Genomic DNA, 72,089 nt, shown 5'->3' on the forward strand with positions numbered 1-72,089 from the left:
TCGTCTGAAAAAAAACATGGCCGAGAGAGCTCGACCAAAACATCCGGTCGGAGAACGGAGGGAAGGAGTTCCCTTGAACCGGTTAGACCAAGAATCAATTGCGAATCAAATGACAAGACTCTAGACAACGTGTGGTAGCTGTAGGCGCTGAAACCTCGGTCTCATGTAATTCGGTTCACTTTGAACAATTCCTGGAAGTAAGCGCAAGGATATTTATTTCCATTTTCAGTGATCAGGTTTTCCTGCACTATTCGATGAAACTCACGCTCTGTTAAAGTCACTAGTTTGCTATCCACACATACTAATAATATGCATATACTATATTCCTGGCATGAGTAGCAGGGCGCTGAAATGTTGCGTGATTTTTAACAGAATGTTCGAAAAAGTAGAGGGTCGACTTAACAGGTTAACAGAGCGAGTAATTGACTTTGTTCTGTGCTTGGTTCTTACTGTATGTCATTTTTAGATGTAGATAATATGGCTGCCAATGTTTCATAACAGCTTTTGTGCCTTAAAGTTTGAAGGCTGTACCAAAACTAGCAAGGTAGCCTTATCAATGTTGATATGGGTGCCTTGGTGGATTTGTAAGGGCAGACCCAACACTCTGGGGCACTCCTGAGATTTGAAGCCTAGTAGCAGCCATAGAATGAAAGGTATGCTTGAGATGTTGGCCTTCTTTTTTGTAAATCTGTTTCTTTTGATTCACCCCCTTTCCTTTGAAATGTGTATTTGCTCTTTTCAGGCCATATTACTTTGAAGCTTGGATTTGTCCCTTATGTGTTTCTTTCCTGCAAATGTATCGGGTCATGTTGAGAAGAGAGAAAACATTTTAAAATTGATTGATTTCTTCCTGAACCTGTCCAGTAGGAACGTTTGCTGTTTCAAAAGTGGAGAGATGAAGAGATAAAAACAGAGACAGAGACAGGGAGAGAAAAAGGGAGAGAGAGACATTAAAAGAGTGAGAAATAAGCAAATAGTATAATGTACAAATATTTGAAGACACAAAGTGCAAAATCGAAATTTGGTAGCGCATTAGCAGTTTTCCTATTGTTGGTATAGGCAGATTGCTCAAGGTTGACTTCGAAATTGGACATCTGTCCTTGTCCTGAGTAGGTTGGGAAATACATTCAAAACTGAACAATAGCCGCAGAAGTGAGCACTATTACCATCAAGCAGGGTTGGTGTTGCTTTGAGAATGAGAATAACATATCTATAAGTCACATTTATATGTGAATATGGCCGGGTTGCCCATAAAGTTACATATTGTAACTTTAACACTTTACTTCAAAATGTGACGTTTGTAGAAACGGAACAATGCTGAGTAGGAGTCAACCTAGGGTGTCAAAAACACTTCAAAATGTTAAGTTTGGTGCAACTTCATAATTTGTAGTTTGAAGAAACATGGATAAATGTCAGAAACTGAAGTCAAATTGGTCAAATTGTGAGATCTTGTTGTGATAGTCACTGACAGTCACTCAACTAGCAAAAGTTAGTCGAGCCAGCTATATAAACCTTGTAGTATTCATGGCCAAATTACTGACTGGGCACAAGGGACCCTGACCTCCCTAGGACCCCCATTGATTTTGTTAGTCACTCTCACTCAGATATCATATGAACATAGCATAATGTGTAGAATTGTGGAAAAATTGCTAAATGTTCTTTCCATCCCATGGCAAATGTGTATCTTGCTTAAGGCCCCCAAAACCCTATAAACTGCCCCATAGAGCAGACCTAGAATAACTAAAGTTGTAACTTTGCTTTGTGGAAAGTAAAGTTTTGCGAAGGAACAAATAGTTACTTTTGAAGTGGGTACAACTATTTCAATACAGATCCCCAAAAAGTACTTTTTTTAATACTATTTGAATACAGTTTTGGAACTGCGTGTTGAAGATAGAATAAATAGAGCACATACACTCTCATATAATATTTAATATTTGATCTACACAACACATATCTGAACATTCTTTAAATGTCCATTCAGCTGAATGTTCATTGCCCCAGGTGTACACAATCAAGTCAAACCAGTTAAACAATTATATTTTGTACAGGTAGGTAGAAATAAGATGAAACACTGTATGACTCTTTCAACATGCCACTGAAAAGGTTGCAATTAAATGTATGGTACCTGAAAATAAGGCAAAGTAATTCAAAATAAATGACACAGTGTTAAATCAACAATGAAAGTTGTCCCACAGAGACACCGGAACAGTGCTAAATTAACTCACTGCTTACTGTAAAGCCTTACTCAAATATTTACTAGTGCCTTGCCTTTTGAGTAAACTTTCAAGGTACCACCCATGACTGTATGTGCTATTGACAGAGCCATAGTTGTTGCACTCAACAATTTCCATTTTTATGTACTTCACCAAGTCAGGTCCAAAGTGAATATGTTAAAACGTGTTTAAAGAGCAAGAACAGTCAAAATGATGTTTTTCATGAAATTGGAAGATGTGATGAAACCAGATCAAAATATGAAAATGTTGCCTCGATGTTGCTAAAGTTATTGATCCTCTCCCCGGTGTCAAACACTTGGGAGGCAGGATTATTAACGTCTTAAGGTATAGGGGGCAGCATTTTCACTTTTGGATAAATAGTGTGCCCAATTTCAACTTCCTACTACTCTTGCCAAGAATATAAGATATGCATAGTATTAATATATTTGGAAAGAAAACACTCTGAAGTTTCTAAAACTGTTTGAATCATGGCTGTGAGTATAACAGGACTTATGTAGCAGGCAAAATACCAATGACTAACCGTTCAGATTGTGAGGTATGTTTGTTCACTGAGTACTCATTGGCAAACGATATTTCTTAGGAACTTGTTTTCAGTTCCTAGCGCTTCCACTGGATGTCACCAGTCTTTGGAATTTGGTTGAGGCTATTCATTTGTGCAATGAAAAAGTAGGGCCAACTAGGACCTGCGTAACACTGTTGAGAGTTGCGCAAGACTTGAAAAGTAGCTTTTTTTGTCTTCCTGTATTGAACACAGATAGACCCGTCTTCAATTTGATCGATTATTAACGTTTAAAAATACCTAAAGTTGTATTTCAAAATTAGTTTGAAATATTTTGGCAAAGTTTATAGGCAACGTTTGAAATATTTTGTAATGACGTTGCGCATTTTGGAAGCTGTTTTTTTCTGGATCAAACGCGCCAAATAAATTGACATTTTGGATATATATTGTGACGGCCCTGAATTTTTCTGAACTGTCTCAGTGCAGCTCCTTCCAATAGGGCGCTTTCCCTTTAATTCCTAATTAAATAGCCAGCATCAGCTGCGCAAAAGTGGGGTTGTGATGGAGACGTGAATGAGGATGTGTTCAACCCTCAGTTCCGAAGCTTCTCTATGCCGTTTGTTTTGTTGCCGTTAAACGTGTGTTTTGTAGCCTAATAGAGTTGACCCAGGATCAGATGCACTCTTTGCGTCCTTGGACTACATCTCTCTGTTCTTCGTGGCCTTTCTCCGCTGGAGATCTGTTGGCGGATTGGTTTGTCTGACTGACCGACTGACTACAACCTTTTTTTATACGGTATCATGTATAAGGTGATGATTTATGTAGTTAGTTGTAGTTGAGGACTTAGTAAAAGTTGATACGCTTTAAAGGTCTGTGGTAAAATAATTGTTATATTGATTGTATGATTAATACTGGGTTTACGCTACACGGAATGAACGGACAAACATTGCGTGACTAAGGTCACGGGAGTTCCCTGAACTCCTTTACCGGGATAGACTCTTTTTAGGCCCAAGGTACAGGACATTTCTAGAAGAACCAGAACTCATTGTGATATTATTATATGTGTGTGTAAGCATTGATGTTGCTAATACAACCCACGCAAAATAATATAGTTGTTTTTGAAGTTCTTTCCAATGTTTTAAGGGTTTATGAAAAGTGTATTTCCATCCTGACTTTGTATTGGTGTAGACTTGACGGACCAGATGGGACTCATTCCCTCCCAAACCAAAAGGAGAAACCAATGTTTTCTCTGGTAGGCACAACCTTCCTGGCACCCCTATAAATAATAACCTCAAGTCAAAACCGTTACAATATGGATGGAATTAATCAAACAAAAGGACCAACTGTGATGTTTATGGGACATATTGGAGTGTCAACAAAAGAAGCTCATCAAAGGTAAGGCATGTTTTAGATTTTGTTTCTGCGTTTTGTGTAACGCCTGCAGGGTTGAAATATGCTACCCTCTGTTTACTGTTGTGCTATCATCAGATAATAGCTTCTTATGCTTTTGTCGAAAAGCCTTTTTAAAATCTGACCCCTTGGCTGGATTCACAACGACTGTAGCTTTAATTGAGTATCTTACATGTGTGATTTAATGAAAGTTTGATATTTATATCAAAAAAAAAATATTTGCCGCCCTGCATTTTCCCTGGACGCAAGCGTCCCCTATATCATAAGAAGTTAAGTAATTTGGTGCTTATGAAGTCTGTGTTTAGGAAGAGCTCCCCACTGCATTTCTTTGGAGGTACTTTAGACCTGTAGTTTCTGTATGGTTCACTGCTCTGTAGACCACCAAGTATGGACAATTTATTTTACAGGTGAAGTTTTTTGGCTGCTAAAGGGGGCAAGTCCGTCAAAGACTCAGTGAGGAGAATGTTTGTCTGCCTTTTCTCCAAAGACCTGTCCAGGCTTTGTAACTGTTATGCAGGTGAATGAGGACCCAAAAGCGATTTAGCGAAAACAGACTCTTTATTCCAGTAAAACTCAAGACGAAAACAAAACATGAAAAAACTTAAATCCACTCGTAGTGACGAGGACAGACTGGAGACTCGACCATTGACTGCAGGTTGCCTCGGGAAGGCACCGACCGTAGCAGACCAAGACACCTGCTACACGCAGCATCTGAAGGAGACAAGACACGACAGGGCGAGACAACGACACAGCACAGCGAACATCATACAAGGATCCGACAGGACAGAAACGGAAAACAAGGGGAGAAATAGGGACTCTAATCAGAGGACAAGATAGGGGACAGGTGTGAAAAGACTAAATGAGTGAGTAGGAGAATGAGGAACAGCTGGGAGCAGGAACGGAACGATAGAGAGAGGAGAGAGAGGGAGGGGGAGAGAGAGGGATAGAAAAAGGGAACGAACCTAATAAGACCAGCAGGGGGAAACGAACAGAAGGGAAAGCATAATGACAAGACAATATAAGACAAAACATGACAGTAACTGGGCCGGCTTGGGACATAAGGGACATCAGGCAGCTAGCTTTAAAAAGCATTGTTCACAGTACATTTTTATTAGTCTATGAATTTTTGGTAATGTAGATATATTTGATTAAAACTGGAGACAGTTTTGAATCTGAACCATGTGTTTAAATAGTTCTAGACCTTGTTCGTTCATGAATTATTTTTTTTATATGAATTGTTCTGTGGTTTCAGCAGCGATAAGAAAGAACCCCTCTACAAAAGAGGCAACAGAGGGGAACCTCCAAGAGGTGGTAACACAATGTCTGAAGGGAGTTGCTGACAGAGAAGGGGGTAGGAAAGACAGACAGGCCAATTGAAGAGGCTCAATAAACTATTTTATCTTTGTCTGTGTATATTGTATTGTACTGTACATACTCATAATTTTGTAGTCCAGGAAATAATTTTCTATAATAACAATTAGAAACCCCCGCTCTATATATGTACATATTAATTTTATTATCATTACTAATTGTATAATACATCATTACCATATATTCAATGTAGATATGTTTATATTGTAATGTGTTTAACAATCAATCTGCAACCATTGTTGAGAGTGGTGTACGATATTTTGGATTCATTATTGTGTGGAAAGATACTAATAATACGAACGGTGGACCGACCGTGGAACGCCAACAAATACTTATTATGAACCAGCAGCCCAGAAGCGGACCTCTGTCGTAAAAGTGCTGGCTGTCGCTGGTGGTCTACTGGAAGAACAATGAGCAAAATGCTGGCGAACCGCAGGCAGTGCCCGCCAGTGGGCCACTAACTTTGCCACTGGTGGAAAGCTATTGGCCCGCCGACATATGTTGCTGGGTAAACTCTTGGCTTCATTTGACACCAAATGTGATGTGCTCCTATGAACTTAAGTAACCTAGTGAAAATATTTCACTCACTCCTGCTGTATCACCTCATTACAGAAAGCATGTGGATACAAGATTCCTGTAGGTGAAGGAGATGACTGTGGAAACTGAACAGAACATGGAGGAACTTGAGAAACATAAAAGTGTCTGTGGAAATGAACAATGTTGTCTGTTGTCTGTAGCTTGTGATGCGTGGATACACTTGGTTGCTTTTATGGATTTTGTCTTGTTGCTTTTTGTGCTATCTTTCTCTGTGTGCATGCTACGTGTTGCTTTTCCTATGGTGCTCTGTGTGTGCTTACTGCTCATTGATTGTCTGTATTGTTATTGTAATTGTTTTTAATAAGCTGCTCAGGGACTGCTGTTGAAAATTAGCCGGCTGGCTAAAACCGTCACTTTTACTGAAACGTTGATTAATGTGCACTGTCCGTGTAAAAAAAAAATACACTCAAACATAATGATTTCCTTTAGTGTGGTGGCTCTTTCTTTTGACCTCTTAGTAACTTTTATCTACTTCCTGTTCCAACTGACTCCTCAGACACAGCTCTGTTAGGTAGAGATGGTAAACAAACAGGCTAGCAACAAAAGTATAGGACACATGTAGGGCTGTGGCAGTCATGGCATTGTCATGCAAATGACTTCCGGTCTCAAGGTAATTGACCTTGAATTAACATAAACATGTTTAGCATTTCCAGGCCCCCACACATACAGGCCACTGATGTGCGCCTTTGGAACATCTACATATAAAATGTCAAATAAATCCATTTTATATACACCATCACAATAAATCTGTTATTTATTTTAGGCAGGTTTGAAGAAACATTGATTAAAATGTATTTCAGAAGAACCGAATATGAGTTGGGCTAATGTACTGTATGTTATCTGGCTATGCACCATACCATAGGCTGTAGGCAAGTTCATTTAGTAGACAAGATATGCTCATATATCCTGTGCCATTTATTTTATTTAATATGATTTCATTTTAAGAATAAAATAAATTAACTGAATAAAATAGAAAATATACTTTCACATTCCAGAGCAAGTGTGCATATGAAGTGGCTATTTTGAGAGTAAAAGTGATCATTTGAAACAGGTCCTATGTGCTAGATTTAGAGATATTGGCAAATTTTGATGAGAATGATACACACCTTAGAATGTCAAAGAAATCAAAACATATACTGAACAAAAATATAAACGCAACATGTAAAGTTTTGGTCCCGTGTTTCATGAGCTGAAATAAAAGATCCCAGAAATGTTCCATACCAACAAAAATAATATTTATCTCCAATTTTGTGCAGAAATTTGTTGATATCCCTGTTTGTGAGCATTTCTTCTTTGCCAAGATAATCCATCTACCTAACAGGTCTTGCATATCAAGAAGCTGATTAAACAGCATGATCATTACACAGGTGCACCTTGTACTGGTGACAATAAAATGGCACTTTAAAATGTGCAGTTTGGTCACACAAAACAATGCCACAGAATTTGGCTGTACATCCAATCGGCCTCACAACTGCAGACCACATGTAACAACGTCAGCCCATGACCTCCACATACAGCCTCTTCACCTGTGTGATTGTCTGAGACAGCCACCTGGACAGCTGATGAAACTGAGGTGTATTTCTCTGTAATAAAGCCCCTTTCTGGTTTGCTGGGCCTGGCTCCTAAGTGGGTGGGCCTATTCCCTCCCAGGCCCACCCATGGCTGCATCCCTGCCCAGTCATGTGAAATCCATAGATTAGGGCCTATTTAATTGATTTTAATTGATTGATTTCCTTATATGAACTGTAACTCAGTTAAATTGTTGAAATTGTTGCATGTTGTGTTTATATTTTTGTTCAGTATACATGGGCTGCATGATGCAACTATAGGCTATTGACTGTTTTAAAAATGTCAAAAAATGCTTGCCATCTGTTCCTTGCCTCACACCCTGTACTCTCATCAAGTGATCATATTTTTGTCCATCAAACTATTCTCAATTTAATATTGTCTTTAGTAATATGTGAAATTTGTTAAGATTTAGAATGGCCCATTATCAAATGTGTAGGAACAGGGGCAGGGGAAAAATACAAATCAGCTTAATATTGCGGAAAGAATGTTGCTTCCAATGTCTGCATAATTTCCAATCCCCCATATTTATTGGGTAAATATATATATATACATACATGCATGCATATATATGCACACATATATACATACACATACCTATATAGACATACTGTATATATTATTGGGCGAGATAATCGATGGGGTTGGACATGCTGAGAGATTAGTTCGGATTGGTCTGCCATGAAACATGCTTCAGTCTATAACATGAGCTGCTCAGTATGTGTGAATAATCCTTTCTACCACAGCTTTTTTTTAAAGATATCATCTAGAAATTAAAGTGTTACATTGCTGCCCTGAAGTTAAAAGCGCTATGGACAAAGATCAGTTGGAAAAAGTTGTGGTGGACAACTTTCTGGAGGATGATCATGCCATACTGACTCTCTCTGACTCTGAAAATTAATCGGATGATGAGGAAATCCGTGATGTAGGCAAAAACCATTTTCATTGAACCAGACATTGTAGAGTCTTACCCATCACTGACATCGGAGGAAATAGCGAACAACCGTGTTATTGTCATGTAAGAAGTTGACCGATTTTTAAAATCAGTGGAATGCCCAGTAGAGGCAGAGCGATGATTGCCAAATTCAGAGAAAGTTGAAAAGAGACAGGAGACTAATAATACTATGCACATAAAACACCTGTCTCCAGATTACATCTTCAAACTTTTTTATTAAAAAAAATATATAAATAAATGTCACTTTTATTTTAACCAGGTAAGCCAGTTGAGAACAAGTTCTCATTTACAACTGCGACCTGGCCAAGATAGAGCAAAGCAGTGCGACACAAACAACACAGAGTTACACATGGGATAAACAAACGTACAGTCAAAAACACAATAGGAAAATCTATATACAGTGTGTGCAAATGTAGTAAGTTTAGGGAGGTAAGGCAAAAAAATAGGCCATAGTGGAGAAATAATTACAATTTAGAAATTAAACACTGGAGTGATAGATGTGCAGAAGATGAATATGCAAGTAGAGATACTAGGGTGCAAAGGATCAAAAAATAAATAACATAATGCGGTTGGGCTATTTACAGATGGCCTATGTATTGGTGCAATGATCGGTAAGCTTCTCTGACAGCTGATGCGTAAAGATAGTGAGGGAGATATGTCTCCAGCTTCAGTGATTTTTGACCAGTGAAATACACCTAGTGGAGCGTGTGCTATGGGTGGGTGTTGCTATGGTGACCAGGGAGCTGAGAAAAGACAGGGCTTTACCTAGCAAAGACTTATAGATGACCTGGAGCCAGTGGGTTTGGTGACGAATATGAAGCGAGGGCCAGCCAACGAGAGCATACAGTTCGCAGTGGTGGGTAGTATATGAGGCTTTGGTGAAAAAATGGATTTCACCGTGATAGACTACATCCAATTTTCTGAGGAGGGTGTTGGAGGCTATTTTGTAAATTACATTGCCGAAGTCAAGGATCGGTAGGATATTCAGTTTGACGAGAGTATGTTTGGCAGCATGATTGAAGGATGCTTTGTTGTGAAATAGGAAGCCAATTATAGATTTAATTTTGGATTGGAGATGATTAATGAGAGCCTGGAAGGAGAGTTTACAGTCTAACCAGACACCTAGATATTTGTAGTTGTCCACATATACTTGTTAAGTCAGGACTGAGTAGTGATGCTACACGGGCGGTTGTGTTATGCAGGTGAGTGAGGACCCAAAAGCGACTTAACAGAAACAGAGTTTATTAATGTCCAAACAGGGAAAACATAAATCCTCTAGTTGTAGAGGAGAAATGCAGGACTAGCGGCAACAGACTACAGGTCCCTTCGGGTAAGCGCGGGCCATAGAGGACAGAGACACCTGCTCACACGCAGCATCTGATGAAGAGGCAGAACACGACAGGACGGAACAAGGGCAAAGCAAACAAGAATCCGACAAGGACAGAAGCAGAAACAGAGAGAGAAATAGAGACTTAGACTCAGAGGCAAAAGAGGGGACAGGTGTGAGAGAGTAAACAAGGTCGTTAGGAGAATGAGGAACAGCTGGGAGCAGGAACGGAACGATAGAGAGAGAGAGAGATAGAGAGAGAGAAAGAAACCTAATACGACCAGCAGGGGGAAACGAAGAGAAGAGAAAGCACAGGGACAAGACATGACAATACATGACAGGTTGGGTGCGGGCAGCGATTGGTTGAAGAGCATGCATTTAGTATTGCTTGAATTTACGAGAAGTTGGAGGCCACGAAAGGAGTGTTGTATAGCATTGAAGCTCGTCTGGTGGTTTGTTAACCTTTTTTGGGATAGGGGACAGCATTTTCACATTTGGATGAATAGCGCTCCAAGAGTGAACTGCCTCCTACTCTGTCCCAGATGCTAATATGTGCATAGTATTATTAGTATTGGATAGAAAACACTCTGAAGTTTCTAAAACTGTTGAGTATATCAGATGTCTGTGAGTATAACAGAACTCATATGGCAGGTGAAAACCTGAGAAAAATCCAACCAGGAAGTGGGAAATCTGAGGTTTGTAGTTTTTCAAAGCTTGGCCTACCCAATGCACAGTGTCTATGGAGTCAAGTTGCACTTCCTATGGCTTCCACTAGATGTCAACTGTCTTTAGAAACTTGTTTCATGCTTCTGCTATAAAGGAGGGGGAATGAGAGCTGAATGAGTCATGGGTCTGGCAGAGTGTCTCAGGCTCGTGATGTGCGGTCACAACATCATTGATGTACACAGAGAAAAGAGTTGTCCCGAGAATTGAACCCTGTGGCACCTCCATAGAGACTGACGGAGGTTTAGACAACAGGCCCTCTTCGATTTGACACACTGAACTCTATCTGATAAGTAGCTGGTGAACCAGGTTTGGCAGACCTTTGAGAAACCAAGGCAGTTGAGTGTGCCGATAAGAATGCGGTGATTGACAGTATCGAAACCCTTGGCCAGGTCGATGAATACGGCAGCACAGTATTGTATTTTATCGATGGCGGCTATGATATTGTTTAGCACCTTGAACGTGGCAGAGTTGCACTCATGACCAGCTTGTAAACCAGATTGCATAGTGGAGAAGTTGCGGTGGGATTCGAAATGGTCTGTGATCTGTTTGTTAACTTGGCTTTAATGACTTTAGAAAGGCAGTGTAGGATAGATATAGGTCTGTAACAGTTTGGGTCTAGAGTGTCACCCCCTTTGAAGAGGGGGTTGGCCACGGCAGCTTTACCATCTTTAGGGATCTCAGACGATACAAAAGAGAGATTGAACCGACAAGTAATAGGGGTTGCAGCAATTACAGGCAATCATTTTAGAAAGAGAGGGTCCAGTTTGTCTAGTCCAGTTGATTTGTAGGGGTCCAGATTTTGCAGTTCTTTCAGAACATCAGCCATCTAGTTTTGGGTGAAGGAGAAATGGGGGTGGCATGGGCAAGTTGCTGTGGGGGGTACAGAGCTGTAGACTGGGGTAGCGGAAGCCAGGTGGAAAGCATGGCCAGCCGTAGGAAAATGCTTATTGAAATTCTCGATCATCGTAGATTTCAGTGGTGACAGTGTTTCTTAGTCTCAGTGCACTGGGCAGCTGGGAGGAGGTGCTCTTAATCTCCATGGACTTTACTGTCTCCCTGAAAATTTGGGAGTTTGTGCTTCAGGATGCAAGTTTCTGTTTGAAAAAGCTAGCCTTTGCTTTCCTAACTGCCTGTGTATATTGGTTCCTAACTTCCCTGAAAAGTTGTATATCTCAGGGGCTATTCAATGCTAATGCAGTACGGCACAGGATGTTTTGTGCTTGTCAAGGGCCGTCAGGTCTGGAGGAACCAAGGGCTATATGTGTTCTCAATTTTTTTAATTGAATAGGGCATGCTTATTTAAGATGATGAGGAAAGCACTTTTATAGAATAACCAGGTATCCTCTACTGGCGGAATGAGGTCAATATCTTTCCAGATACCCGGGCCAGGTGGATTAGAAAGGCCTGCTAGCTGAAGTGTTTTAGGGAGTGGTTGAGAGTGATGAAGAATGGTCATTTGACCGAGGACCCATTATGGACGCAGGCAATGAGGCAGTGATCGCTGAGATCCTGGTTGAAGACAGCAGAGGTGTATTTAGAGTACATGTTGGTCAGGATGATATCTATGAGGGTGCCCATGTTTACAGATGTAGGGTTGTACATGGTAGGTTCCATAATAGTTTGTGTGAGATTGAGGGCATCTAGCATAGATTGTAGGATGGCCGGGGTGTTAAGCATACCCCAACTAAGGGCAACCATGGGATCCATGACAGAGGGAGAAGCGTTCATCTATGTACTGTATATGGGTAAGAGTCTAGCTACATTTTCAGATATTATATGTTTTTAATTTAGTCAGAATGCTGTTTTCATTGCAAGTTAAAACGTACTGTTTGCTAGCTAACGTTACGTGTATGATCTGTGTAGTAATATGATTTGTGTCACAGAAATCCATTTGCATTGCTAAGTTATAGCCTAGTGTTAGCTAGCAAGCTAACATTGAACCTACAGTAGTTGGTTAGTTTTAGCTACCTGCAGATTCATGCATGGTGCATTGTAGTATGAGTTGGGATTATGGTTCATTGTTTAGCTAGCTCGCTACATGTCTAAACAAAATGCTCTATTGTGCAAGTAACCATTTAATTGTACTATTTACACATTCTATATCCTGTGCATGTGACAAATAAACTTTGATTGTATCTAATAGTGTGTTTACCAAAGACAGTAATGTGACGAACAATGTGACCTGCACTTAAATCAGATTAGGAGAAAGCCTTGGGGCGAGATAGTGTATTTTTACTATTACTTTTTGCTACTACATTCACCACTTTTAGTCTTGAAATCTTTGGTTGTTTACTACACTGCCATATTCACTATGTTTAGCGCATGGCCTCACTTGTGAATCCTTAAAGATATTGGTGGGGTTAAGGTTTAAGAGGGTGTGAACGATACTGTGTGTGTAGACAAAGAAGAGCTCTCCAGTAGGTGAACGAAACATTCACGGGCCATTTTCTCAAGTGGGTTTACAAGGTTATCAACTTTCAATGCAGAATTACTTTCCCATTGTTCCTCAACTGCTGAATGATATAGCATTTTCTAGCTCTGAGTCTACTTTTATCCAATGTAAAATACATCATTTTGAATTTTGCTGCAAAGGACCGAATCCAGGTGGTGGGTCACATATCTTCCTTCAACCAGTCCTTTAAAATAAAGTATAAACCCACTTTAACCACTCCAGTACCACTGCACATAGAATGAGGTACTGGCAATGACCTGTATATACTTACATCTCCGTGTTTCTTTAACTCTCATCATAGTTCTTGTGTGTTTTTTTATTATTTTTCATACAGTAGTTTTCTTTTTTATTCTGTTTTCTATTACTATAAATTATTAGTAGTATTGTCAATGCAGTGTTGGAAAGAGCTCTCAAGGTAAGAATTTCACTGTACTGATTTACACCTGTTTTATATCCAGTGCACGTTCCATATGAACATTGACACTTGAAACTTAACACATCATACCTGATTAATGTTACAACCCTTCTCGCTAGTTTAGTGGATTCCTTGCATTGACTTAGATTGATTTGAATATTCAAATGTATAAATTACCCTTAACACATTTACAAATGATACAATTAAAAGATTGGAAGGCAATATGTTGGTGCACCTAGTTAATGCTACTGAATTGGATAAAATGAATGTCCAAAAGTGCTGCCAAAAGATGCTCGCAATTTAATTGGTTAGACTGTTAATCACACAAAATGGCAGCACTGTAACTGTTCCAACTGAAAGATTCCATGCCTTGCCCCTATTCTGTCTCACTGGCATGTTTAGTTAGTGTAATACGCTGGATGTGTTGCCAAAATTGTCTTTCAACAAAATGTAACATGTACATGCAGCATGGTTGTCCTCCAAAATATATTAAAGTCTCAATTTCACTACTTTGCCCAATAATTAATAGAGAAGCACTAAATGGAGAAGCACAAAAATCCTCAATCTAATTATTTATTTTTGACAATGGGCATATAATGAGAAGAAATTCCTCTAAGGGTCTTTTTGCTCAAGCTCATTTTCTCTAAAGCACAGGAGGTTGGTGGCACCTGAATATGGGAGGACTGGCTCATGGTATTGGCTGAAGAGGAATAATGGAATGTATCAAACACGTGGTTTGATTCCCATGTGTTTGATGCCATTCCATTTGCTCTGTTCTGGCCATTATTATGAGCCGTCCTCCCCTCAGCAACCTCCACTGCTCTAATCTCAAAATCAAATCAAATGTATTTATATAGCCCTTCGTACATCAGCTAATATCTCAAAGTCCTGTACAGAAATGCAGCAAGCAATGCAGGTGTAGAAGCACAGTGGCTAGGAAAAACTCCCTAGAAAGGCTAAAACCTAGGAAGAAACCTAGAGAGGAACCAGGCTATGTGGGGTGGCCAGTCCTCTTCTGGCTGTGCCGGGTGGAGATTATAACAGAACATGGCCAAGATGTTCAAATGTTCATAAATGACCAGCATGGTCAAATAATAATAATCACAGGCAAAACAGTTGAAACTGGAGCAGCAAAACGGCCAGGTGGACTGGGGACAGCAAGGAGTCATCATGTCAGGTAGTCCTGAGGCATGGTCCTAGGGTTCAAGTCCTCAGAGAGAGAGAAAGAAAGAGAGAAAATGAGAATTAGAGAGAGCATACTTAAATTCACACAGGACACCGGATATATATATTCTAAAGAGTCAATGACAATGTATTTCTATCTCCGTACAATGCACAAAACCACTCAGCTGTCCAATTATGGTAAGAAGCACATCACGCTGCAGAAAACAAGTCAGCTAGGCTATCTCCAGTCACTCAAGTTTAGAGAGTGTTGGCCAGTTACAGAAAGGTATCGGGTTCAAATAGTAATTTTCTCCAGGGGTGCCATACCACTATTGCTGACCCTGTAAAACAGCACATTTCACTGTATCAGGGGTGAAAATAAAACATTATTTTGTTGATTCCCTTCATTTTCAACTGAAGCTCAGGCTCTCTAAATGTACTGTGCTCAATACAGACAGGCACTCAAGGTTGGAAACACAGTTTGCAAGACATGCTTTTGTACAAGAAAAGTTGTGCTCTGATGTTTCAAATCGATTTTGCCTGCATGGATTTTTGTACAGTACCAGTCAAAAGTTTGGACACACCTAATCATTCAATGGTTTTTCTTTATTTTTAATATTTTTACAAAGTTATATATTCATTATTATTCTACTTTGAAAACCACACATGGAATAATGTAGTAACCAATCTAAAAATATTTTAGATTTTAGATTCTTCAAAGTAGCCACATTTTGCCCTGATGCCAGCTTTGCACACCCTTGGCATTCTCCCAACCAGCTTCACCTGGAATGCATTTCCAACAGTCTTGAAGGAGTTCCCACATATGCTGGGCACTTGTTGGCTTCTTTTCTTTCACTCTGCACTCCAACTCATCCCAAACCATCTCAATTGGGTTGAGATCAGGTGATTGTGGAGGCCAGATGATCTGATGCAGCACTCCGTCACTCTCCTTATTTGTCAAATAGCCCTTACACAGCCTGGAGGTGTGTTGGGTCATTGTGCTGTTGAAAAACAAATGATAGTCTCACTAAGCGAAAACCTGATGACATGGCGTATTTCTGCAGAACTGAATTCTAAAAATAAATCACCAGCAAAGCATCCCCACACCATCACACCTCCTCAGCCATGCTTCACGGTGGCAACCACACATGCAGAGATCAACCGCTTACCTTCTCTGTGTCTCACTAAGACACGGCGGTGAGAACCAAAATCTAATATTTGGACTACAGACCAAAAGACAGATTTCCACTGGTCTTACTGTCCATTGCTTGAGTTTTTTGGTCCAAGCAAGTCTCTTCTTCTTACTGGTGTCCTTTAGGAGTGTTTTATTTCCAGAAATTGAAAATGAAGGCCTGATTCACAGTCTCTTCTGAACAGTTGATGTTGAGATGTGTCTGTTACTTGAACTCTTCTAATCCATTTTTGAACGATTTGTTGTTGGCTTAGGAAATTGGAGATTAGAGGGAGTTCCATGCAATCACGGCTCTGTATAATACTGTGAGTTACTGTGAATTCGTTTTGGAATTGGGGACTGTGAAGAGACTCATGCTAGCATATCTTGGGGAGTATGCATGGGTGTCTGAGCCAAATAATATTTGATTATGCAGACAATCTGGAACTTTCATGACACTAATATTTATTTCAAAAACTAGAAGTGAAGCAGTTCATCTCGTCAACACTCAACCAGAAAAGACTGGCATGCACGTTGTTGACGTTATATCTGTATGTGCAGTTAAGGGCAAGGCGTGCTACTCTGTTTTGAGCCGTGGACAGCTTTGCTAGATCTTTCTTTGCTGCACTTGACCATATTGCCGGACAATAATCAAGAAGAGCAGAGAATGAACAACTAGTGCAGCTGATTTTTAAGCATAATATATATTTTTATATATCTTTTTTTTTTACCTCCTCCCCATCTTCATAACACCTTTGTCAATATGACTTGACCATGAACATAGGCAATCTATTGTTATACCTAGGAGTTTAGCTTCATCAACTTGCTCAATGGTCACACCCTGTATACATAACTTGACGTTTAGGTCTTAGAGAATGTTCTAAACCAAATACAATGCTTTTACTTTTCGATATACCGTATTTAAGACCAGTTTCTTATGAAACACCCATTCTGATACTGACTGCAACTACTTATTTAGAATTTCAGTGAGCTCACTGACTTTTGGTGCTGACATGTAGAGTGTGGAATCATCTGCATACATAGTCATTCTAGTAATTCATTCGCAATTCAACGACTCAGATACGAGAGGTATGTGGCAGGGTCTACAGTCAATCACGGACTACAAAGAAAAAACCAGCCCCATCGCGGACCACGATGTCTTGCTACCAGACAAACTAAACAACTTCTTTGCTCAGCATTCCTCTTGCCAATGTCCAGTCTCTTGACAACAAGGTTGATGAAATACAAGCAAGAGTAGCATTCCAGAGGGACATCAGAGACTGCATGGTTCTCTGCTTCACGGAAACATGGCTTACTGGGAAGACGCTATCCGATGCGGTGCAGCCAACGGGTTTCTCCACGCATCGCGCGGACAGAAACAAACATCTTTCTGGTAAGAAGAGTGGCGGGTGTGTATGCCTCATGACTAACGAGACATGGTGTGATGAAAGAAACATACAGGAACTCAAATCCTTCTGTTCACCTGATTTAGAATTCCTCACAATCAAATGTAGACCGCATTATCTTCCAAGACAATTCTCTTCGATTATAATCACAGCCGTATATACCCCCCCCCCAAGCAGACACATCGATGGCTCTGAACAAACTTTATTTAACTCTTTGCAAACTGGAAACCATTTATCCGGAGGCTGCATTCATTGTAGCTGGGGATTTTAACAAAGCTAATCTGAAAACAAGACTCCCTAAATTTTATCAGCATATCGATTGCGCAACCAGGGGTGGTAAAACCTTGGATCATTGTTACTCTAACTTCCGCAACGCATATAAGGCCCTGCCCCGCCCCCCTTTCGGAAAAGCTGACCACGACTCCATTTTGTTGATCCCTGCCTACAGGCAGAAACTTAAACAAGAGGCTACCACGCTGAGGTCTGTCCAACGCTGGTCCGACCAAGCTGATTCCACACTCCAAGACTGCTTCCATCACGTGGACTGGGACATGTTTCGTATTGCGTCAGATAAAAATATTGACGAATACGCTGATTCGGTGTGCGAGTTCATTAGAACATGCGTTGAAGATGTCGTTCCCATAGCAACGATAAAAACATTCCCTAACCAGAAACCGTGGATTGATGGCAGCATTCGCGTGAAACTGAAAGCTCGAACCACTGCTTTTAATCAGGGCAAGGTGTCTGGCAACATGACCGAATACAAACAGTGCAGCTATTCCCTCCGCAAGGCTATTAAACAAGCTAAGCGTCAGTACAGAGACAAAGTAGAATCTCAATTCAACGGCTCAGACACAAGAGGCATGTGGCAGTGTCTACAGTCAATCACGGACTACAAGAAGAAACCCAGCCCAGTCACGGACCAGGATGTCTTGCTCCCAGGCAGACTAAATAACTTTTTTGCCCGCTTTGAGGACAATACAGTGCCACTGACACGGCCTGCAACGAAAACATGCGGTCTCTCCTTCACTGCAGCCGAGGTGAGTAAGACATTTAAACGTGTTAACCCTCGCAAGGCTGCAGGCCCACGCACGCCTCCAACTCAATAATTAAGTTTGCGGACGACACAACAGTGGTAGGCTTGATTACCAACAACGACGAGACGGCCTACAGGGAGGAGGTGAGGGCCCTCGGAGTGTGGTGTCAGGAAAATAACCTCACACTCAACGTCAACAAAACTAAGGAGATGATTGTGGACTTCAGGAAACAGCAGAGGGAACACCCCCCTATCCACATCGATGGAACAGTAGTGGATTGGGTAGCAAGTTTTAAGTTCCTCGGCATACACATCACAGACAAACTGAATTGGTCCACTCACACTGACAGCGTCGTGAAGAAGGCGCAGCAGCGCCTCTTCAACCTCAGGAGGCTGAAGAAATTTGGCTTGTCACCAAAACCACTCACAAACTTCTACAGATGCACAATCGAGAGCATCCTGGCGGGCTGTATCACCGCCTGGTACGGCTCCGCCCTCAACCGTAAGGCTCTCCAGAGGGTAGTGAGGTCTGCACAACGCATCACCGGGGGCAAACTACCTGCCCTACAGGACACCTACACCACCCGATGTTACAGGAAGGCCATAAAGATCATCAAGGACATCAACTACCTGAGCCACTGCCTGTTCACCCCACTATCATCCAGAAGGCGAGGTCAGTACAGGTGCATCAAAGCTGGGACCGAGAGACTGAAAAACAGCTTCTATCTCAAGGCCATCAGACTGATAAACAGCCACCACTAACATTGAGTGGCTGCTGCCAACACACTGTCATTGACACTGACCCAACTCCAGCCACTTTAATAATGGGAATTGATGGGAAATGATGTAAATATATCACTAGCCACTTTAAACAATGCTACCTTATATAATGTTACTTACCCTACATTATTCATCTCATATGCATACGTATATACTGTACTCTACATCATCGACTGCATCCTTATGTAATACATGTATCACTAGCCACTTTAACTATGCCACTTTGTTTACTTTGTCTACATACTCATCTCATATGTATATACTGTACTCAATACCATCTACTGTATGCTGCTCTGTACCATCACTCATTCATATATCCTTATGTACATATTCTTTATCCCCTTACACTGTGTATAAGACAGTAGTTTTGGAATTGTTAGTTAGATTACTTGTTGGTTATCACTGCATTGTCGGACCTAGAAGCACAAGCATTTCGCTACACTCGCATTAACATCTGCTAACCATGTGTATGTGACAAATAAAATTGATTTGATTTGAATTGCTCGCTTTGAGGACAATACAGTGCCACTGACACGGTTCACTACCAAAACCTGCGGGCTCTCCTTCACTGCAGCCAACTTGAGTGAAACATTTAAATGTGTTAACCCTCGCAAGGCTGCAGGCCCAGATGGAATCCACAGCCGCGTCCTCAGGGCATGGGCAGACCAGCTTGCTTGTGTGTTTTCGGAAATATTCAATCAATCCTTATCCCAGTCTGCTGTTCCCACATGCCTCAAGAGGGCCACCATTGTTCCTGTTCCAAAGAAAGCTAAGGTAACTGAGCTAAATGACTAGCACTCACTTCCATCATCATGAAGTGCTTTGAGAGACTCGTCAAGGACCATATCACCTCCACCCTACCTGACACCCTAGACCCACTCCAATTTGCTTACTGCCCCAATAGGTCCACAAACGACACAATCACACTGCACACTGCCCTAACCCATCTGGACAAGAGGAATATCCATGTAAGAATGCTGTTCATCGATTACAGCTCAGTATTTAACACCATAGTACCTTCCAAACTTGTCATAAAGCTCTAGACCCTGGGTCTCAACCCCGCCCTGTGCAACTGGGTCCTGGACTTCCTGATGGGCCGCCTCCAGGTGGTGAGGGTAGGAAACAAGATCTCCACTCCACTGATCCTCAACACTGAGGCCCCACAAGGGTGCATTCTCAGCCTTCTTCTGTACTCCCTGTTCACCCATGACTGCGTGGTCATGCACGCCTCCAACTCAATCATCAAGTTTGCAGATGACACTACAGTGGTAGGCTTGATTACCAACAACGACAAGACGGCCTACAGGGAGGAGGTGAGGGCCTTCGGAGTGTGGTGTCAGGAAAATAACCTCACACTCAATGTCAACAAAACAAACAAGATAATCGTGGACTCCATGAAACAGCAGAAGGAACAGCCCCCTATCCACATCGACGGGACAGTAGTGGAGAAGGTGGAAAGATTTAAGTTCCTCTGCGTACACATCACAGACAAACTGAAATGGTCCACCCACACAGACAGCGTGGTGAAGAAGGTGCAGCAGCGCCTCTTCAACCTCAGGAGGCTGAAGAAATTGGGCTTGTCACCAAAACATTCGCCAAATTTTACAGATGCACAATCGATAGCATCCTGTCAGGCTTTACCCAGCAAAAACATAGATGACCTGGGGCCAGTGGGTTTGGCGACTAATATGAAGCGAGGGCCAGGCAACGAGAGCGTACAGGTCGCAGTGGTGGGTAGTATATGGGGCTTTGGTGACAATACGGATGACACTGTGATAGACTACATCCAATTTGCTGAGTAGTGTTGGAGGGTATTTTGTAAATGACATCCCCGAAGTAAAGGATCGGTAAGTCAGTTTTACGAGGGTATGTTTGGGTGCATAAGTGGAGGATGCTTTGTTGCGAAATAGATGTAGATTTAATTTTGGACTGGAGATGGTTAATGTGAGTCTGGAAGGAGAGTTGGAGAAAGGATGCACCGGAGCTCAATATCGATTTTCAGGTTCTGAATACTTATGTAAACAATTTCTGTTTTTTTACTTTATGATAAATTTGGAAACATTTCTAAAAACCTGTTTTTGCTTTCTCATTATGGGGTATTGTGTGTAGATTGATGAGGGAAAAAATGGTTTAATCTATTTTAGAATAAGGCTGTAACGTAACAAAATATGGAAAAAGTAAAGGGATTTTAATAATTTTCTGAATGCCATTACCTGGGTAGCTTATCGGATATAGACATAATATACTGTAAATATTTTTTTTAAAGTAACGTTTAAATAAAAACATTGTTTAGCTAATAGAGCCAGTCAGTCAGGCACTTGTCAGTGTTATTTGGTGTTCATTGATTTCAGAAGGTATGGACTTTTTTCCCATTTTGTTGTATTACAGCCTGAATTTAAAATGGCTCACTTTGAGATTGTTGTGTGACTGGCCTACACACAATACCTCATAATGTTTAATAATAATATTTTTTACAAATTGATGTTTTGGGTAAATAAGTATTCAACCCCTTTGTTTTGTAAGCCTAAATAAGTTCAGGAGTAAAAATGTGCTTATCAAATCACATAATAAGTTGCATGCAATCTGTCTGCAATAATAGTGTTTAACATTATTTTTTTAATGACTACCTCATCTCTGTACCCCACACATATAATTATCTGTAAGGTTCCCCAGTCAAGCAGTGAATTTCAAACACAGATTCAACCACACCGACAAGGGAGGTTTTTCAATGCCTCGCAAAGATGGCACCTATTTGTAGATGGGTAAAAAAAGCAGACATTGAATATCCCTTTGAGCATGGTGAAGTTATTAATTGCACTTTGGATGGTGTATCAATACACCCAGTCACTACAAAGATACAGGAGTCTTCCCCAACTCAGCTGCATGGAGATGAAGGAAACCGCTCAGGGATTTCATCATGACAATGACGACTTCAAAAAGGTTACAGAGTTTAATGGCTGTGATATGAGAAAACTGAGGATGGATCAACAACATTGTAGTTACTCCTCAATACAAGCATAATTGACAGAGTGAAAAGAAGAACACCTGTACAGAATAAAAATATTCCAAAACATGCATCCTGTTTGCAACAAGTCACTAATGTAATATTGCAAAAATGTGGTAAAGCAATTAACTTTTTGTCCTAAATACAAAGTGTTATGTTTGGGGCAAATCCAATACAATACACTACTGAGCACCACTCTTCATATTTTCAAGCATAGTGGTGGCTGCATTATGTTATGGGTAGGCTTGTAATCGCTAATATCTGGGGAGTTATTTATTCAAGATAAAAAATAAATGGAATTGAGCTAAGCACAAAATCCTAAAGAAAAACCTGGTTCAGTTTGCTTTTCACCAGATACTGAGAGATTTATTCCCCTTTCAGCAGGACAATAACCTAACACACAAGACCAAATCTACAGTAGAGTTGCTTACCAAGAAGACAGTGAATGTTCCTGGATGGTGGAGTTTTAGTTTTGACTTAAATCTAATTGAAAATCTATGGCAAAACCTGGAAATGGTTGTCCAGCAATGATCAATTTAACAGAGCTTAAGAATTTTGAAAATAATAACGGAGACATTTTAAACAATCCTGGTGCAGTAATAAGCTCTTGGAGACTTACTCAGAAATAATCAGAGATGTAGTCGCTACCAATGGTGCATCTACAAAGCATTGACTCAGGGATGTGAATACTTATATGAATTAGATATTTTGGTGTTTAATTTTGAATAAATTGGCAAACATTTCTAAAAACATGTTTTCACTTTGTAATTATGGGGTATTGTGTGTAAATGGGTGAGAGGACCAAAATCCCCCCAAAATGTACAGGCTGCAACACAACAAAATGTGGAATAAGTCAAGCGGTATGAATACTTTCTGAAGGTACAGTGTGTGTGTGTGTGTGTGTGTGTGTGTGTGTGTGTGTGTGTGTGTGTGTGTGTGTGTGTGTGTGTGTGTGTGTGTGTGTGTGTGTGTGTGTGTGTGTGTGTGTGTGTGTGTGTGTGTGTGTGTGTGTGTGTGTGTGTGTGTGTTGTTCGGGTGATGCTCCTGAACCTGAAGCTTTGCACCATCACTCCTCCTAGGCTTTGAAAGGGAAGGTGGACAATGAGCTTCTAGTAGCTTTTGTAACTGGGATAAGTTATTTCTGCCTCTGGCACACAGCTTTGGGAAAAGTCGTTGAGGAAAATGTGGATGTCTGTCAAGTTCTTAGCTATCTTGTCCTTGAATCTTAGGAACTTGACCACTTTCGCTCCTGGGTCTGTCACCGGCTAATTACAGGTTTTCCACACCTGTGGGCACGCTCCACCTCAATCTTTCTTTGATCCTATGGTCCGGTAAGTCCACAGCAAATTTGTGGGTATTCAAATCTTGGTGGTGAGGTAAAATGTGTTGTTGTGAGTGTTATATCAGTGTTGATTATAGTGGGGCAAACACCAGTACGATTGAAATTGACACCATCTGTGGTGAATAAATTAAGTGTTATTTGATTCACAGTGGAATCAACACCACATGGTGTTGTTACTTGACTGTGTTGAGTTAGGGTCGGAAGTGTCGTTCAAAACGCTGACGCAGTTGTCATGTCAACATATCCATCAGTGCTGTAGTGAACCGCATCACAAGAGACATACCAAATGGGAAATGTATAAACAAAATCACATCATTGATGCAATTTCATAAAATAAAAAAGCTCAGTTTACCCATAAAATAGCTCAATTTACAGTAAGCATGATCATGAACTGGATAGTTTGTAGGGGTTTGTGATTGTGTTATTGGGTTACAGGTGGTTAGATGTAGTTACAGTTAGCGTGAGGACCACAGAGTATCTTTCACACCATGTAATCAATTTAGTCTACCCCTTTCCTCTTTATTCGGGCGGCGCTCGGCGTCGCTCGGTTTACTAGCCGCTACCGATCCCTTTTTCCTTTTCTGGTTGTTTTGTCTGTGTTCCTTTTCACACCTGGTTTCAATTGCTTTTATTTCTGTGTGTATATAGGGCACCTGTTGCCTGCCTTAATTCATGCAGAATTAAGTTTGTGTGTATTTGCGTTCGATTATATATGCTGTTTATGGTTTTCGCTATTACGTACGTGTATGTAGTGTCGGAACTATGGTTGTTCCTCCTTGTATTGACACGAGTTTCTCTTCCTTCGAGAGCGTAGTTTTGGATTTTCATCTGTGCCAATTTTGTATTGGTGGACTATGTGTGTGTATATATATATATATATATATATATATATATATAAACATGCTTCTCAGAAATCCCTGCTCTCCTGCGCCTGACTCCTACACCTCTCACCGAGACGCACCTTATCACAGCCGGCCGAACAGGCCCCTATTAACATCGACGGGTCTGTAGTGGAGCAGGTTGAGAGTTTCAAGTTCCTTGGTATCCTCATCACCAACGAACTATCATGGTACAAACACATCAAGACAGTCGTGAAGAGGGCACAACAAAACCTTTTCCCCCTCAGGAGACTGAAAAGATTTGGCATGAGTCCCCAGATCCTCAAAAGGTTCTACAGCTGCAACATCGAGAGCATCCTGACCGGTTGCATCACCACTTGGTATGGCAACTGCTCGGCATCTGATCATAAGGCGCTACAGAGGGTAGTGCGAACGGCCCAGTACATCACTGGGCCAAGCTTCCTGCCATCCAGCACCTATTCAATAGTCAGAGGAAAGCCCATAAAATGATCAGAGACTCCAGTCACCCAAGTTATAGACAGTTTTCTCTACTACCGCACTTTGCTTCCACAGCCCACCATACCAAACACCATTGCCAGTGTACAGAAGCTGGATAAAGGACCATAAAATAAATATGGATCTTTTTGATCAATTCTAAAAATATGTCTGCCTTTATGGATTCACATAATATATTTATATAAGCTATACAGGGCTCTGTAACATCAAGCAGGTGTTAGCCATTCAGATATCCAAAGAATGTTTATTTGTCAAAATCAAAATACAGGGGAGTGTACAATATTTCATGCTAACTCAAGAAAGACCTAGGTATTCAACAAGAATGTTATATGTTTTAGTCAACCAAAAGTCTATTTTACATAGGAATCGGAATAACTGTTTGGGACTTTTAAGTACTATTATAAGGCCATATACACTTAATATGTAGCTTGCTGATAAACCACCCTTGGCATTTGATATTAAATAATGGAACTACCTATGACACAAATAAGATACATTGTCATTGGTCCCCAATATATTACATGGTAAAAGTAACATACAGAAAAATACAGTATGAACAGTGTATGTATGAACAGTTCACTGTGTCTCAGGTGTAGTAAAGTGGAGAGAACATTAGCTACAGATTGTGATCTAGCTACAGATAATGTGATTTAACCAAAGATTTTTGGTATCCATTACTGGGAGTTACAAGATAGGTACTGTTTGGTGCAGCACAGAGAATTTTCAACGCACCTTAGATTGGCGATGCTGTGTTCATCCTCGATTCATGGAAACAGGGATCTGTCTGTGTCAGGTTGCAGAGGGCAAAAATGCTCCTTTATTAAATAAAACACGTATTTGCTCAAACAGTGTACGCCGCCATCCTATCTATTTCTAGTCTTCTCTCATTGGTCAAGACAGGTGAGTTTTCACCCAAAAGTGCCCCATGTCTTGATAACAGACACCTGCCTGGACCAAACAGAGAAAACATTAAATAGAAATAGACGTACACATTGTTGGATTACATAATGGGGGAAAAAAAGTAACTGAGTGTTTTCTAAATTCAAATTCAGCAGCCTGTAAGAAATGGGTAAGCTTGTATATTTAGATGAATTCGCTGAAAGACATCCAATGGCTCTATCGAACAGGGACTAGATAGCAACACTACTAGTGCTAAAAATTGACTGTAGGGTGTCAGCAAATATTATGAAAAGTTTACACTATTCAGGTATGTCAAAGATACTTATATGTTTCCCCTTTCATCTGTATCTGGTGTTAGCTAGTTACTGGCTTGCTAGGTCTTCAGCCAGCATGGAACAAATGGAGGAAGGGTCATTCAAAACTATGACGCGGTTGTCCTGCTGTGAACCACATATCAAAAGACATGCCAAACAGGAGATGTATAGTGCCTGATTTTAGCTATGAGTAGACTAACCTGTGTCTGTGAAGACAACAATACTGGATGTGGTGACACAGAAAGTTCCCTCCTACTGCTACGGTGTTGCTGTTGGTTGGACCTTTTGGGGCTATTACGATGCACCATGACAGCTGGCACTGGCTAACATTAGCACAAAGATTAGCTACAGTATCTGTAAAAAGTATTTTTACTATTTTCTACATTGTCCAATAATAGTGAAGACATCACAGGAAAAGAAGACAGAGTTACCTCTGCTGCAGAAGATAAATTAATTGGAGAAACTGCACCTCAGATTGCAGCCCAAATAAAGGCTTCACATACTTCAAGTAACAGACACATCTCAACATCACTTGTTCAGAGGAGACTACATGAATCAGGCCTTCATGGTCAAATTGCTGAAAAGAAACCACTACTAAAGGACCCCAATAAGAAGAAGAGACTTGCTTGAGCCAAGAAACACAAGCTTTGGACAATAGACCGGTGGATATCTGTCCTTGGGTCTGATGAATCCAAATTTTTGAATTTTGGTTCCAACCGCCGTGTGTTTGTGAGACGCAGAGTAAGTGAACGGATCTTCGCATGGGTGGGTCCCACTGTGAAGCACGGAGAATGTAGTGTGATGGTGCTATGCCTGTGATACTGTCTGTGATTTATTTAGAATTCAAGGCACATTTAACCAGCATGGCTACTACAACATTCTGCAGAGATACGCCATCCCATCTGGGTTGTGCTTAGAGGGACTATCATTTGTTATTCAACAGGACAATGACCAAACACAACTCCAGGCTATGTAAGGGCTATTTGACCAAGAAGCAGAGTGACGGAGTGCTGCATCAGAGAACCTGGCCTCCACAATCACCCGACCTCAACCCAATTGAGATGGTTTGGGATGAGTTGGATGGCAGAGTGAAGGAAAAAGCAGCCAACAACAGCTCGACAGATGTGGGTGGTTTGAAGGCTCAGTATTTGGCTCAGCTTTAGGAGGAGTCGGATGCAAGGAGACAGCTTCTTACCTCTGCTGGGTTGGAGGTGAGGGGCTTTGGGCTAGGAACCATGGTGGTTGGTGCAGAGTTCATGGGGATGATGGTACATGGGGCGATGGTGATGTCCTTCGGTCCAGTTATATTCCAGTGGCTGTTGGTGGTGTCTTGTCCCAGTGTAAGTATCTAGTATGATGTCGTAGTGGATGGCCTTATGTATGATGTGTGCGCTGACGATCGGGAGTGTGTGTCTCATTTATGGAAGAGTTTGGTGTTTCTGGTGTCCAAAATTACCTGCTTTGTGTCATTGATGACTGCCCAGGCTTTCCTCTCTTGGGGTGTCCGAGGTCCCTCAGGTGATCAGAAGAGAATGCCCTGGAGCAGTGTTTCCCAACCCTGGTCCCTGAGTACCCCCAACAGAACACATTTTTAATGTAAGTAACCCTGAATAAGCACACCTGATTCAATGTGTCTACTAATCATCAAGTTCTCAATGAGTTGAATGAGGTGTGTTTGTCCAGGGCTGCAACTGAAATGTGCACTGTGGGGGAACTGGAGTACCAGGGTAGGGAAACACTTTCGGGGAGCATCACTGCAGCCGGCCCGGAGATTCTGGTGAGGAAAGCAGAGGTCATTAGCCAGATGTTTTGTGCCATATTGCTTAGCCAAATGATGTGCTCTTCTGTTTATTTCTCACTACATCCGTGATCTTCATTGTGAAAGGTTTAAACACTGTTTCCCATGCTTGTTCAATGAACCATAAACAATTAAAACCTGTTAGAGATAGGGGGCAGTATTTCCCCTTTGGATGAATTGCGTGCCCATAGTGAATCTGACACGGTGGGTAGATGAACAAGGTGTTTATCTTTCATTTGGGGTATTGGACTTGTTAATGTGTGGAGGTTAAATATTTCTAAATAATATTTTTGCATTCCCTGCGCCACCTTTTCAGCTGAACGGGGGGGTGGAGTTCCTGTAGGGGAACCCATAGCCTCAAGAAGTGAGGAATGTTCATGTAATGAACATGCATCCGTGGAACGGTTTAGAGACGGTAGACAATTAAGGTCACAGTTTTACATTTACATTACTTTTAAGTCATTGAGCAGACGCTCTTATCCAGAGCGACTTACAAATTGGTGCATTCACCTTATGACATCCAGTGGAACAGTCACTTTACAATAGTGCATCTAAATCTTAAAGGGGGGGGGCTCAGAGGGATTACTTATCCTATCCTAGGTATTCCTTAAAGAGGTGGGGTTTCAGGTGTCTCCGGAAGGTGGTGATTGACTCCGCTGTCCTGGCATCGTGAGGGAGTTTGTTCCACCATTGGGGGGCCAGCGGTCAGGGATGAGTTGATGAGCGAGGTGAGGTAAGGGAGAAGGTCTCCGGAAATGGTCTGGAGAAGAGAGGAGGGGATAGGGTCAAGCGGGCAGGTTGTTGGGCGGCCGGCCGTCACAAGACGCGAGATTTCATCTGGAGAGAGAGGGGAGAAAGAGGTCAGAGCACAGGGTAGGGCAGTGTGAGCAGAACCAGCGGTGTAGTTTGACTTAGCAAACGAGGATCGGATGTCGTCGACCTTCTTTTCAAAATGGTTGACGAAGTCATCTGCAGAGAGGGAGGAGGGGGCGGGAGGGGGAGGAGGATTCAGGAGGGAGGAGAAGGTGGCAAAGAGCTTCCTAGGGTTAGAGGCAGATGCTTGGAATTTAGCTTGGTAGAAAGTGGCTTTAGCAGCAGAGACAGAGGAGGACAATGTAGAGAGGAGGGAGTGAAAGGATGCCAGGTCCGCAGGGAGGCGAGTTTTCCTCCATTTCCGCTCGGCTGCCCGGAGCCCTGTTCTGTGAGCTCGCAATGAGTCATCGAGCCACGGAGCGGGAGGGGAGGACCGAGCCGGCCTGGAGGATAGGGGACATAGAGAGTCAAAGGATGCAGAGAGGGAGGAGAGGAGGGTTGAGGAGGCAGAATCAGGAGATAGGTTGGAGAAGGTTTGAGCGGAGGGAAGAGATGATAGGATGGAAGAGGAGAGAGTAGCGGGGGAGAGAGAGCGAAGGTTGGGACGGCGCGATACCATCCGAGTAGGGGCAGTGTGGGAAGTGTTGGATGAGAGCGAGAGGGAAAAGGATACAAGGTAGTGGTCGGAGACTTGGAGGGGAGTTGCAATGAGGTTAGTGGAAGAACAGCATCTAGTAAAGATGAGGTCGAGCGTATTGCCTGCCTTGTGAGTAGGGGGGGGGAAGGTGAGAGGGTGAGGTCAAAAGAGGAGAGGAGTGGAAAGAAGGAGGCAGAGAGGAATGAGTCAAAGGTAGACGTGGGGAGGTTAAAGTCGCCCAGAACTGTGAGAGGTGAGCCGTCCTCAGGAAAGGAGCTTATCAAGGCAACAAGCTCATTGATGAACTCTCCGAGGGAACCTGGAGGGCGATAAATGATAAGGATGTTAAGCTTGAAAGGGCTGGTAACTGTGACAGCATGGAATTCAAAGGATGCGATAGACAGATGGATAAAGGGAAGTAAGAGAGAATAACCACTTGGGAGAGATGAGGATCCCGGTGCCACCACCCCGCTGACCAGAAGCTCTCGGGGTGTGCGAGAACACGTGGGCGGACGAAGAGAGAGCAGTAGGAGTAGCAGTGTTGTCTGTGGTGATCCATGTTTCCGTCAGTGCCAAGAAGTCGAGGGACTGGAGGGAGGCATAGGCTGAGATGAACTCTGCGTTGTTGGCCGCAGATCGGCAGTTCCAGAGGCTACCGGAGACCTGGAACTCCACGTGGGTCGTGCGCGCTGGGACCACCAGATTAGGGTGGCCGCGGCCACGCGGTGTGGATCGTTTGTATGGTCTGTGCAGAGAGGAGAGAACAGGGATAGACAGACACATAGTTGACTGTGTACAGATGAGGCTACGCTAATGCAAAGGAGATTGGAATGACAAGTGGACTACACGTCTCGAATGTTCAGAAAGTTAAGCTTACGTAGCAAGAATCGCTATGTAGCTAGCTACGATCAAACAAATCAAACCGTTGTACTGTAATGAAATGAAATGAAAATGAAAACTTAGGACACTAAGATGTCTTTCTACTGACTGAAAAATACCAAAAGATAACCAGGGTCCCTGCTCATCTGCATGAATGTGCCTTAAGCATGCTGCAAGGAGGCATGAGGACTGCAGATGTGGCCAGGGAAATAAATTGCAATGTCCATACTGTGAGATGCCTAAGTCAGCGCTACAGGGAGACAGGATGGACAGCTGATTGTCCTCACAGTGGAAAACCACATGTAACAACACCTGCACAGGATCGGTACATCCCGACATCATACCTGTGGGACAAGTACAGGTTGGCAACAACAACGGCCCGAGTTACACCAGGAACACACAATCCCTCCATCAGTGCACAGACTTTCCGCAATAGGTTGAGAGAGGCTCGACTGAGGGCTTGTAGGCCAGTTGTAAGGCAGGTCCTAACCAGAAATCACCGGCAACAACGGCGCCTATGGGCACAAACCCACCTGTCGCTGGACCAGTCAGGACTGGCAAAAAGTGTTTCCTCACTGACGAGTCACGGTCTTGTCTTGCCAGGGGTGATGGTCGGATTCGCGTTTATCGTTGAAAGAATGAGCGTTACACCGATTCCTGTACTCTGGAGCGGGATCAATTTGGAGGTGGAGGGTCCATCATGATCTGGGGCGGTGTGTCACAGCATCATCTGACTGAGCTGGTTGTCATTGCAGGCTATCTCAACGCTGTGTATTACAGGGAAGACATCCTTCTCCCTCATGTGGTACCCTTCCTGCAGGCTCATCCTGACATGACCCTCCACCATGACAATGCCACCAGTCATACTTCTCATTCTGTGTGTGATTTCCGTCAAGACAGGAATGTCAGTATTCTGCCATAGCCAGCTAAGAGCCCGGATCTCCATCCCATTGAGCACGCCTGGGACCTGTAGGATCGGAGGGTGAGGGCTAGAAGTATTCCCTCCAGGAATGTCCGGGAACTTGCAGGTGCCTTGGTGGAAGAGCGGGGTAACATCTCACAGCAAGAACTGGCAAATCTGGTGCAGTCCACGAGGAGGAGATGTACTTCAGTACTTAATGCAGCTAGTGGCCACTGACTCTTACTTTTGATACCCCCTTTGTTCAGGGACACATTATTCCATTTCTGTTTGTCACGTCTGTGGAACTTTTATGTCAGTTTGTCTCAGTTGTTGAATCTTGTTATGTTCATACAAATATTTACACATGTTAATTAAGTTTGCTGAAAATAAACACAGTTGATAGTGAGAGGACGTTTCTTTATTTACTGAGTTTATATCATCATTTTCCAGAAAGAAAAATGATTGGAAAAAAGTATTTATCATTTTTTGCAATGTTTTCATAAACCATGTCCAATTTTTGATTGGCAATAAAAAAGCCTCATGTTGATGTTGGTCATATTACTGCTCACTAATGTGAGCTAGTCATGCTGTGCACACTGCAGTTCCAGAATTATCCAAATTATCCAAATCAAACCACAAATGTCTAGTTACTTGCAATATAGCGGAGTTGGGATTTTAGACAGCCATCATTTGGATTATGTTGGAACTGCATGAACTCACATTAGCAGTAGGCTTGTATTATAACTGTAGAGTGTGAGGGGGGGAACAACTTTTGCAGATAATATGTAAAAACACAGGCACCAATCATGCCTGAAAATCATGATTTTATAATATTTGTGGTAATAAATCACAGATTCCAAGGTCAATTAGCTATAGAACAATATTTCAACCTAATTAGTTACACTAAAACAAGTACACCCACTCCAAACTCTAAACTAATCATGTAAACAATTATTAACTAGGAAGTCGGGGCACCATGCAAAATGTTGAGATTAAAGTTAGAATTTTCCAAATTTAACTCTCCATTAGTCTTCTATTAATGTAAATGGGCATATTGAAAGACAGACAGTAATGATGTAATTTTGTAAATGTTTTGTGGTGATATTGTTTCACAAACGTGTTGCAATGTATATACTTTAGTATGTTTAGTTAAATGGAAAATGTAGGTTTGTATAGGTAATTGCTTAATTAATGAGTTTTAATTGTTCTGAGGGGAGGGGCTAGCCCTACAAAAGGAGCCTCTCTTTCAGTTCGTAGGGAGGAATTTTGGATTGAGCTGTGGATGGGGTAACATTGTTTTTTAGCTAGCCCATATGGTATATGTTTGATGGCAGTAGTGTTGTTTTTGTTCCTGAATTACTTTGTAAATAAACACCCTTGCACAGAAGAACTTCTGCAGCTCCGCCATCTTTTTATTTTGATTGAGGTTAGGTTTTCCAGTATCTTTCTGGCCTACTCTACGTGACAACTCATTAGTCTCATTCCAAACGTCGTAAAGTTCTTGGTTTTCTGCACGAACCCTAGTTTCCATAATGAATCGGCAATATACAAATTGGCTTATTTATTTGCTAACTAACTAAATAATCACAGACATACATCACAAACAGAGGTTTCATGTTGGTTATGAACAATGATAGAAAAGTCCCTAGTGGGTTATGCCGTCATATCGAACTGAAATGGATCAAATTGAAATGTGTGGGGACTGAGAAAGAGCGGTAAAGACAAAATGGATTCAGTACACATAGTCTAGAATTATATTAATTGAAATGATAATCCTTTGCACATGAACACACGCTCATTCTGAAAGAAATTGCAATATACTTCAGAGTACCATTCGGGAAATGTTCTCATGGAATAAATGGGTCGGGAAGTTGTTGGTATTCTCATTGTAGACTTAAGTAATTTCTAGTTACAGACAGTTACATTTCTAGTTACAGTAATTACACGTCTAAGATTTGCAGTTATTCTGTAGTGATCGATAGTGTCAGAGTTTAACCATTTCCAGCCCTGTAGCCAAGCTACTGCTGTGTGATCTAGTGGTCTATAGAATTGTATCCATCCCAACGAGGGGACACTGTCCCGGCGTTCTCTGACTTCTTAACCTTTCTAGCGCAGGGGAATCCCTCGACAACATTCCGCTGAAAAGGCAGTGTGCGAAATGCAAAAATATTTTTTAGAAATATGTAACTTTCACACATTAACAAGTCCAAAACAGCAAATGAAAGATAAACATCTTGTTAATCTGCCCATCGTGTCAGATTTAAAAATATGCTTTACAGCTAAAGCAAAACATATGATTATGTTAGATCACCGCCATGTAAAAAACCAGCCATTTTTTCAGCCAAAGATAGGAGTCACAAAAAGCAGAAATATAGATCAAATGAATCACTAACCTTTGATGACCTTCATCAGATGACACTCATAGGACATCATGTTACACAATACATGTGTGTTTTGTTCGATAATGTGCATATTTATATCCAATATACACTGTTATTCACAGAATTAAAGATAGACTTCTCCTTAATGCATCCACTGTGTCAGATTTTTAAAAAACTTTACGGGAAAAGCATAATCTGAGAACAGCGCTCAGAGCCCAATCCAGCCAGATTGGGCTCTAACAGAAGTTAGAAATAACACCATAAATATTTGATGATCTTCATCAGAAGGCACTCCCAGGAATCTCAGTTCGACAATAAATGACTGATTTGTTCCATAAAATCCATCATTTATGTCCAAATAGCCACTTGTTGTGAGCGTGTTCAACCCAGTAATCCATCTCATGAGGCGTGAGCACTTCATCCAGACAAAAACTTGAAAAGTTCCGTTACAGGTCGTAGAAACAAGTCATACGATGTGTGGAATCAATCTTTAGGATGTTTTTAACATAGAACATCAATAATTTTCCAACCAAAGAATTCCATTGTCTGAAGAAAAGCATTGGAAGGAGAGTTAACTTTGTCTTGAGTGCGCTTCATGAGCCTGAGACACTCTGCCAGACCACTGACTCATACAGGTCTCATGAGTCCCTCCTTTATAGCAGAAGCCTGAAACAAGTTTCTAAAGACGGTTGACATCTAGTGAAAGCCTTAGGAAGTGCAACTTGACTCCACAGACACTGTGTTTTTGGTAGGCCAAGCTTTGAAAAACTTCAAACCTCAGAGGTCAAATCAAATCAAATCCTCCTGTCTCATCCTCCAATATTTATGCTGCAGTAGTTTGTGTCGGGGGGCTAGGGTCAGTTTGTTATATCTGGAGTACTTCTCCTGTCCTATTCAGTGTCCTGTGTGAATTTAAGTGTGCTCTCTCTAATTCTCTCATTCTCTCTTTCTTTCTCTCTCTCGGAGGACCTGACCCCTAGGACCATGCCTCAGGACTACCTGACATGATGACTCCTTGCTGTCCTCAGTCCATCTGGCCGTGCTGCTGCTCCAGTTTCAACTGTTCTGCCTTATTATTATTCGACCATGCTGGTCATTTATGAACATTTGAACATCTTGGCCATGTTCTGTTATAATCTCCACCCGGCACAGCCTGGTTACTCTCTAGGTTTCTTCCTAGATTTGTGCCTTTCTAGGGAGTTTTTCCTAGCCACCGTGCTTCTACACCTGCATTGCTTGCTGTTTGGGGTTTTGGGCTGGGTTTCTGTACAGCACTTTGAGATATCAGCTGATGTACGAAAGGCTATATAAATACATTTGATTTGATTTGACTCAGTCCCACTTCCTGTTTGGATTTTTCTCAGGTTTTTGCCTTCCATAGGAGTTCTGTTATACTCACAGGCTATCCAATACTAATAATAATATGCATATATTAGCATCTGGGACAGAGTAGGAGGCAGTTCACTCTAGGCACGCTATTCATCCAAAAGTGAAAACGCTGCCCCCCTTCCCAAAAAGGTTAAAAGATGGTACACAATTCATACAAAAGAAAGGTTTGTTTTTTCTTTGTATTTTCTTTGTATTATCTTTTACCAGATCTATTATATTATATTCTACGACTCTACTTTTACCATTCCATAAACGTCCACGTGTTTCCTTTCCAATGATACCAATAATTTTCATATCCTTGCTTCAGGGCCTGCGTATGTCATTTCAGATGAAAATTGAAAAAAGGGGCTAATCCTTAAGGGTTTTTAAGAGCTTGTAAGTAAGCATTTCACTGTAAGTTCGACACCTGTTGTATTCGGTGCATGTGACAAATAACATTTGATTTCGATCTATACTGTACATACATACGCTGTGCTACAGCAGAAATGACAACATGATACACAGAAAATAAGCCACATACTTTGATTGGAACGCACACATGTCCAAAGTCCAATTTGTAAGGAAAACAACAATGAAGGCAAGGTGGGCGCCAGTCAGGAAATGTGCTAGGGGAAAAAGTTTGTGCAAGGTCAGTTCTGACTTGAGCTTCGCAATGTCTTCATACTTGATAGTTCTGGGCTTTGAATCATCCATTCCAAGACATTTAGATGTTTCCCCTTTAACCAATCAAGTGTTGCTTTAGCAGTATGCTTAGGGTCATTGTCCTGCTGGAAGGTGAGCCTCCGTCCCAGTCTCAAATCTTTGGAAGACTGAAACTCTCAAGAATTTCTTTGAATTTAGCGCCATCCATCAATCTTTTCACCACCATGCTTCACTGTGGGGATTGTGTTCTAGGGCTGATGAGAGGTGTTGGGTTTGCGACAGACAGTGTTTTCCTTGATGGTCAAAAAGCTCAATTTTAGTTTCATCTGGACAGAGTACCTTCTATATGTTTGGGGAGTCTCCCACATGCATTTTGGCGGACACCAAACGTGTTTGATTATTTTTGTCAGGCCACTCTTCCGTTATCTTTTGTCTCTTGGTTGCCTTTCTGATTAATGCCCTCCTTGCCTGGTCCGTGAGTATTGGTGGGAGGCCCTCTCTTGGCAGGTTTGTTGTGGTGCCATATTCTTACCATTTATGAATAATGTATTTAATAGTGCTTTTTGGGATGTTCAAAGTTTAGGATCTTTTTTATAACCCAACCCTGATCTGTACTTCTCCACAACTTTGTCCCTGACCTGTTTGGAGAGCTCCTTGGTCTTCATGGTGCTGCTTGCTTGGTAGTGCGCCTTGCTTAGTGGTGTTGCAGACTCTGGGGCCTTTCAGAACTGTTGTATATAAACTGAGATCATGTGACATATCATGTGAAACTTAGATCGCACACAGGTGGACTTTATTTAACTAATTATGTGACTTCTGAAGGTAATGGTTGCACCAGAACTTATTTAGGGGCTTCATAGCAAAGGTGGTGAATACATATGCACTCACCACTTTTTTTTTTCTTTTTAATTATTTGAAACAAATCATTTTAATTTCATTTCCCCAATTTGGACTATTTTGTGTATGTCCATTACATGAAATACAAATGAAAATCAATTTAAATTACAGGTTGTAATACAACAAAATAGGAAAAATACCAAGGGGGATGAATACTTTTGCAAGGAACTGTAAATTGTCAGAAACAGGGAAATGGGCTACTTCTTATGTGAATTAATGAGGAACACACCTCAGGCCAACTGTTGTTCGAAAATAAAACTTGTTTGAAAATAATTTGAATTGATAAGTTGAAACATAGCCTATAGATAATTAGCAGGCCGCATGCTTTCATTTGAGGGCAGCGCTGGTAACTGTCCTGTTGGGTAATAATGTCACGATTGTCGTAGTGAGGAAACCAAAGCTCAGCGTGAATACATACTTTTAATGTTAGACGAATGAACATGAAGAACACTAAACAAACAAATAAATAAGACGACCGTGGCCGCTATCAATACTGTGTACAAACCTGCAACATCACATAGACAATAACCCACGAAATACCCAAAGAAGATGGCTGCCTAAATATGGTTCCTAATCAGAGACAATGATAAAAGGCTGGTTCTAATTGAGAACCAATCTAGGCAACCATAGACATGCATAAACACCTAGATGGGAAACAACCCCAAAAACCTACAAAACCCTTAAACAGTACAAAAATACATACATCACCCATGTCACGCCCTGTCCTAAACAATATATATAAAGAAAACAAAGAACACTCAGGTCAGGGTGTGACAAATAATCACATTTTCAAACACTGAGAGCATTTTGACATCACACACATGAAAAAACTCATGCAGGTGCGACGGGTTGCAACTCATGCGTGAACAGGTTAATGTTATCTGTCAGTGCAGCTTTTGATACAACACGTTGATATGTAAGTTTCCAGTCGCTCGAGGCTGGGTTGAGGTGGCTTCGCAGTCGCTCGCTCCGGTTCTACAGCTGGAGCCCAACAGCTGTGGGCTCACTGTAGTTTGGCAGGCTGTGCCGAAGGAAAGCAGTATAAAGTGATCTTCCTTCTTCAAAAACCTTAAAAACAGGAATTACCCTTGTAGGGTTGCTCTTTAGAAGACAGATATGGATCTTGCTCTCTTGCTAGATTTGTTTGTTCACTATTTGAGTTCAAGTAAATTATTGCTTTTAACTGTCGGTCTGGGACCTGTTTTGGGTGGTGTGTGTGGGGTCCTGGCTGTCTTCGGCTTCTGTGAAGAGTGCTAGTGAGATTTTGTCCTCCGGGGGAGGATCGGCGGTAGGGGAAGCAAGGAGACTGGGGACACCAGGCTGGAGTGGTATTCTACTGACATTTCTGATTGGTGGCTGGGTTTTGGGTCAGAGTAGTGTGAATCTTCTGATGCCTTGTCGCTTGTGCATAATTATTCTGTTGTGGTTTGTTCTATTTCTGGGTGGTGAGTTTAGGTTCTGTTGAGGGGGCTGGTTCTGATCCTGTTGTTGGTCCTGGTGCCAGTGCTGTCCTTTGTGCTGGTCTCAGCTTGTCAGCACTTTAATGTCAAATGCTTTTCCAATGATTACTGAACTGTCATGGTTCCCTTTAAACTGGTTCAACACTTTCACTGAAGGTTGGCATAAATACACATATTTTAGAACACAACTCCAAATACGCTAATGAGCCCCACCAGTACATTGCCTCCACCTCCATTTCAAAGCTCAGTTATCAAGCTATCAAATGTATTAATAAGGCCCTTTTTTACATTAGCAGATGTTGAAATGCTGATATAGAAACACAGCCTAAACCCCCAAAGAGCAAGCAATGCAGATGTAGAAGCACGGTGGCTCTGAGAGGTGACCAGTCCTCATCTGGCTTTACCGGTGGAGATTTCTAAGAGTACATGGCCATTAATGTCATGTTTTGTCATTAATTATCATGTCTTGTCCCTGTGCTTCCCCTTCTATTCGTTTCCCTCTGCTGGTCTTATTAGGTTCTTTCCCTCTTTCTATCCCTCTCTCTCCCCCTCCCTCTCTCACTCTCTCGCTCTCTCTTCTCTCTATCGTTCCGTTCCTGCTCCCAGCTGTTCCTATTCCCCTAATCATCATTTAGTCTTCCCACACCTGTTCCCGATCCTTTTCCCTGATTAGAGTCCCTATTTCTCTCCTTGTTTTCCGTACCTGCCCTGTCGGATCCTCATCTATAATTCACCGTGCTGTGTCTATGTTTTGCCCTGTCGTGTCGTGTTTCCCTCAGATGCTGCGTGGTGAGCAGGTGTCTGAGTCTGCTAGGTTCAAGTGCCTTCCCGAGGCAACCTGCAGTTCTCGATCAAGTCTCCAGTCTGTTCTCGTCTTTACGAGTAGTATTATGCTTTTTGTTTTGTAAAGTTTATTACTGGATTAAATACTCTGTTTTCGCCAAGTCGCTTTTGGGTCCTCATTCACCTGCATGACAGAAGGATCCGAACCGAGGAATGGACCCAGCGACTACAGATGCTCGTAACACTGCCGTCGAGATCCAAGGAGCCATGCTCGGCAGACACGAGCAGGAATTGTCTGCTGCTCGCCATGCCGTGGAGAACCTGGCCGCTCAGGTTTCCGACCTCTCTGGACAGTTCCAGAGTCTTCGTCTCGTGCCACCTGTTACTTCCTGGCCTGCCGAGCCTCCAGAACCTAGGGTTAATAACCCACCTTGCTACTCCGGGCAGCCCACTGAGTGCCGCTCCTTTCTCACCCAGTGTGAGATTGTGTTCTCTCTCCAACCCAACACATACTCTAGAGAGAGAGCTCGGGTTGCTTACGTCATTTCACTCCTTACTGGCCGGGCCCGAGAGTGGGGCACAGCTATCTGGGAGGCAAGGGCTGATTGTTCTAACAATTACCAGAACTTTAAAGAGGAGATGATTCGGGTTTTTGACCGTTCAGTTTTTGGTGGGGAGGCTTCTAGGGTCCTGGCTTCCCTATGCCAAGGTGATCGATCCATAACGGATTACTCTATAGAGTTTCGTACTCTTGCTGCCTCTAGTGACTGGAACGAGCCGGCGCTGCTCGCTCGTTTTCTGGAGGGACTCCACACAGTGGTCAAAGATGAGATTCTCTCTCGGGAGGTTCCTTCCAGTGTGGACTCTTTGATTGCTCTCGCCATCCGCATAGAACGACGGGTAGATCTTCGTCACCAGGCTCGTGGAAGAGAGCTCGCATCAACGGTGTTTCCCTGCTCCGCATCGCAACCATCTCCCTCCTCTGGCTCTGAGACTGAGCCCATGCAGCTGGGAGGGATTCGCATCTCGACTAAGGAGAGGGAACGGAGGATCACCAACCGCCTGTGCCTCTATTGCGGATTTGATGGACATTTTGTTAATTCATGTCCAGTAAGAGGCCAGAGCTCATCAGTAAGCGGAGGGCTACTGGTGAGCGCTACTACTCAGGTCTCTTCATCTAGATCCTGTACTACTATGTCGGTCCATCTACGCTGGACCGGTTCGGGTGCTACATGCAGTGCCTTGATTGACTCTGGGGCTGAGGGTTGTTTCATGGACGAAGCATGGGTTCGGAAACATAACATTCCTTTCAGACAGTTAGACAAGCCTACGCCCATGTTTGCCTTAGATGGTAGTCATCTTCCCAGTATCAGATTTGAGACACTACCTTTAACTCTCACAGTATCTGGTAACCACAGTGAGACTATTTCTTTTTTGATTTTTCGTTCACCTTTCACACCTGTTGTTTTGGGTCATCCCTGGCTAGTATGTCATAATCCTTCTATTAATTGGTCTTGTAATTCTATCCTATCCTGGAACGTATCTTGTCATGTGAAGTGCTTAATGTCTGCCATCCCTCCCATTTCTTCTGTCCCCACTTCTCAGGAGGAACCTGGCGATTTGACAGGAGTGCCGGAGGAATATCATGATCTGCGCACGGTCTTCAGTCGGTCCCGAGCCAACTCCCTTCCTCCTCACCGGTCGTATGATTGTAGTATTGATCTCCTTCCGGGGACCACTCCTCCTCGGGGTAGACTATACTCTCTGTCGGCTCCCGAACGTAAGGCTCTCGAGGATTATTTATCTGTGTCTCTTGACGCCGGTACCATAGTGCCTTCTTCCTCTCCGGCCGGGGCGGGGTTCTTTTTTGTTAAGAAGAAGGACGGTACTCTGCGCCCCTGCGTGGATTATCGAGGGCTGAATGACATAACGGTTAAGAATCGTTATCCGCTTCCCCCTTATGTCATCAGCCTTCGAGATTCTGCAGGGAGCCAGGTGCTTTACTAAGTTGGACCTTCGTAACGCTTACCATCTCGTGCGCATCAGAGAGGGGGACGAGTGGAAAACGGCGTTTAACACTCCGTTAGGGCATTTTGAGTACCGGGTTCTGCCGTTTGGTCTCGCCAATGCGCCAGCTGTTTTTCAGGCATTAGTTAATGATGTTCTGAGAGACATGCTGAACATCTTTGTTTTTGTCTATCTTGACGATATCCTGATTTTTTCACCGTCACTCGAGATTCATGTTCAGCACGTTCGACGTGTTCTACAGCGCCTTTTAGAGAATTGTCTCTACGTAAAGGCTGAGAAGTGCTCTTTTCATGTCTCCTCCGTTACTTTTCTCGGTTCCGTTATTTCCGCTGAAGGCATTCAGATGGATTCCGCTAAGGTCCAAGCTGTCAGTGATTGGCCCGTTCCAAGGTCACGTGTCGAGTTGCAGCGCTTTTTTAGGTTTCGCTAATTTCTATCGGCGTTTCATTCGTAATTTCGGTCAAGTTGCTGCCCCTCTCACAGCTCTTACTTCTGTCAAGACGTGTTTTAAGTGGTCCGGTTCCGCCCAGGGAGCTTTTGATCTTCTAAAAGAATGTTTTACGTCCGCTCCTATCCTCGTTACTCCTGACGTCACTAGACAATTCATTGTCGAGGTTGACGCTTCAGAGGTAGGCGTGGGAGCCATTCTATCCCAGCGCTTCCAGTCTGACGATAAGGTTCATCCTTGCGCTTATTTTTCTCATCGCCTGTCGCCATCTGAGCGCAACTATGATGTGGGTAACCGTGAACTGCTCGCCATCCGCTTAGCCCTAGGCGAATGGCGACAGTGGTTGGAGGGGGCGACCGTTCCTTTTGTCGTTTGGACAGACCATAAGAACCTTGAGTACATCCGTTCTGCCAAACGACTTAATGCCCGTCAAGCTCGTTGGGCGTTGTTTTTCGCTCGTTTCGAGTTTGTGATTTCTTACCGTCCGGGTAGCAAGAACACCAAGCCTGATGCCTTATCCCGTCTGTTTAGTTCTTCTGTGGCTTCTACTGATCCCGAGGGGATTCTTCCTTATGGGCGTGTTGTCGGGTTGACAGTCTGGGGAATTGAAAGACAGGTTAAGCAAGCACTCACGCACACTGCGTCGCCGCGCGCTTGTCCTAGTAACCTCCTTTTCGTTCCTGTTTCCACTCGTCTGGCTGTTCTTCAGTGGGCTCACTCTGCCAAGTTAGCTGGTCATCCCGGTGTTCGAGGCACTCTTGCGTCTATTCGCCAGCGCTTTTGGTGGCCGACTCAGGAGCGTGACACGCGCCGTTTCGTGGCTGCTTGTTCGGACTGCGCGCAGACTAAGTCGGGTAACTCTCCACCTGCCGGTCGTCTCAGACCGCTCCCCATTCCTTCTCGACCATGGTCTCACATCGCCCTAGACTTCATTACCGGTCTGCCTTTGTCTGCGGGGAAGACTGTGATTCTTACGGTTGTCGATAGGTTCTCTAAGGCGGCACATTTCATTCCCCTCGCTAAACTTCCTTCCGCTAAGGAGACGGCACAAATCATTATCGAGAATGTGTTCAGAATTCATGGCCTCCCGTTAGACGCCGTTTCAGACAGAGGCCCGCAATTCACGTCACAGTTTTGGAGGGAGTTCTGTCGTTTGATTGGTGCGTCCGTCAGTCTCTCTTCCGGGTTTCATCCCCAGTCTAACGGTCAAGCAGAGAGGGCCAATCAGACGATTGGTCGCATACTACGCAGCCTTTCTTTCAGAAACCCTGCGTCTTGGGCAGAACAGCTCCCCTGGGCAGAATACGCCCACAACTCGCTTCCTTCGTCTGCTACCGGGTTATCTCCGTTTCAGAGTAGTCTGGGTTACCAGCCTCCTCTATTCTCTTCCCAGCTTGCCGAGTCCAGCATTCCCTCCGCTCAAGCGTTTGTCCAACGTTGTGAGCGCACCTGGAGGAGGGTGAGGTCTGCACTTTGCCGCTACAGGGCACAGACTGTGAGAGCCGCCAATAAACGCAGGATTAAGAGTCCTAGGTATTGTTGCGGCCAGAGAGTGTGGCTTTCCACTCGCAACCTTCCTCTTACGACAGCTTCTCGTAAGTTGACTCCGCGGTTCATTGGTCCGTTCCGTGTCTCCCAGGTCGTCAATCCTGTCGCTGTGCGACTGCTTCTTCCGCGACATCTTCGTCGCGTCCATCCTGTCTTCCATGTCTCCTGTGTCAAGCCCTTTCTTCGCACCCCCGTTCGTCTTCCCTCCCCCTCCCGTCCTTGTCGAGAGCGCACCTATTTACAAGGTACATAAGATCATGGACATGCGTTCTCGGGGACGGGGTCACCAATACTTAGTGGATTGGGAGGGTTACGGTCCTGAGGAGAGGAGTTGGGTTCCGTCTCGGGACGTGCTGGACCGTTCACTCATTGATGATTTCCTCCGTTGCCGCCAGGATTCCTCCTCGAGTGCGCCAGGAGGCGCTCGGTGAGTGGGGGGTACTGTCATGTTTTGTCATTAATTATCATGTCTTGTCCCTGTGCTTCCCCTTCTATTCGTTTCCCTCTGCTGGTCTTATTAGGTTCTTTCCCTCTTTCTATCCCTCTCTCTCCCCCTCCTTCTCTCACTCTCTCGCTCTCTCTTCTCTCTATCGTTCCGTTCCTGCTCCCAGCTGTTCCTATTCCCCTAATCATCATTTAGTCTTCCCACACCTGTTCCCGATCCTTTTCCCTGATTAGAGTCCCTATTTCTCTCCTTGTTTTCCGTACCTGCCCTGTCGGATCCTCATCTATAATTCACCGTGCTGTGTCTATGTTTTGCCCTGTCGTGTCGTGTTTCCCTCAGATGCTGCGTGGTGAGCAGGTGTCTGAGTCTGCTAGGTTCAAGTGCCTTCCCGAGGCAACCTGCAGTTCTCGATCAAGTCTCCAGTCTGTTCTCGTCTTTACGAGTAGTATTATGCTTTTTGTTTTGTAAAGTTTATTACTGGATTAAATACTCTGTTTTCGCCAAGTCGCTTTTGGGTCCTCATTCACCTGCATGACAATTAAGGCTAGAATCATTCTTTAAGATGTTCAAATGTCCGTAGATGACCAACAGGGTCAGATAATAATCACAGAGGTTATAGAGGGTTCAACAGGTCAGCACCTCAGGAGTAAATGTCAGTTGACTTTTCATAGTCGAGCATTCAGAGGTCAAGACAGAATGTGCTGGAGAGACAGCAAGGGTGCAAGCCAGTGACTCAGCCCTTTTAATAGGTTCAAAGGCAGAGAAACCCAGTGGAGAGTAGGGAGCCGACCAAGCAGAGACAGCAAGGGTGGTTCGTCACTCCAGTGGCTTGCAGTTCACCTTCACACCTCTGGGCTAGACTAAACTCAATCATAGGACCTACTGAAAAGATAAGTCTTTAGTTAAGTCTGCGTCTCTCACATGGATCAGTAGACCATTCCATAAAAACGGAGCTCTAAAGGATAAAGCCCGGCCTCCAGCTGTTTTCTAAATAATTCTAGGAACAATAAGCAAGCCTGCATATTCTGACCATATTACATTGCCTCCACCCCTATTTCAAAGCTCAGTTATCAAGCTATCAAATGTATTAATAACGCCCTTTTTTACATTAGCAGATGTTGAACTGCTGATATATCCTCCACATCCTTTGGGTTTCGGGGCTGTCGCTGGGCAATTCAGACCTTCATGTCCCTCCAAAGATGTTCTTTTGGGTTCAGGTCTGGAGACTGGCTAGGCCACTCCAGGACCTTGAGATGCTTCTTACGGAGCCACTCTTTAGTTGCGCTGGCTGTGTGTTTTGGGTCATTGTCATGCTGGAAGACCCAGACCCATCTTCAATGCTCTTACTGATGGAAGGAGGTTGTTGGCCAAGATCTCGTGATACATGGCCCCATCCATCCTCCCTTCAATATGGTGCAGTCGTCCTGTCCCCTTTGCAGTAAAGCATCCCCAAAGGATGTGTTTCCACCTCCATACTTTACCGTTGGGATGGTGTACTTGGTGTTGTACTCATCCTTCTTCTTCCTACAAACACGGCGAGTGGAGTTTATACCAAAAAAGCTCTATTTTTGTCTCATCAAACCACATGACCTTCTCCCATTCCTCCTTTGGATCATCCAGATGGTCATTGGCAAACTTCAGACGGGCCTGGACATGCGCAGGCTTGAGCACGGGGACCTTGCGTGCACTGCAGGATTTTAATCCATGACGGCGTAGTGTGTTACTAATGGTGTTCTTTGAGACTGTGGTCCCAGCTCTATTCAGGTCATTGACCAGGTCCTGCCGTGTAGTTCTGGGCTGATTCCTCACCTTCCTCATGATCATTGATGCCCCACGGGGTGAGATCTTGCATGGAGCCCCAGACCGAGGGTAAATGACCGTCATCTTGAACTTTTCCATTTTCTAATAATTGCACCAACAGTTGTTGCCTTCTCACCAAGCTGCTTGCCTATTGTCCTGTAGCCCATCCCAGCCTTGTGCAGGTCTACAATTTTATCCCAGATGTCCTTACACAGCTCTCTGGTCTTGGCCATTGTGGAGAGGTTGGAGTCTGTTTGATTGAGTGTGTGGACAGGTGTCTTTTATACAGGTAACGAGTTCAAACAGGTACAGTTAATACAGGTAATGAGTGGAGAACAGGTGGGCTTCTTAAAGAAAAACTAACAGGTCTGTGAGAGCTGGAATTCGTACTGGTTGGTAGGTGGTCAAATACTTATGTCATGCAATAAAATGCCGATATGAGGCCGATACGTAAAGCTTTTTAAAGATCAGTGATATCATCAAAAGCAGTGTGCGGGTTCCTTCCTATTTTTCCTCATCTTATCCAGCTGTTGCCATGCACCTGCAAAAAAGTTAGCTCAGATGTGCGAGTTCCTTTTGAATTTTGAATTTGACTTTACAAACAACAAGAAGGCTTAAATGGAGTCTATTTCTTCGGAGCCTAGACCTATACAAAATACCTTAACTGGCTGAGGTAGGCTATGAAGCTTATTAACAGCCTAATAAATGTAGGAATTGTTTTATTCGGCCTTACAATTGCAACTGGTCAAAAATGTAGCATCCTACATTAAAAAAATATTTAAAGAAAAAAAGTCTGTACGTTCAAACTAAAACAATGTAACTAAAAATAAAGTGCACATTTGTAATTCCCAAACTCTAATAGTAATTGGAAAGGTAGATACAAATTAGGTGTTACATTTTGTTTAAAATAAAGAATATAGCCCATCATGCAAATGATTCCTATTAACAGGACAATAGACCTTTTATAGCCCGGCGACTGTTGTGAAAATCCCTCAACTTGCAATGTATTCGATGCTTAAAGTGAGCAGATTAGGGCATTTGGGAGGAATGGAAAATCTACAGGAGACATTTCAAAAATGTTGGTAGACTTGGGGATTGTGGTCACGGACAGTGCGATTCGCGAACACTATCATCATGTCTCCTCCGTAAGCTATTAGGAGTGGCTCTGTGGACTTTGCCATGTGAATAGTGAGTGCTGATAAACGTGAATATTATCCGAATGGAATTCATGGAAGTCAATGAAGAACACTGTATATGTCCCAGGAGACCTGTAAACATAAACTATAAAAAGTGATTGTGTAAGTTGTATAGATTTCATGACTAGATCCTAAAAAGACGAAAACGCAGTCATTTTTTCTATAGATGAACATTGATGAACATTTTTTCCTCCTTTGGGGAATGCGCAGGGAGATATGGTCACTAGTGTAACCAGGAGGAGATGCCTCATTTAACATATTAAGAGGGTGTGTACAATGCTGAATGGGTGTAGACAAATAAAAGCTCTCCAGTAGGTGTACCAACACATTCAAGGGATATTTTCTCAAAAATGGGCTTACAAGTATATCAATCTTCAAAGCAGAATTACTTTCCCATTATTCCTCAACTGCGGTGTATGATATACAATTTTCTAGCTCTGAGTCTCTTCTTTTATCCAATGTAAAAACTACCATTTCACATTTTGCTACATAAGACCGAATCGAGGCAGTCGGTCACATATTTTTGTTCAGTGTACTGTACATTTACATTACATTTAAGTCATTTAGCAGACACTCTTATCCAGAGCGACTTACAAATTGGTGCATTCACCAATGTGAATGCACCAATTTGTGGGTCCCCTGTACAAACAAATCTAAAAATATTTTAGAATCTAGAGTCAATTCAACTAACATTATCAAAGCTAGAGATCTGTTTTGTTTTTTACATTGGATGAGTCTCAATCCACCTCATCCGCCAATATCGCACTTCCGCATCTGCGGTGAAAGGTGGAAGAGCTTGAGTGATGTTTGTCAAAACATGAGAAATCCTTCTCACGTGCCTGAACAGTTTGACCTACAAACTACTGTACGACCTCCAAAGTGTCACGGGACTCATCTGAAGGTAACTGGTACAGGTAAAAAAAAAAAATGTATATATGAGGGTAGTTTTGAAGGTAGTCTTGTGCCTATCCAAAAAAGGGGTTAAATATGTCTAAAAAACATATATACATTTCCTGATCTTTCTTATATTTCCTAGATATGGAACAAAACCTGGTTTCTTCTGACTTATTTTTGACTGTCTTTTTTTGCCATTTCTGAATGTGTTATTCAACGCGTTTCTCTGGGCTATAGAAGTAAAGGCCAAATTCAATATTTTACCAAATATCGATTTTTTTTTATATAGATTTTTGTTTTACCTAAAGTGTCCACAACAATTTGCAATTGTATGAACTCATAATGGCCAGAAAAGATGAGGCCGTTCTTCTGCAATGTTTAAGATATACTGTCTACTCAAGACATTTGACGTTACAGTATATAAACTTATCCTACAAACATCAGTGGAAAAGGTGAACCGACTGGTCTACCGTTAATCTGTGCTTCGGATCAGATCAGATTGAGAAAAAAATACTTGGGAAATAGCTTATCTCTTTACCACTGTGGGGTGGGTCCAATTAAATGAGATATGGAACGAATCGTAGCCTATCCTAAGTTGTTGTAGGCCTACAGGTTATTTCGCGAGTATGAAACCATCACAGTCAGAAAATATTAGGAATTTATTCTGAAATGATCATGGAATTAAATAAATATTTTGAAATATATTCCTTGTTACGTGCCTCATAAAGGAGGGAGTTGCAGGAATCAGGAGCAGGAGAGCAGGATGTCCCAGTGGCACAATAGTTTATTGAGAGTCCCAACTCAACTACAACATGGGACTGAAACACGCCAAAAACGAGGTCGTCACACACAAAGGGAAATAAACGCTACACACGGAGGGGAACCTCTGTTCCGAAACCCATATCAAACGGCACAACTACCTTGAGAAAAGAAAACCCTGTGGTGCAGACACGCACCCCTAACAACGTAACCACAGAAAACCATCCTGCACAAAGACTAGCAGGCAGCAGAGGTAAATATACCCACTGAAATCAACTACTAAGACACAGGTGTAAACAATAAGGCAGACACAAAGGAAAAATGGATCGGTGGCAGCTAATAGGCCGGCGACGACAAGCACCGCCCGAACAGGGAGAAGAGCCACTTTCGGTGGAAGTCGGGACATGCCTATTTCTAACTATTTTAGAATGCAAAGATTTAAAAAAATAATTGTTGCTCTTCTCACTAACTGCAAATTATTGCATCCTGTTATTATATTTACCTACCTGTTTTTTAAAATTATGAATAAGAATGTCATCAGGCCAGGCTACTTTTGCTTTCTTGCCATGCAATACTTCAACCATTAGAAACTGTGTGTACACATAGTCTAACGTTTGCAGGAGTATAAGAAAATTCTCACCTCAAGTTCAGTTTTTATGAACATTTGTGTGAAAAATGGCACACGCATGTTCCGGGGAACGTACACAATGTTTATAAATGAGGCCCCTGGCCTCTAGCTGGTCAAGCTGGACTGCAAAACCACACCTGTCATTGTAATTTTTCATAGCTATTACAGTTATAGTTTTAGAATTGATTGTTTCAAAACTGTGTTTTTGCATAAATATGTATTGAGTAATTAATCAATGAATTTATCTTACGCTATAAAAACATAAATAATATACTTTTTAAAACAGATGCAATCTTTTAATTTGACTTTTTGCACCCATTACTGAAATTGTAGTATAGTTTGTTTGTCATATTAACCCTGGCAGTCATTTTAAATGCAGCTTCTTGGTGACAAATTATTGGATATTGCCAATCAGGCTGCATTCCTATAGGAATTCAGCATCACTTTGCAAGCAAGCATAATACGACTTGATGTGACTTTTGTGGGTGACCTGCATATGCTGTATAGCTCAAAACAGTGAAAACTGGTCACCAGCAAGATCACAGCAAAGGATGTTCACCAGTCTATGGTGGTATATGCTGTTTTTTTCAGCAGGGAGACTACAAATCCAGAATCTCAAGTCTGTGAATCATTTCAAGCCATTTCACTTTGTATTTTTTGAAGGGTGGTAGCCAGCTACTGAGTATTGCTATTATATGGCCTCAAATATATGGCCTCATTTGATTAACTCAGAGTCTTCTGATACAATTTGATTAATAACAAGTTGTTCTTGAACTTTTACTTTCATTAATAAACCTATTAAAGATTTGTTCTAGTAGACTTTAATCACGTCAGTGAATGGTTGATCAAACAGAGTTTTATTCATGCCTGTGCTTTATTACTGTTCAAATAACATGTTTGATCAATGGCCTTGGGACTCCCAAACAGATGGTAGTTCTACAAAACTAACACTGACAAACCCAACAGGATATTTTGGACTGAAAACACTTTTTTAAAATAAATGCTTGATTGTTCTCTATGCCAGTTGAAATAGTATTTTAAATTATTTGATGAACATCAGGTTATAGTGTATCAGCAATTGGGACTTCATATCTGTTTGTGCAGATGGACAGAAAATGATTCAAATAAATAGTTGCTGTTACGTTCGCTCGTTGAATTAGACCAAGGTGTAGCGTTGTAGGCGAACATCTTACTTTATTTAAAATGAACACCGAAAACCAACAAAATACAAAAATGAACGTAAAGTTCTGCAGGCTATACAGCACCTATACAAAATCAAGATCCCACAAACTAAAGGGGGAAAAAAAGGCTCCCTAAGTATGCTCCCTAATCAGATACAACGATAGACAGCTGGCTCTGATTGGGAACCATACCAGGCTAAACAAAAAAATAGGAAAACTACAATGCACACCCAAATCACACCCCGACATAACCAAATAGAGAAATAAAAAGGCTTTCTAAGGTCAGGGCGTGACAGTAACCACCAAAGGTGCAGACTCCGGACGCAAAACCTGACTCTTTGGGGGAGGGTCCGGGTGGGCATCTAGCCTCGATGGTGGCTCCAGGGTCGGGACGTAGACCCTGCTCCGCTCGCTGGAACCGGACCGTGGATCGTCGCCGGAGGCTCCGCACCGTGGATCGCCACTGGAGGCTCCGGGATGTGGATTGCCACCGGAGGCTCCGGGCCAGGGACCGTCGCCAATCAAACTAGCAAGGGCAATGATCTCAAGTCAGTCATAACGTGGCTAATAGGCTAGCATATCTATGTATGTAGCAAGCTAAAAACACGGAGCCTAACGTTAGCTAAATAGCTATCTAGCTAGATAGCTGCCAGGAGGATGTCATGTGATGTCATTGGAGGAGTGGGTGATTGACTGACTCTTTCCCCTCATATCGTCTTTTGATGGCTATACAACACTAGCTAGCAAGAACTTGAATTACTGGTATCCAGTTAGCATATATTTTGCAAATTCGCTCTGGATTTCTACTCCAATTTCAGAACACTATCGCCTGTGTGCCAGAGCACAGAATAACTCATGAATGAGCGTGGAACATCCGCTGAATATGTCCGGTGTCAGTAAACATAGGAAAACAAATGTAATAGCTAGTCAAGACGCTCTAGATAACATGTAAATAGCCTAACTAGCTCTGATAGGGTGAGTAAAATGGTCCAAGTGTCTTGAATGAGCTAGCTAGCAAGCCAGCCAACTTTAGCCAGTTAGCTTGGGTGCTTGGTTGGGACAAGCATGCATATGGCAGGCAAGCTGCAAAAGGATGAGTAGGCTACAATTCACCATCGTTTATCAGTGCAATGTTGATGACCAACTAGCTGAAAAGGTTTGACAAGGTTTATTTAATGTTCCTTTGTTAGATTTGAGATAATCTTGCTTTGACTAGCATTAGTTGTTGCTCGTTGTTGTTTTCATGGTTATTTGATCAATAGAACTGTAAATGTCCCAAAAGTAAAAGGTATGTGTTATTTACATATTTGCAGAAATCCATAGAGGTACATTTTGTGGCTTTTGACGAATGCATTTGGATGATCTAAAGTCGCACTGTTACAACTGCCTGTAAACATACAGTCCAGTTCAAAGTGAATGATGGCAGGCCTGTGTGGCAATTGGCTTGTTTGCATTATGGTCTACTGTAGCTCTGATTGGCTATGGCGAATCAATCTGTGTAGACTCCGGTCCTGGACGAGACAGATGTTTTTATTAGGTTTTATTTACTGCAGTGTCTATTAAATTGTCGAAACACATGGCCACTTTCCCATTCTATATTGCTGTAGAATTTACACAAATGCCTTACTATATGTAATTCCCAGACAATCTAAGTATTTATGAGAATTACCATATCTAAGTGCTCCTTTGTCAGATTTTTTTTAAAAAGTGTAATATTCTTCCCGGGGGTGTATATAAACATATTTTTGTGAATTTATGTTGCTGAAGTGCTTCTAATTCCACTTTAAGGTACCCATTTCCAATATGCCCAATATCTGGGAGCCTCTCTAAAAGGGCCACTTCCTCACAAGGTCATGCCTAAATCACTAATAAGACTAACCACCCAGCAATCCAGGAATATTTCCCAGGACTTTAGCTAATATTCCCATTAAGTTCTAGTTAGGGTTTTATCCTAACATTAGGATGATAACATCCCAAAAACAATAAAATAATATTTTTGAAAATAATAATTATTATTTATTTTAAGAAAATGTTTTAAATGAAATATCCTTGGAATGTTCTTCTAACATTCACTAAAACGATGTGCACAACATCTCTAACAACCATCACAGAACATTTCCCTAAGATCCATATTAGGTTTCCATGTAATGTAATAACAACATATGTTCTGGGAACATTATTGCAACATCAGGTAAATGTTTAATACAAACATTGTAATCTTCAGCACAACTAGAATGTATATGTGTTATCAGAACCTGTGTGGCAACCTAATGAATCTTGTGGGAGCGTTCACAGAAGCAATTTTGGTTTGCTGGGCATGCCCCTCCTGAACAATATTCTGACAAATGTAAATAAAGGTGGTTTTTCACTGGAAATACATGAATGACGCATTTATATAAAAAAGTTGGTAATTTAGTAGATGCTCTTACCCAGTGTGAAATACAGTCAGTGCATTTAACTAAGGTAGGTAAATAAACCACATTAGCTAAATGTTTAGATGCTCTTATCCAGTCCGAAATACAGTCAGTGCATTCAACTAAGGTAGGTAAGTCAACCAACCGTGTTTAGAAAGTATACATGCACTGAATGTTCAAATCTAATATGTGTAAAGGAGGGACCTACAGTAACAACACTTAGTTTACCTCTCTGTATTAAATAAATTACCTATAGCATGTGAGCTCACACTGAAAACAAATCCAGTGCTGCAAATTAAAGTGAAACACATAGATTTATCAGATATTAGATTAGAAAGTACTGCCCTCAGGTGGAAGAATCAATTACTACAAAGGACCGGATTGTTGCATTGCTCAACGCATCACACAATTAGAAGCATTGAGATGACCACTGCACATACCTGGAGTATATAAACAAACCAATACACTCCAGAGTCATACACACTGAGTATAGACAATACAAATGATGAGGGAGATGAAAACATCCCACACCAGTATAATGTTGTAATATCAGTATAAATACACTTTTAGATTTCTACAATAGACTAATTGAATGAATTGCTCAAAAATGAATATACAAAACATACTTGGAAATATATTGATAGGACAAGGTATGATGATGTATTTGATGATATTGACTGGTTGTGATTAGGCCAGCTGAATCTCGATATTACCCACATGACATGAGATTTTCCTGGAAAAGAATATGAGCTATTGTGCTTTTAAAATGATTTGGTAATGACTGTAAACTATGCAGGCAGTACCCTTTCAAAGAGTTGCCATAGTGACAGTGGTGCATTGATGGAGTCATGACCAGACAAGCTCAGACCTTTTGCCCAGTCACCAAGAATGAGATGCAGTGTTATGCGGGTGAATGAGGACCCAAAAGCGACTTGGCGAAAACAGAGTCTTTAATCCAGTAAAGTAAAATACAATCAAAAAACACAACTTCCACTCGTAATGACGAGAACCGACTGGAGACTCGATCTTGAACAGCAGGTTGCCTCGGGAAGGCACGTGAACCTAGCAGACTCAGACACCTGCTCACCACGCAGCATCTGAGGGAAACACGACACGACAGGGCGATACACAAACACAGCACGGTGAACAATAGATAAGGATCCAACAGGGCAGGAACGGAAAACAAGGAGAAAAATAGGGACTCTAATCAGGGAAAAGGATCGGGAACAGGTGTGGGAAGACTAAATGATTGATTAGGGGAATAGGAACAGCTGGGAGCAGGAACGGAACGATAGAGAGAAGAGAGAGAGGGAGGGGGAGAGAGGGATAGAAAAAGGGAACGAACCTAATAAGACCAGCAGGGGAAACGAACAGAAGGGAAAGCATAATGACAAGACAATATATGACAAAACATGACAGTACCCCCCACTCACGGCGCCTCCTGGCGCTCTCGAGGAAGGAACACTGGCGGCAACGGAGGAAATCATAGATCAAACGGTCCAGCACGTCCCGAGAAAGAACCCAACTCCTCTCCTCAGGACCGTAACGGAAAAACGAAAAAAAAGGGAAACTAGGGTACTACTCTAAAAAAAAAATGAGACACGGGTAGAGAACTGAAAACTTTAGAGCAAACAGGACCAAACAGGCCAGGAGAGTAACAACTAGGGACAGACTGAGACACAGCAAGGGCAGGAACAAGAACAGGAGAGATGCGATGGCAGGGAACAGACTGAGACCCAGCAAGACCAGGAGCAGAAGCAGAAAAATACGCACAAGGGTGGACCCCATCGTCAGTATCGGAGCGCTGGGACAGAATGGCTCCCACGCCCACCCCCGACGCGTCAACCTCAACAATAAACTGTTTAGTGACGTCAGGTGCAACAAGGATAGGAGCGGATGCAAAACGCTTCTTAAAGAGATCAGAACAACAATCATACGACCGGTGAGGAGGAAGGGAGTTGGTTCTGGACCGACTGAAGACCGTGCGCAGACCATGATATTCCTCCGGCACTCCTGTCAAATCACCAGGTTCCTCCTGAGAAGAGGGGACAGAACAAACAGGAGAAATAGCAGACATTAAACACTTCACATGACAAGAAACGCTCCAGGAAAGGACAGAACCACTAGACCAATCAAAAGAAGGATTATGACACACTAGCCAGGGATGACCCAAAACAACAGGTGTAAAAGGTGAACAAAAAATCAAAAAAGAAATGGTCTCACTATGGTTACCAGATACAGTGAGGGTTAAAGGTAGTGTTTCACATAATATACTGGGGAGAGGACTACCATCCAAGGCAAACATGACCGTGGGCTCCCTAACTGTCTGAGAGGAATGTCATGTTCCGCGCCCAGGCTTCGTCCATAAAACAGCCCTCTGCCCCAGAGTCTATTAATGCACTGCAGGATGCTGCCGATCCGGTCCAGCGTAGATGGACCGGTAAAGTAGTACATGTACTTGACGGAGAGGACCGTCTAGTAGCGCTTATCAGTCGCCCTCCGCTTACTGATGAGCTCTGGCCTTTAACTGGACATGAAATGACAAAATGACCAGCGGAACCGCAATAGAGACAGAGGCGGTTGGTGATTCTCCGTTCCCTCTCCTTAGTCGAGATGCGAATACCCCCCAGCTGCATGGGCTCAACACCTGAGTCAGTGGGGAAAGACGGTAGTGTCGGAGAGAGGGGAGACACAGTTAACGCGAGCTCTCTTCTATGAGCTCGGTGACGAAGATCTACCCGTCGTTCAATGCGAATAGCGAGTTCAATCAAAGAATCCACGCTGGATGGAACCTCCCGAGAGAGAATCTCATCCTTAACCTTAGCGTGGAGTCCCTCCAGAAAACGAGCGAGCAACGCCTGCTCGTTCCAGTTACTGGAGGCAGCAAGAGTGCGAAACTCTATTGAGTAATCCGTTATGGATCGATTACCTTGACATAGGGAAGACAGGGACCAGGAAGCTTCTTTCCCAAAAACTGAGCGATCAAAAACCCTTATCATCTCCTCTTTAAAGTTCAGATAATTGTTAGTACACTCAGCGCTTGCCTCCCAGATAGCTGTGCCCCACTGCCGAGCCCGACCAGTAAGGAGTGATATGACGTAGGCAATCCGAGCTCTCTCTTGAATATGTGTTGGGTTGGAGAGAGAACACGATATCACACTGGGTGAGAAAGGAGCGGCACTCAGTGGGCTGCCCAGAATAACAAGGTGGGTTATTAACCCTAGGTTCCGGAGGCTCGGAAGAACCGGAAGTAGCTGGTGACACGAGACGAAGACTCTGATACTGTCTTGAGAGGTCGGAGACCTGAGCGGCCAGGGTCTCAACGGCATGCCGAGCAGCAGACAATTCCTGCTCGTGTCTGCCGAGCATCGCTCCCTGGAACTCGAGAGTAGAGTAGAGAGAATCCATAGTCGCTGGGTCCATTCTTGGTCGGATCCTTCTGTTATGCGGGTGAATGAGGACCCAAAAGCGACTTGGCGAAAACAGAGTCTTTAATCCAGTAAAGTAAAATACAATCAAAAAACACAACTTCCACTCGTAATGACGAGAACCGACTGGAGACTCGATCTTGAACAGCAGGTTGCCTCGGGAAGGCACTTGAACCTAGCAGACTCAGACACCTGCTCACCACGCAGCATCTGAGGGAAACACGACACGACAGGGCGATACACAAACACAGCACGGTGAACAATAGATAAGGATCCGACAGGGCAGGAACGGAAAACAAGGAGAGAAATAGGGACTCTAATCAGGGAAAAGGATCGGGAACAGGTGTGGGAAGACTAAATGATTGATTAGGGGAATAGGAACAGCTGGGAGCAGGAACGGAACGATAGAGAGAAGAGAGAGAGGGAGGGGGAGAGAGAGGGATAGAAAAAGGGAACGAACCTAATAAGACCAGCAGGGGGAAACGAACAGAAGGGAAAGCATAATGACAAGACAATATATGACAAAACATGACATGCAGTGTGTCGAGACCCAGTCCACAGACCACGTAACCCACAGCTGCTGGTAACATTACAGTTGACAGACTACAATCCATGTCTCAGTGGTTTTACAGATCATAGTACTATCTGTTTAGAGAACCATGCATCACTGAAGCTACAGCAAGTGGTAAGAGATGCTCACATGCAGCATCAATCTCGACAGTATGTAACATCGACCAAAATAAAAGCTTTGAAGAGGAGAAGGAGAGAGTATTATACCCTCACCACTAACCCACACACGTTCACACACGTATATGCTCGGTCAATAATGGCACCCTATTCCATTTATAGTGCACAGATTTTGACCAGGGCCCGCCCATAGGGCTTTGGTCAAATGTAGTGCACTCTATAGGGAATAGGCTGCCATTTGGGATGCAAAAATACACAAACATGCTGGGTTGTTTGGCTGACCTAACTGCTGGTTTGGAGGCATTGGGTCTGTTTGTTGGGTTGTTTTCTTTAAAAACTGCTGGGTTATTGAAATTTGACAAAGCAGGTCAGCTCAGAAAACTAGAGGCTTGGCTTATAGTGTTTCAACTTTTATATTTAAGTGCATGATGTGCAAATTTTCAGTGTACAAAGTTAAGATGAACAGGAATGGCATTTACACTTGCGGGTGGCTACGCATCCTGAAAATAACCTATGGATTACATTGCAGTTTTTTCTGGTTGCTTAGGCACCATCTTTGAAACTATAGGCTACTTTTGCAGAACTCTATACACTAACAACAAAACCTTACACCAAACTAGCAAAATAGTATACGTACATTGCTTTCAAAGCAAACAATTCTTGCAAAACTTCAAACTCTTTAAAAAAAATGTTTTTGTACACACAGTACACACAAGCCATCATTTGAATAAGAACACAAAACACCAACTATGCACTGATAGTATAAAAGAAAAACACTTGTTGCTTTTGCTTTTTCTGTGTGCAGGGCATAGCAGTTTGCAATAAAGTTTTGTCATACATGTAGTAAACGCACATACACACAGGTATTCAAATGAGTGAAGTATGGATGTGTATTCCGAACATAACACACTATCAATACAAATAAGGGAACAAACTCTTTTTTTCTCAACGTTCTAAAACACACATTAGTCTGTTGTTGAGGTTGTCCAGAAATGTGATAATATGTGTGGTTTTGTATGGGCCTAGGATTGCATGACGGTGAAGGACGCCGTTTTGACTAATAGCTGTACACATTGTTATGTTGCCACCACGTTGTGCCGGGACGTTGATGATGGCACGGTGTCCAGTGATATTTCTGCCGTGGCTCCTTGTTTTGCAAGGTTGAAACCTGCCTCGTCCACATATATTAGCTCACGATGCACTGCATCTGCTTCGAGCTCTATGACTCTCTGAAAGAGACAAGACAAAACAATGTAGCACAGTACAAAAAGACAGGGATCAGTCAATAGCATGTAGCACCAAGCCCTTCCAGATCCATTACCAATGATAGGATAGTATAGCTTACCTGCACATATTCAAATCTCATTTGTGTTACGTGGTCTGAGTTTCTTTCGGAAAGGACTCTGTACAGCTGCTTCATCTTAATTCTATTGCGTTTCAGTAGATGATATATATATATATATATATATGCCATTTAGCAGACGCTTTTATCCAAAGCGACTTACAGTCATGTGTGCATACATTCTACGTATGGGTGGTCCCGGGGATCGAACCCACTACCCTGGCGTTACAAGCGCCATGCTCTACCAACTGAGACAGTGCAGAGACTCACCTTATTGATGTTTTGGAATAGGGTGTTACGTATCTGCCATTATGTGGTCCTGCAGTTCTCTTAGTGTGATGCAGGTATTTGCAATGAGCATATTTCTAACGTGGGTCTCCTGCTCTGGAGTGAACAGTCAACCTATTCCACCAGATACTGTTTTTCTTGCAGTTCTGTAAAAACATTAAAATGGTATTAGTGAAGATCCTTCTCATTATGAAAGTACAGTACGCATTACTGTACCAGTAAGACTACAGCATTTAGAGTTACTTACCGGTTCTCATATCCAGATGATACCGTCAACAGTATTGCGTCTCAAATTTGGTTGAATCCGTTGCCCAGCCTTCCTCATGCTCATCCCATGGTTGACAATATGGTCAACCACAGTCGCTCTGATTTCATCAGTTATTCCCCATCCTCTCCTTCTCTCCCGTACTACTTCACCTCTTCCTTCTCCTCCTCTTACTTCTTCACATTCTCTTCCTCCTCCTCATCCTCCTGTAGTTCTCACCCCACTTATTCTTTGTCCAATACTGGCCTCCATTGTTGCCTATACCAACTGTTTACTTGTGGCCTATTTATCGTGATTAAGCTCTGACTTGTAAGTGAACTCATTATCTAAAATGTTTTCACATGTGTCAATGTGGAAAGGCAAATACGAAATAGTGTAGCAATGTAGAGACTAATGTTTACAGTTTTGCTAGAAGTGTTTTGCTAAATTGCAAACTTAGTGTAAAGCAGTGAGTTGTGTTTACAGTTTTGCAAAAAGTGTGTTAGAAAATTATAAACTGAGTGTAGTGATCTTCAGATTGGAAAGTCAGAGCTCTAGAAAGAGGCCCAAGTTCCTGAGTTGGATGACCGTTCAAATAGATTTTTCCCAGTTGTTTTGAAGCACTGATGTTGGAAGGTGGAGATTTCTGAGTTCCCAGTTCCCGAGTTCCCAGGTGTTTTGAACACGGCATCAATTTACCGATGTTTGGTTTAATCCAAACAACCCGATACAAATTTTGGCCACCCATGACAGTAAATTTCATTCATGTTAACCTTTTATGTTGTTTTGTCAGAACATATTGAGGTTGAAAACTGTCATGTTTATTGTTTTAGTAATGCATACCCAAGTGTATGAGTTCCTTAATTGCCTATGAATAACCAAATGTTGGGATATTTAGCACATGGTAAAAATATGTAAATGTTTCTATTAATTTGACATTAAAATTGACATTAATAGGTAGTGTGTAAAAATATTGAAGTTCAATTCAAATTTGCATTGTATAAACTAAACATGATGGACATGAATTACATTTATTCTTACAGGTGGCCAAAAATAATTTTCTGAAAGCCACTTCCCCAATAGCCCACAACTTTGGATTATCCAAACATGTGTTACTTGAACCATAAATTAGGTTTTTATTCACTTTCGTGAATAGCCCAACATTTGGACAGGAAATCATTTAAGCTCCAAAGGAATCAGTGCTCAAGCCAAACATATGTTGACAATACAACAGAACACATGAACCGGAATGACATTTACTCTCATGGGTGGCCAAAAACAATGACCTGAAAACCACTCCCCTACTAAGCCATGCCTCCAGTCTTCTGTTCTGACCCGGTGGATCATAGCTCAATAACCCTCAAAGTGACCTAACTGACTGGGTAAAAAAATAACCCAACCTGTGTTCTGTCCACTATTTACCCAGCGTGGGTTGTTTTTAACACAGCATTTTTTAGAGTGAGTGGCAGTATTAAAGGAGCCAGAGCCATGGGAGCAGGTGGTCGGCCATGGTCAAACGCAGTGCACTATGCAGGGAATAAGGTCCCATTTGAGACATGTCAATAGTCTCTGGAGAGTAGGAGGGTTAAGGACAATGGAGAGCAGCCATCAGTGAGAAAAAAGAGCTCCGGTAAGTGCTGCATGTCATCAGTAAGGACCACATAGATGACACATCCTTAGAAGAGTTCAGCACAGCTCCTTATTAGATTCCTATAGACTACTCAACTTTCCCTGAAGCCTTGTGGATATCCTAAATGAAATCCTATTAGTGTACTATTTTTGACCCGTATTCCCTATGTGTGCACTGTATAGGGAATACGGTGCCATTTGGGAAGCAACCCTATACTCTTTTAGTGAAGCCCTGAAAAAAACGATCTTGGGCTTTTTAAAGTAAAGCCTGCTGAGAACAGTGGAGAGAAGGATGACACAGTGCCGCTGGACTTACTGACTCCCCGTAGAGAGAGCACATAAATAGCTGAAATCTCAATGAAAATGGCACATTTTTATATGGATACACTTTTTTTCTGAGGAGCTTGAATAATGGGTAATCATTACGTAAAAATGGTCTCACAGTGGCCATTTTATACATTTTAAGAATCAATAAGCAAAACCAAATGTGTTTTGTATGTTGTCAAAAAGTATTGCTCAGCTTGGTCTGAATGGGAAGAAGCATCTGAATAGACATTAACCTCCCAAAAAACACCTTTAGAGATTTTTTTATCCAATCATCCTGGGAAAATCTCAATGTCTCAAAGACATTGGTTGGAAGTTTTTACAAATGTGTCCCAAATGGCACCCTATTCCCTGTGTAGTGAACAATTCCTGACCAGGGCCCATCATGTCTCTGGTCAAAAGTACTGCACTGTATTGAGAAAAGGGTACCATTTGGGAGATTGACAAAATCTCAGGTCACCCACACTCCCTTCCATCCATTTCCTTTGAGAAAACCAATATGTTTAGCCCCTGAATATTTCATCCCAGTTTCAAATTCTTAGAAAATAAGATTCCGCAGATGCAGCCACATACATTTTACCTTGCTTTTGTCTGTCACTGATGAGACTTAGCAAATATTCAATTTCATGCATGGTCAGGTATTTTCCTTGGTTAAATCTGATGTTGGTGCATGTGAAAGCCACATCATGGAACTGTTAATGAGGCCTAAAGAGTGTCTGTTGGAAAAGATTAATTGTAGTGTGAACTGTCCACCATACAGTGACATTTTGGAACTATGGATTCTTGAAACAATACCGATAAGCATGTATCCTGACATGTACGTGATACATAAAGTTCCAATGCAACATCAAATCATATGAAATCATTTCTGGGTAAGAATTAACTACCTTACTGCAATCGTCAAAAATAAACAATAGTAGCTTCATCGCAAAGAGCAATTTCTCAAGCAATAATTTTGAAAACTAGCTGTTGTTGGCAGAGAGGTTTGGAACTATTTCTTATTGGTCTAATTTACCACTTGGTAAAGCCCCAGGCAGGTCAAAACTCCATCCCACCATAACAGGCTGAAATTTCAGGCTCTCTAGTCAAACACCTCTTACACTAAAAGGGCATTATCATAAATTTCACAATTTCTTATTATTTCAACCTCATAGTGTGGAATTTTAATGTTTTTTTTCTAAGCTACTTCTACCTTAACTAAAGCACTGACCAATATTACAGTAATTTCATAATCGCATATTTGCTAAGGGGTACTTCAGTGAAATATATCTACTTACACATAATTCATTAGCACTAAAACTGTGTCTTTTGACACCATAAATTAAAATTAACAATAAGAGGAGGACAAACAGTTAAGTGTTTTGGTTTTATCTTACACATTTACATTCTCTGGGTCCTCTTGACTCCTCAATTCTCCTCAGTCCTCTTAACAGCCTTCAACTTAATGGTACAGTTCAATATAGGCATCAATATAAGACTTCATAAATGTACCGGCTCAAACATTATGCCAAACTTGTTAACATTATACCAGGAGAGGAAGTAGCTCATTAAATTTTTTTGGGGGAACACATATAAAATAGTTAAACATGAGAGGATCTTAAAACTTTCCTGAAAGCTCATACTTACATAGAGGGCTATGTTTAAATTGAATATCGGGGGAATTAGATTACCATCCAAATATGATGAGCTATGCTCAACTCTGTGAACTGTGAATCATGAACACAATATATTGGGGGTGGGGGGTTCTAGCCTGACGACTCTCACTAAACTCTTCCACTGCTCTGTAGTTAACAATATACTTTATTCTGAGACGGCCGTCATTGAAGTCGTTTGTGGTGAAGAGGGGCACAAGGGGCATTATAAAAAACAAAGTAATCAGAGATTGATTGTCTCTAACCATTCAGAGTTTCAGCGCCTAGCCACACGGCCCAAGGTTCGAGAGAAGTACCCAGATCAAGACTCACTGTAGAGAAGAAACTGACGTCCATGGGCTTGGCCTAGCATTTGGCTGGAGCAAAAAGTATTGTGTTAACTGTAGGTGTACCTATGGTGCTGGAGATCAGAATTGTCCAGTAAGAGAAGGGCATGTTGACTTTGGTATTGTTTGCTGAGGCAGTAAAGCGAGTAGTAGAGAAAGATGGGTCCAGGACCCCTAAGAGGATCCCTGTGAGTAGGCCAAGACCAATAGAGTGATAGCAATAACATGTGCATCAGTAAAGTTGGTTTGTTAGCGTTCATAGCCATGGTTATCAACTTTACCGCAGAAATTGAATGTACAGTCACAGAAAATAGATAATGCGGTGGCAGCTGCATAGAAGTTTTTTACTTAGACATTTTACTCCAGAAGAGTCACAAGGTGTTTTGAACGATAGTGTCCCATCCTCCCAGGCTGCCGGGCTGGTATAGGATCAGTGGAGAGGTTTAAATTAATGGGTGTAGGATTAGTTGGTACTGGTAAGGCAACTTTTCTTCCATTTTCCCTTCCCTTTTTTGTGTCACAACGTGTAATGAATTCACACTCCAGAACAGTAAGCAGAAACACAGGGCTAGATAAGAGAAATAGATGAATAGGTAAGGATTTAGGCAAGGATGATTTAGGCAAAGAGGAGGAATGAATGGTCTGGATAAAATGTGACTTTATAGTCTATAAATTAACCAGGTTAACACACATGAGGGTGAATCTATTCATATGTATAAACCTCATTTAAAATGTATTTTACATTTTCTATCTGTCTTCTCCCCCTCTACCTCACACCCCCCTCCCAAAATAGAGCATGTTTGAGTGTCAGCTAGATTTCATTGCATGACAAGCTTAGATCCTATAACACTTTTACCCTTCTATTGCTAGAGGACTCATGACATCTCCAGGGGTGATAAGTATAATTTTTCTTGTCTACTACATTATTTTTGCTAGCTAGGGCCATCTAATTCAAGTGATGTCTGTCTTCCCAGTTGCCTACTTGGTGTGTAAACTGCTGACTGGTCCTAACTTGCAGATGATTGTTGACAGATCAATCAGAATTAAGGCGCAGGGCAATTTGTGACTGTTGTTATTTTCATAATCATTGGCTAAATTGGAGAGGGAGGAGTTATTCCTCTCTTAGGCAATCAGCAGTTAGTACCGGGAGGTGTGCTTTTCACCTCTGCAAGACAATTAGCAATTAGTGTTTAATTCTCCACAGTCTAAGACATTGGGGGGTTACAAGCTGACATAAGAAAATGTTTTAAGATAGTTATACGATGGATCATTTAGCAATTTGATTTGGAATTTTGTCCTTTAATACTATAGCCCAAAGAAATGCATTGAATACATATTCATAAATGGCAAAACAAACAGTAAAAAAATAAATCATAAGAAACAAGGTTTTGAAGTGTCTGTCCTATATCCAAGAGATATAAGAATGCTCAGTTAATATATTTGTTTTATTTACACATATTTAAAAACATCTACGGGATCAGTGTCCCTTCCACGGAACGGTTGAGCTAACATAGGCTAATGTGATTAGCATGAGGTTGTATGTAATAAATTTAAAAGGAATTCCCAGGACAAATACATATCTGATATGGGCAGAGAGCTTAAATTCTTGTTGATCTAACTGCACTGTCCAATTTACACTAACTATTACAGTGATGCTATTACAGCTATTACAGTACCATGCTATTGTTTGAGGAGAGTGCACAATTATGCACTTGAAAATGTATTAACAAAATAGGCACACTTGGGGAGTCATGATACAACAGATATGCAATGGCACATTGGATCAGTCTAAAGCTTTGCACATACACTGCTGCCATCTAGTGGCCCAAATCTAAATTGAGCCTGGGCTGGAGTAATACAGTCATGCCCAAAAGTTTTGAGAATGACACAAATATGCATTTTCACAAAGTTTGCTGCTTCAGTGTCTTCAGATATCTTTGTCAGATGTTACTATGGAATACTGAAGTATAATTACAAGCATTTCATAAGTGTCAAAGGCTTTTATTCACAATTACATGAAGTTAATATTTGCAGTGTTGACCCTTCTTTTTCAAGACCTCTGCAATCTGCCCTGGCATGCTGTCAATTAACTTCTGAGCCACATCCTGACTGATGGCAGCACATTCTTGCATAATCAATGCTTTGAGTTTGTAAGATTTTTTTTTGTCCACCCGCCTCTTGAGGATTGACTACACGTTCTCAATGGGATGAAGGTCTTGGGAGTTTCCTAGCCATGGACCCAAAATATTGATGTTTTGTTCCCCGAGCCACTTAGTTATCACTTTTCCCTTGTGGCAAGGTGCTCCATCATGCTGGAAAAGGCATTGTTTGTCACCAAACTGTTCCTGGATGGTATGGAGAATTTGCTCTTGGAGGATGTGTTGGTACCATTCTTTATTCATGGCTGTGTTCTTAGGCAAAATTGTGAGTGAGCCCACTCCCTTGGCTGAGAAGCAACGCCACACATGAATGGTCTCAGGATGCTTTACTTTGGCATGACACAGGACTGATGGTTGCGCTCACCTTGTCTTCTCTGGACAAGTTTTTCTCCCGGATGCACCAAATAATCGAAAAGGGGATTCATCAGAGAAAATGACTTTACCCCAGTCCTCAGCAGTCCAATCCCTGTACCATTTGCAGAATATCAGTCTGTCCTGAGCAAGCTCTGTACTGGTGGTGCCCCGATCCCGCAGCTGAATCAACTTTAGGAGACGGTCCTGGCGCTAGCTGGACTTTCTTGGGCGCCCTGAAGCCTTCTTCACAATAATTGAACCGCTCTCCTTGAAGTTCTTGATGATCCAATAAATTGTTGATTTAGGTACAATCTTGCTGGCAGCAATATCCTTGCCTGTGAAGCCCTTTTTGTGCAAAGCAATGATGACGGCACGTGTTTCCTTGCAGGTAACCATGATTGACAGAGAAGAACAATGATTCCAAGCACCACAATCCTTTTGAAGCTTCCAGTCTGTTATTTGAACTCAATCAGCAAGACAGGGATCTCCAGCCTTGTCCTCGTCAACCCTCACCTGTGTTAATGAGAGAATCACTGACATGCCACTTTGTTTACATACTCATCTCATATGTATATACTGTACTCGATACCATCTACTGCATCTTGCCTATGCCGCTCTGTACCATCACTCATTCATATATCTTTATGTACATAGTCTTTATCCCTTTACACTTGTGTGTATAAGATCGTAGTTTTGGAATTGTTAGCTAGATTACTCGTTGGTTATTACTGCATTGTCGGAACGAGAAGCACAAGCATTTCGCTACACTCGCATTAACATCTGCTAACCATGTGTATGTGACAAATAAAATTAGATTTGATTTGACATGATGTCAGCTGCTTCTTTTGTAGCATGGCTGAAATGTAGTGGAAATGTTTTTTGGGGGATTCAGTTCATTTGCATGGCAAAGAGGGACTTTGCAATTAATTGCAATTCATCTGATCACTCTTCATAACATTCTGGAGTATATGCAAATTGCCATTATGCCAAACTGAGGCAGCAGACTGTGAAAATAAATATTTGTGTCATTCTCAAAACTTTTGGCCATGACTAAACATTATGCCCTTTCTCTTGCATTTCAAAGATGATGATACAAAAAAACGCATATTCTAATGTGTTATATTCTCCAACATTAATTTCAAAGTGTTTCCTTTCAAATGGTATCAAGAATATGCTTATCCTTGCTTCAGGTCCTGAGCTACAGTTAGTTAGATTTGGGTATGTCGTTTTAGTTGAAAATGGAAAAAAAAGTGTTGGATCCTTAAAACTTGTTAGGGCAGTGGTCCCGTGGTGGGAACATATATCAGTGGAAATTTCAAGTGCGCCATGTATAGTTTTTGATAAAACTCAAACTTTCATTAAAATGCACATACAATATACTGAATTAAAGCTACACTCGTTGTGAATCTAGTTACCGAGACAGATTTGTAAAATGCTTTTCGGCGAAAGCATGAGAAGCTATTATCTGATAGCATGTATCCTCCAGATAACGCAGCGTCACCTAACGACAGATTTTGCGATGGCCGGGGGCTACTCAGAACGCAGAAATAAAATATAAAACATTCATTACCTTTGACCATCTTCTTTGTTGGCACTCCTAGATGTCCCATAATCACTATTGGGTCTTTTTTTTCGATTAAATCGGTCCATGTATAGCCAAGATATCGATCTATGAAGACTGTGTGATAAATGAAAAAAATAGCGTTTCATAACGTAACGTCATTTTTTTAAATTAAAAAAGTCGACGATAAACTTTCACAAAACACTTCAAAATACTTTTGTAATGCAACTTTATGTATTAGTACACGCTAATAAGTGTTAAAATTCATCAGGAGGTGATGTAAATTCTATAGGTGTCCGTCGGAAAATAATGTCTGAAGAAATCTCAACCAAAACATCCGGTCGGTGACCGGAGGGAATCGGTTTCCTTGTGTTGGTTTGACCAAGAATCAAAGCCGAATCAAATGACAAGACTCTAGACATTGTGTGGAAGCTGTAGGCACTGCAACCTCGGCCTCATTTAATCCGGTTCACTTTGAACAATTCCTGGAAGTAGCGCATGGATATTTATTTCCATTTTCAGTGATCAGATTTTCCTGCACTTTTCGATGAAACGCACGTTCTGTTATAGTCACTGCCGTGATTTAACCAGTTTTAGAAACGTCTGAGTGTTTTCTATCCACACATACTAATCATATGCATATACTATATTCCTGGCATGAATAGCAGGGCACTGAAATGTTGCGCGATTTTTAACAAAAAGCTGCGAAAAGCTGCTTAGATTCTCGACATTTAAGAGCTTTTAATCCCTTTTTTGGGAGATAGGCACAAAACTACCTTCATATTTCCATCCATTATTTTCAACCGATACCTGTTACTTTCAGACAAGTCCCATGAGACTTGTGGTTGTAGAGAACACCATTGTGTTCGTGAGAGTCTCCCCTTTCCATAGATTGGTGATAATAGTTTGTAGGTCAAGGCTCCACACCACTCTCCCACTTGAGTATCTTACCTAGTTATTTACAGATGATTTTATGATGCTCATTTGTAGCTTTGGCAAACATGTGTGTTTTCTATACCTGTTCGCTCCTCTCCCTGTAGGCTTTACAGACGCTCCACAGTCCTTGGCTACAACCCTTCTAATTTAATTTACCCTGTGCGCACAAGCCATGTGGAATTCCTGGTTTCTGGCAGCAGTTGGAACTGCTGATCTGCGTTCAAGAATGCTGAGTTCATCTCAGCATATGCTGCCATTCAGTCCCTAGACTTTTTGGCTCTGACGGAGACATGGATCACACCAGACATCACTGATACTCCAGCTGCTCTCTATTCATCAGACTACGTGTTCTCTCATAGTCCTAGAGCACCTGGTCATCGCAGTGGTGGCACAGGGCTACTGATTTCTCCTATGTGGAGATTTTATATTTTCTTCCTCACTCACCTGTCCATCTCTTCATTTTAATTCCATGCTGTCACTGTCATGTCACTGTCACTTGTCCAGTCAAGCTTAACATTGTCATCTATCGCCCAACAGGTTCCCTTAGAGAGTTCATCAATGAGCTTGACACTGATAATCAGATTTCCTGATGATGTCGCTCACCACACTTTGTACTGGGTGACCTCAACCTCCTGACATCTACCTTCGATTGTTTTCTTTCCAACTGTTTCTTTCTCCTCCTTGTCTCTTTTGACCTCACCCATTCCTAAACCCTACCCACTCACAAAGCAGGCAATACGATTGACCTTATCTGCACTAGAGGCTGTTCACCTACAAATCTCACTGGGGTCCTTGGGGACCGACTTTGGGAAAATGCTGCCCTACCCAGATGGTAATTTTCCATTGCTACCTTTTCTCTCTCACACCACTACTCTCTCTTCTTCTACCCTATCATCTTTCGCTTCTGCTAAATCCTTCTCCCTTCTGCTAAATCCTTCTCCCTTCTGTCTCCTGATTCTGTCTATTTGATGCTACTCTCCTCCCTTTCCGCATCCTATGACTTGCAAGGTGTCCTTTCCTGCCGGCCGGCTCGGCCTGCCCGTCCTGCTTTGTGGCTGAGTGACTCTTTACGAGCTTACAGAACAGTGCTGTGGGCAGCTGAGCAAAAAAAAGGAAAACTAAACTTCCGGAGGACCTATCATCATTTCACTCCCTCCTCCACCTACTCTTCTTTTGTATCTGCTGCTAAAGCGACTTTCTCTCATTCTAAATGTGAAACTTCTCCCTCTAACCATAGGAAATATTTTCCTATAACTTTTCCTATTCCTTTCTTCTGCTCTCTCCTTAATTCTCCACCCCCCCCCTCCCTCTCTGCGGACAACTTTGTCAACCACATTGAAATAAGGTTGATGACATCCGCTCCTCATATACTCAGCCTATTGATTCCACTGGTCCCACTTACACAGAACTAACTTACGCCTTGACCTCTTTCTCCCCTCTCTCTCCAGATGAAATCATGTTACTAGTGAGGTCATATCCCCTTCTCCGTTCTCCAGACCATCTCTGGAGACCTTCTCACATTCCCTCCTCCATCAACTGATCCCTGACCACTGGCTGTGTCCTCTCAATCAAAATCTTACTCAAAAAATGACATAATGGTATACCTTCTTTCTTTTCTTTCCAAAACACTTGTGTGTGTTGTCTCTGACCAACTCTCTCGCTACCTCTCTCAGAACAATCTTTTTGACCCTTATTAACAGTCAGGCTTCAAGATGCTTCACTCAACTGAGAATGCTTTTCTGTGTCATGGAGGCGCTCTCGTGCCTTCGATACCTTGCACCACCAGATGTTCTTATCCATGGTCTGGTGGCTGGGTGTCCCAGGCTCTGCACACTTGGATTTCATCCTACCTGGCAGGCCGATCCTACCAGATGATGATATGTGTCTGCACCACATACTTTCACTACTGGTATCTGGGCTCAATTTTAGTCCCTCTCCTCTTCTCTCTATACACCAAGTCACTTTGCTCAAGGTCTCTCCTATCATAAATATGCAGATAACACGACTCATTTTGTGTTGTTCTCCGTTATGCTACCTCTGTTCTCTTGGCCCTCCCACCCCTCTGGGAGTGCACCTCCTGCTTTGCCCAGTCCAAGTTATTCTCTGTCCTGACGCCCCAATGGTGGAACCAGCTTCCCCCTGATCCTTGTGAATGTTCTGAAAACATCTGAAACCCTAATTCTTCAAAGAGCATCTTAAATAATCCCGCATCTCCCTCACACCCGCTAATCACAGCAATTTAGATGGTACAATGATTCACTACATTATGCAGTGCTTGTTTTTTCACACAAACTGGAATTGGGCGAACAATGTTGAATTTTAGCAACCAGGAAATGACAGAATGATTTTTATATTGGTCACTTGGCCCAATTTCTACTAGATAACGTAGCCACAAAATCAAAACCGCTTTCCCATTTTGACAAGAGATGGAAAAAATGTGCTTTCTATGACCTTGATATGTTTGTCCCACCTAGCTATCTTAAGATGAATGCACTAACTGTAAGTCGCTCTGGATAAGAGTGTCTGCTAAATGAATAAAGTCTCAAACGTAATTTAATATTATGCATCTGAAGTTTAATGTCTTCAAGGATAAGGGTCTTAAGGGACTCAAAATAGTAATTTTCAACATTAAGGAACTTAGATTTTGTTCCAGAGGATATGCTGATTTCCAAGGTTGTAAAATATGCATATTCATATGCTGAGTTTACACAATACAAAACAACAAAGCAGCAGTTTACATAACCTTTAAAGTTTCTCATCAACAGAGGAGTATACACAACATTTGCATGGTGGTGTGTGTTTGTGTGCATGTCTTTGGCGTGTGTCTGATTGTGTGCATCTGTGTGTGTGTCTGATGTGGAACTGCTGGCTGAGATTGCCCCGTTTCCCCATTTCCCCTCTGGCTAATCACAAGAGCCCCCAGTAAATCCTTGGTATCACTGCAGGATCAAGAAAAGGCCTCCAGCCCTGGGGAACCTATCTCCAATGAGAGAAAGGAGAATACATACAATACCACTCCTCTATATATCTGCCTGCCGGCCTTGCGATGGTCATGGTCATGGTCAAAATTCTATGCATCCCAAATGACACCATATTTCCTATGTAGTGCAATACTTTGGACTCTGGTCAAAAGTAGTGCACTATATAGAGAATAAGGTGACATTTGATACAAAAAAAGAGTACAAGGAGGAGGAAGGTGATGATGTCGTCACTAGTCATCCTTCACGGACTGCCTTAAGTATAGAATAAAAGTAAAAGTCACCTTCCCTTTAAGATCAAACAACCTTCCTCATTCAAGTATGAAAGGACAAGGTGTCACGTCCTGACCTTAGTTCCTTTTTCTATGTCTCTATTTTAGGTTGGTCAGGGCGGGAGTTGGGTTGGGCATTCTATGTTTTGTTCTATGTTTGTATTTCTATGTGTTTGGCCTGGTATGCTTCCCAATCAGAGGCAGCTGTCAATCGTTGTCTCTGATTGAGAACCATACTTAGGCAGCCTGGTTTCGTCCTTGAGTGGTGGGTAGTTTAATTTTTCTTGGTCTCTGTCCCAGACAGGACTGTTTGTTTGTTCCGTTTTTGTTATAGTGTTCAGTGTAATTAAAAGATCATAAACACGTACCACGCTGCACCTTGGTCCTCTCCTTCTTCCACCTACGACAGCCGTTACACAAGGACTATAGTTAGAGGGCAGGTAGTTAGGAAAGAGAGCGAAGGGAATATTGAGAGGAAGAATAGGAGAAGTTCAGAGTCAGAGATCACATTGTAACATTTGACAATGCTACTCTGTTTTCCAGCTGCTCTGGTAACACAGAATAATTAGTTTAGTAGGAACATGGAGGGAAGTTTAACTGGTAACCTCCTACTCTGAGAGCTGAGATATAGTGTCACAGTTGTACACCCTGTGCCCACTCAGAGGAGGCTTTTGATGTTTGTTTAAGCCTTGAGCATCTGACAATTAAACCCTGAATGGCATTAATCGTCAAAGGAAGTCATATGCACTGGACTTTCCCTGGTGAAGATCACAGGGTGGTAGGGGGGTCGTAAAGTAACTGCATTGTGATGGGAGATGATAGATGACTTATGGTTAGGAATAATAAATAGGTCAGAGGGGAGGGAATATAATATGCCCCACCCATGCAGAGCATGGCTCCCTTATCAGTGGAAGATAAATACACAGTTTGGTAGGCAAATGTGATACACTCAACAAAAAAAAGCTGGTATGTTTGGAGGACCCAACTTGTCACGTTCTGACCTTAGTTCCTTTGTTTTGTCCTTGTTTTAGTATGGTCAGGGCGTGAGTTGGGGTGGACAGTATATGTTGGTTTTTCTATGTTGGTTTTTGTGTTCGGCCAAGTATGGTTCTCAATCAGAGGCAGGTGTTAGTTGTCTCTGAGAATCATACTTAGGTAGCCTTTTTCCACCTGGGTTTCGTGGGTGTTTATTTTCTGTCTAGTGTGTGTTGTCACCTTACAGAACTGTTTCAGTTTCGTTGATTCACGTTTATTATTTTGTTCCAGTGTTCAGTTGTGTTTTTGAATAAATCAATATGGACACTTACCACGGTGTGTTTTGGTCCGATCCTTACTCCTCCTCAGACGAAGAGGAGGAAATCCGTTACAGAAACAACCACCAACCAACGAACAAGCAGCGTGGTATCGGGTAGAAGCGATCTCCGGACTCCTGGACATGGGAGGAGATAGTTGACGGAAAGGGACCCTGGGCACAGGCTGGGGAATATAGCCACACCAAGGCAGAGCTGGAGGCAGTGAAAGCTGAGCGGCGGTGATATAAGAAGGCAGCACGTCAAGGCGACAGGCACGAGAGGCAGCCCCAAAAAATATGTTTTGGGGAGTGCACACGGGGAGTGGGGCAGAGTCAGGTTGGAGACCTAAGCCCACTCCTTGTGCTTATCGGAAGAAGCGCAGTGCGGGTCAAGCACCGTATTATGCGGTCAAACGCACAGTGTCGCCAGTACGCGCTCATAACCCGGTGGACTATAGGCCAGCCCCCCGCAAGAACCATGCGAGAGTAGGCATCCAGCCAGGGTGTGTTGTGCCAACCCAGCATGTTTGGTCTCCAGTACGCCGTTTCGGTCCAGGGTATCCTGCACCGGCACTGCGTGCTGTGTCTCCAAGGCGCTGGGAGGGTACAATGTGTTCTATACCGTGCTGGGCGAATGTGGGTATTGAGCCGAAGGGAGAGGTGCGAGTGGTAT

This window comes from Oncorhynchus gorbuscha, linkage group LG12 (genome assembly GCF_021184085.1).
Source record: "Oncorhynchus gorbuscha isolate QuinsamMale2020 ecotype Even-year linkage group LG12, OgorEven_v1.0, whole genome shotgun sequence".
NCBI lineage: Eukaryota > Metazoa > Chordata > Actinopteri > Salmoniformes > Salmonidae > Oncorhynchus > Oncorhynchus gorbuscha.